Source organism: Dermochelys coriacea, chromosome 5 (assembly GCF_009764565.3).
Source record: "Dermochelys coriacea isolate rDerCor1 chromosome 5, rDerCor1.pri.v4, whole genome shotgun sequence".
In the NCBI taxonomy this organism is placed as follows: Eukaryota; Metazoa; Chordata; order Testudines; family Dermochelyidae; genus Dermochelys; species Dermochelys coriacea.
This window is the reverse complement of record NC_050072.1, coordinates 64925260-64997348: the sequence shown is the minus strand read 5'-3', so window position 1 is coordinate 64997348 and position 72089 is coordinate 64925260. Positions and strand designations below refer to the sequence as shown.

General features: G+C 42.2%; 1 long non-coding RNA gene across 1 annotated transcript; it reads right to left on the bottom strand.

The window, feature by feature from the left end:
- Positions 1-62323: 62323 nt before the first annotated feature.
- On the bottom strand, positions 62324-68806 carry LOC122460361. Its single transcript, XR_006281622.1, has 3 exons — positions 68648-68806; positions 67885-67985; positions 62324-62427 (listed from the first exon to the last, which is right to left on the bottom strand). It is a non-coding gene; the product is annotated as an uncharacterized LOC122460361 (long non-coding RNA).
- Positions 68807-72089: the final 3283 nt, after the last annotated feature.

Below are 72089 nucleotides of genomic sequence, written 5' to 3'. Positions count from 1 at the left end.
GAGTACTCCAGAGTTGTTGGAATTTCTGGGTCTGTGGGAAAAGGAGGCTGTGCAGTCACAGCTCTGCTGCAGCTGCAGGAACTTTGATACCTTCAGGCAAATTACTCATGGCATGGAGGAGAAGGGGCAAGATAGGGACATGCAACAATGCTGTGCAATGATCAAGGAGCTGAGGCAGGTGTACCAGAAGGCAAGGGAGGCTAATCATCGGTCTGGTGCATTGCCAAAGACATACAACTTCTACAAAGAGCTGCATGCCATCCTTGGCAGTGACCCCACCTCCACTGCCAAGAGCCCTTTGGGGTGCTAGAGGCAGTGGAGTGAACCCCAAGGACATTGGAGTTGGAGGAGGATGGCAGACAGGTGACAGGGATGTCTGTTGGCGTGGCAACCCAGGACCTCTTTTTAATTCCAAAGGGGTCTAGCCAGTCCCAGCCCTCCGGCTTGGGCATGCCTGATGCAGGAGAGGGGAGCTCCGGTAAATATTCATTTAGTTTTGATACTTCAGGAAGACATGAGGTAATGATCTGCCTTAAAAAAAACCAGAGGGTAGAAGAGGGATTGAAATAACCAAACCCAGGCATAGTTTGAATCTGCTTCTCATTTCCCTGTCCAGCTAGGCAGAGGGGCCCTGTGGAAAAGTTTGTTGATGCACACCAGGATGTCCCGGGAATCCTCCATAGAGATCTCTAGGAAACTTTCCTGGAGGCACTCAGCAGTCATCTGCTACAAGCTTCTTGGGAGGTCTGCCTTGTTTCTTCCCCCACAGTAGGAAACTTTTCCATGTTAATCAGCAATTACTTCTGCAGGCACCAAAGGAGCACATGGGTGATCTGCATATGGACCTGGTCTGCAGATACACACACACACAGGAACTACACCCTTGCATCCTTGGTTACCCTAAGGAGTGAGATATCAGCTACTATCACCCCTGCCTATGGAAAATGGTGCCAATATTCAGAATAGTGGCCCTCAGAGCTTGTAGTGATACCCCTCTGAAACCCCTCCTCCTTTGCCCCATCTTGCCCCTTCTCTCCCAGGCCGAACTCACCATGATGGCTCCCTGTGCAGCGTGCTTGCCAAGGGGAAGTGAGAAAGTGGTGTTAACTTGTTTGCCTCAAAACTGTGAGTGTACTCACAATAGTGTCTATATCTATTGTTTCTTTAGTTTCTGCAGATATGCCCTTGAGTGTCCCCTCCTGCACATCAGCTGAGCTGCTCTGTCTGATAGAGACAAAACAAGAGGGGTAAGGAAGAAGTTCTGGGAGATGCTGCAATCCTTGGATTGTGAGCAGAGAGAAATGGAGAAGCTATCAATGAGAAACTGTATATGGGTAGCCAGGAGAGGAAACAGGGGCAGGAGTGGATGATACAGCTGCTCCAGAACCAAATGGACATGCTGAGATCCCTGGCTGAACTGCAGATGGAACACACCTGTGCTTGCCTCCCCCTGCAGCCCATACGCAACAGCCTTCCATGCCCTTCCTACACACATCCCTCACGTGTTTCCAGGCTGTCGCAGTACCCCACATTCTTCACCCTGAGGGTGATGTTTCACAATGACAGCTGGACATACACCCAGCTGAGAGACCCTCATTTGAAAATGTGCTGTTCACTTTCATGTACCTGACATAAAATGGAAATGGTTGTAGTGCTGTTGAAGAAAAACGTATTATAGAAAGAAAAGCAATCTTTATTGGTTTCCTACAAGTGGAGGTGGCTGCTGAAATTCATACACAGTAGGAATCCGTGCATTTGCATTTGCATTGTAAAATTAACACACAGAGCAATCATTATAAGATTTATAATACAGTGCAAGAAAACAATGCCTGGCTGAATGCATTACAGAAAGACACATTACTGGAGATCATTGTCAAAATGCTCCTTCAAAGCCTCCCTGATTCAAATAGCTCCCTGTTGAGACCTCTAACAGCCTGGGTATCTGGCTGCTCTAAATCAGCCGCCAGGTGATCCACCTCCATGCTCCACTACCGCAGAAACCTCTTCCCCCTTAGCTTCACAAATATTATGCAGAGCACAGCAGGCTGCTAGGACCAGGGAAATAATTTTCCTCATCGAGGTGTAACCTGCCAAAAAGGCAGTTCCACTGCCTCTTTAATCTGCCAAAGGCACATCCAACAATCATTCTGCACCTGCCTAGCCAGTTGTTGAAGCACTCCTTGCTGCTATCAAGGTTTCCAGTGTACGGATTCATGAGCCATGAGAGCAATGGTCAGGCTAGGTCTCCAAGGATCATTATTGGCATTTCCACACTCCCATTTGGAATCTTCTGGTTTGGAAATAAAGTCCCTGCTTGGAGCTTTCTGTACAGGCCAGTGTTCCTGAAGATCCATTTGTCATGCACCTTCCTGGACCACCTCATGTTGATGTTGAGGAAATGATCCTGGTGATCCACCAGAGCTTGCAGTACCATAGAAAAGTAGCCCTTTCTGTTGATGTATTCTGTCACAAGGTAGTCTGGGGCCAAAATGGGGAAGTGTGTCTCATCTATTGCCCTGCCGCACTTAGGGAATCCCATTACCACAAAATCATCCAGTGTTTCCTGCACATTTCCCAATGCCACAGTCCTTTTTAACAGGAGGTGATTAATAGCCCTGCACACTTGTATCACTACAACCTCCATGGTGGACTTCCCTGCTCCAAACTGATTTGTAACTAACCAGTAGTAGTCTGGAGTTGCCAGCTTCCACACAGCAATTGCCTCTTGCTTCTCTATCATTAGGGCTGCTCTCATTTTGGTGTCCTTGCACCACATGGCAGGGGCAAGCTCCGTACACAGTTCCGGAAAGATGGCTTTGTGCATCTGAAAGTTCTGTAGCCACTGCTTGTCATCCCATATTTGCATAATGTTGCGATCCCACTCAGTGTTTGTTTCCCATGCCCAGAACCGATGTTCCATCTTGTGTAGCTGCTCCATGAATGCCAAAAGCCATCTTCAGTTGTTTCTTTCCATAGCATACAGCAGGGCAAGGCCATGGTGTCATTATCAGATTCGCAGCTCATGAAATACTGCAGGATCAGCCATGTTGTGTTCATAATGTCCATCACAATACCGAAGAGCAGTGCAGGATCCCTGCTTTCAGACAGAGATGGCAGGAGAGAAGTTTACAGGGGCTGTTGAAAAGTGTGCAAAACATAATCAGAAGCCTGTGGAATGATGGAACAGAGAAAACTACACCGTGGGATGATGGCCCTGCCCCCACAAGGCACTGCAATGCCTTCACCATCTACCCCGGAGTATTCTAGGGAGAGTTCCACAACAGGATAGCTACCCACAGTGCACTGCTTTCTTTGTCAATGCAAGAACACCAATTGTTGACACACTCTGCCATCACAAGGGGCATTATGTGGACATGCAAAAATGATTTAATTGTAGTGGTGGATGATCATTAATGTAACTTCAGTTGACTTTGTAGCATAGTCATAGCCTAACTTCAGTCAGTCTTTTACGGTTTAGGGGCTTTGGGGGAGGGAAGTTAATATGTAAGGGGTGCCTACATGTAGTGGAGATGGCACAAAAGCAGCACAGAACTCGGGTGTAAAGATACACATTCACCCCTGCACTAAATAGCAACTTCTCCCAGAGTCAGAAATAAATCCAAGGAATCCAGATTTCCTATCAGCCTTCTTCCACTCCTAGAGTTTGGAATACAATTAACGTGGCTAGACACTGCTTCCCACATCCAGACTAAGGAACAAACACACATTTAAAGTAGAAGTCAGTACTCCTGCAATCTAATTCCCCATCTCTGACCATTCTAGTAGGGACAAAAAATGGAACCAACTGAGAAATACTGTCTGCCTGTTCCTGCCAACCCACTTCTATTTACAGGCCTCCACCTCTCAATTGTTTGTCCTTTCTGCATGTGCACTCCCCCACCCCGCTTCCTATCATCTGTTTATTTTTTTTATTTTGCTACTGAGGGGGGTGGGGGGGGAAGGATTTGCCCAAAGATTAAAGCACCTCCTGTTCAACAGCCTTGGAACTTTTAAAGATTTGTTTTAGCTCTCCTAATGTGCACCTTGGCAATAAATCTCTTGTTTTGTTTCCTTTTAGTCTACTTTTTATAATACTGGATTTCTCAAGCAAAAGGAATACTAAGAATTTCCTTTTTGCACATATAGTAAAAAATTAAACCAGAACAACCTTTTTGTCTACTCAATCCACAACGGCACAAAAAAAAAAAAAAAAAAAAAAAAAAAAGATTGTATTTATATCGCATCTTATAGATGCATTAGCTCATATATTAGCAGAGTCAAATTAAGGTTTATGGGCACACTAAATAAAGTTCAGCATCATAAAGAAAATCATCATAATATTTATTTTTCAGTTAGACATTTTACTAATGTTATATCATAAAAAATGGTGATTAAATCTAGAGCAACAGTTCCTAAATTGTGGGTCAGGACCCCAAAGTGGGTTGCAACTGTAGCGAGTTGAAAACTCACCAGTGTGGCATCTACTGCTGGTTGTCTTGGGAATTAACTCTTTCAGCCTTTGGAGAGCCCTCTGCCAGCAGGTATCTCGCCTGCCTTGAGCGCCAGGAGGGACACAGGGCCTTTTTTCCTCAGGGTTCTGTCCTAGCAGTACCCCAACACTCTGGGTCTCTCCTCCCAGGGGAGTCCCAACCCTCTAAACACACCTTGCCTCAGTAGCAACAGGAAGGCCAGTCATCATCTAGCCCACACTCACAGGGGAAGACTGGAGTCTATAATAGCCACTTATCACTGGCAAGGGAGTAGGACCTGCTGCCTTTGTCTATCCCGAGGCTGCCCCTCTGCAGCCCGAGTACCTTGTAGACCTTCAACAAGGCCTGCAGCCTGGGGATTTACAAAGCTGAAACTCTTTAGTTCCCTTGCCCTATTCCCCTGCACTGCTCCACTTCAGGTACCTTGCTCCCAGGCAGCTAACCCTTCCTGCTAGAGTAAGACTCTATCTCCTGGCCCCACAGCCCTTTTATCAGGGCCAACTGGGCCCTAATTGAACTGGCCACAGCTGTGGCTGCTTCCACAATCAGCTTAGCTTGGCTGTTTTTAACCCCTGTTCTCCAGGAGTGGGATAGCTGCCCCACTACAGTGACCCCATTTTAATGGAATCTCCAGGGCCAACATTAGACTTCCTGGGACCCAGGGCTGATGACTGAGCTCCACCCCCACATGGAGCAGTGGGGCTCAGGCTGTGGCTCCCTCTCTTCCCATTCAAGGCGACGGGGCCCCATCTCTGCTCCCATCTGGGGTCATGTAATAACTTCGTTGTTAGAAGGGGGTTGTGATGCGATGAAGTTTGAGAACCCCTAATCTAAAGGAAATAAAATCACTATGACATGGGCAAAAGTCCACTTGTTTTTTCTGCCCATTTCCTTCACTATGATCTCCCATGTTTGTTTAAAGACAAGATATTTCATCATGCTGAAAGTAATCATGTAAACCCCATTGCTGCTTGTGTTTAAATAATAAAGTCCCGTTCAGAAACAATGCTATTATCCTCACTTATCTTTTTTCCCACCTTTTAGTTTGCTTAGTCTACTAAAGCACTGGGCTCATTCCAAGTAGCAAAGAAATAAGGGCAAAAGTAATCTGGGTGGTTTATAGATAGATTTAGATCAAAAGGCTTAAAGCTACAGGATCAGACTCACCCTTAGCTGTCACATTTGTATGTGTAAATATTGTGAAGGTTTGATAAATGTCTCATATCCACGTATGATGAACAGAAGTTAACTCATGTTCTCATCTTCATGTTTCTCATATGACAGATTATCATTCTACTCACCATATATGTCTGTCATTAAAGGCATTGTTATGAATTTCAATACACTGAACTATGTGAGCCATTGTAGGCAACATGGTATCAATTTGATTGTGAAAACAGTCAGAGCCTGATTGCTTCCCAACTTTTGGGTTGCATATTTACTTTGTCAGGTCCCCTGGGTTGAGTGCCCTCACCTGGGCCTAGGGTTATCTGATTTAACCTGCAGGCAGGTTAATGAGTCCAGCTAGGCTGCGGCAGAATTGCCCGATCAGCTGATGCAGACCTGATGGCTCTATTTAAGTTTAGCAGGTCTCCAGGTAATCACTGCTTGTGCCTGCAGCTGCAATATCTCCTATACCCAGCTGCGTTCCCATTGCCAATTCTCCACTGTTCTGGTCCTGCTCTAGTCCATCCCAGCCTTGCTTCCTTGTCCAGCTTTTGACTCAGGCTCTGACCCCTGATTCCAGCATTGACTCCAGTTCTGACCATTGACTTGATTGGTGATTCTTGACTCCAGCTTTGGTCTGTAGCTCTAACCAGTAGATAAGACCACCAGTGTCCCATATGTATTGCCCCATAGGCAGACCCAACATATAGATGTGATCATTCACTTTTTTGGGTTTTTTATTGTTTAACATTTTTCAACTGCTATTGAGAAAGTGGTTCCAGAGAGGACGAAAAGGCAATGTGAAGGTTTTAGGAAATTGTTTTTGTAGAAAAATCTATAACACAACAAGTCTCTTCCCCATTCCCTGTGTATTCTGTCAATCTGGACCCAGTTCTGCAGCAAAGTATGTGGTTTGTGTGGGGATTATGGTGGAAATTCTGCATCAGCTTCACTTAAAACAAACTGAGGGTTTTATTTATTTAAATATGAAAATGAAGACTGAAATTAGAAATTGTAACCCTATATTGCTTATTTTGATATCTTATTCCCCACAATTTAGTTTCAGCATGCTGTGGATTTTTGTCTTAATGTTACAGAACTCTACTGCAAGAATTAGGATTAGTGCATCAGAAGGATATATTTTTCAATGTTTATCAGCAGTGATATAGTTAATCTTCCAGTTAAAATTGTCATTTGGGTGTAGAACTCACTCACTGTATTGAATGGGACAGATTACACCTCTTAGAGTAATTGGTTTTAGTCTATCTTCCTAGTCAGAAGGCAATGCTGCATTGGTTTGCACTTAATTCACATTTTCAGCACAATTTTGTGCCTAAGTAACATCTATGGCTGTGAACTGGAGAATTCTTGGGACTTCTCTCTTACTTATATAAGGATTATTATAAAGGCCATAGCCGCACACTATACTTTCGACACATCTTCCTGCCATTGAGGAAATAAATCCAGAGGTAATGAGATGGAGCTATGAAAAAGGGTATGACCAACTGGGGGGAAAGGAACAGTGGAGAACTAAATAAAAGTCAGCTGATGAATTAGGGAGTATTTATTTAAAGACAGTTAAGTCTGTTTCAGCATGTCAAATAGATTAAGAAAAAGCTTTTGTGACACCTCACTCAATAATAGACAGGAAATACAGATCCCTAAAGAGCACTTCAGGAGTTTGATTTGAGCATTAGAAAGAGAGAGACTCTTTTGACTTTTAATAAAACCTTACTAATTTCACAAAGGGCTTGGGGTATTTTAGAAGCAAGATTTTCCCCAGGCTCTCATGGCTCTTTTGCTTACTAATTTGTCTCCTTTGGGGATCACAATATATATTATGCTGCTCAGGATTAAAGGCTACAAGACAAATAGAGTTAGAGATCATTTGTTCTCTAACTCTATGTGACACTTATGTCACTGAAGTCAGAAATTAAGCTCACATGATTAATAGAGGAACTAGTAAATATCAAAGTTAGAGGCCCCAAGCAAATCTAGAGGTCAATGATTTTATTGTTATTGGTTTCTTCCAAAGTCATGATCTTTATTGTCACTCCAGTTCACTTAAATATTAGTGTACTCTTTGCTTCATTGGGAGCAAGGGCAGACATGGTGTTTGTGAAGCCATACAGTTAAAGTTATAAGAGCAATTTCACTAGGAACTGCTATTTTATTATAAAAATCCAATACAATATAATTTATAGCTGAAATGTTGTAATTTGATTCCAAGAATAGAATAAAAGTAAGAACACCCAAAAACAAAACAACAAACTTGTCTTTTTCTGCTGTTTGAATACAGTTTGTAGTCTAGGCTAAAAGCCTTTTGCAAAGTTTCTCTTGCATTTCTATGAACCATTGAGTCAACCTTTCTGTGGTTTCAGTATTTCACCTAGCAAGCCAACAGTTGTAGGCCAGGCTGCCAATTTTATTCAAAGAGTAGAAAAATAAATTGTACCTGATGAAGTTTCATTGACATGGAACAAACAAAACAAAAATGCCACTTGTTGGTCCTGTTTCCCACTAAAACTTCCACCCATCAAGCTGAATTAAAGGTAGCACCAGTGGGAATCTTTTTGTCAAATTCCTTAGTGCAGACCTAGCTTATGCATGTGATAAACTGAATGCCCCAGATGTATGTGTGGGTTGCAGAGAGGAAGGACCGTGAAAACTATTCATTTTCTCATGTAAATAAAAAACCCCTCTCATAAGTAAGAAAGAAGGCAACATCATTGGGCAAACAAGCAAGGATCAGTCAGCAAGGCTAGTTGGAGCATATCAAGTTAATTGTGTCCATATGTTTGCAGGATAAGGGCCAGGATTATTTAATTATGCAGAGTGAATTTTGTTGAAATCCAACACCTTATCTTGCTGTATTCTGCAAATCAGTTCCTTTCAGTGTTTAATTAGAGTACACCTTCACTGGCCAAATACTGCCAAAAAAGAACTGTATGCATTCATGCATTTCAGTGGTATTAATGACCTTTGCATCTAGTCTCTGGTGCCAGGCTTCCCATGTTCTCAAGCAGTTCCTCACTCACAATAGGCCATCTCATGCCTTGCATTTTTAAGCACTGGAATCAATTGGGAGTTCATCTTAAAATTAGAAAGCCATAAATCTTAGAAACCAAAGGGATCATCACGCTCCCCTACCGCAACCTCCTGCATAGCACACGTCAAAGACTCTCACCCATAAACTTCTGTAGCAAGCAGATAGCTTCTGTTTAAGCTATAGCCATATCTTTTAGAAAGACATCCCATCTAGATAGTATATGCATGGGGAATTCTAACAGTGCTGTCTTCTATTGGGTTACACCTAAAGCCAAACATCCTCCATCATGGAGGTTTCTAAATTTATATAGAAAAGAAGTTTATACTCCAGAACCCAGTCTGGATCTCCTTCACAATGGTCCATATAAGCCTGAAGTCATGACTGTTAAAATAATTAACCATTAGAACAATTTACTTGAAGTCTTTAAATCTAGATGGGATGTCTTTCTAAAAGATATGGCTATAGCTCAAACAGAAGCTATGTGCTTGCTACAGAAGTTTATGGGTGAGATTCTTTGACCTGTGCTATGCAGGAGGTTGCGGTAGGGGAGCGTGATGGTCCCTTTGGTTTCTAAGATTTATGGCTTTCTAATTTTAAGATGAACTCCCAATTGATTCCAGTGCTTAAAAATGCAAGGCATGAGATGGCCTATTGTGAGTGAGGAACTGCTTGAGAACATGGGAAGCTTGAGTTACTCCAGAAATTAATTGTTCTCATTCTCCTCCACAGCTCTGCTTTGCCACTGTTTCCTCCTTTGGTTTTCATTCTTTCTAACCTTATGTAGAAATTTTCAAAGCTAACCACATTTTTGTTGCCAAGTTACATTGCCAACTCTCAACCTCTTCTTCCCCTTCCATCTCTCCTTTGTAGATTTCTGTACTGACATTCTAGATGTAAGAATCATCCCAGATTTAAACTATGTCCATAATGTCATCATCTTTATCAATTAGTACCACTTCTAGTTCTTTCTTACTTCTCATACTCCTTGCATTTGTGTAAAGACACTTCAGAAAATGAAAAATTAGGAGTTCTAATTTTTAAAAAATGCTTCATATCTTTCTTACTTTGTATGATGGAAATACTCCAAGGTCCCCCCCCACACACATAATATTATGCTGGAAGTGGGACAGCCCCCACCAATCGTGTTTTTGGGCTACAAGCTGTCACAAACCTCATTGAAACTGATGGGTGGGGAAGCAACCTTTCATTAAGGCTAAATGAGGCAACATTTAAATGAACTTTTATTTGATAATAGCTGAAACAAACAAAGTCACCTCCCAAAAGTTAGACTCAATATAAATGCAAGGGCTGGGGATTGATTTGCTGCAGCTGTGTTTGTGGGCCAGAAAAATCCAGAAAGGAAGCAGAAAACCAGGAGACAACAAGATAATCATATGTAGTATAACCCTAAGAGTATGTCAAGATAGAGACCTTCTTTGGGCAGAGTACTGGCTGGAAAGGCAGGCTTTGAATTATGAGCAAAGATACTACCTCCTGTTTGATTTCTTCTCTGAACAAGTCCAAATATTGGCAAACTGCTCAGGTCAAAAGGGGGTAACAATTATTTAAGCAAACTGGCAAGTATTAAAGAGCAGAGTGTGCTAATGATCTGACATCAATGAAGTGTTCCCTGATTATACCAGTGATTTAGCCTGTAAATTTTGGTTATAAGAGTGAAATCCTGGCCTTATTGAACTTAGTGGCAAAACTCTCATTGACTTCAATGGGCCCAGAATTTCACACAAGTTTAGTAGTTTTATATTCTTAGGCCCTAGTATATTCTGCAGTATGCTTGAAACACAAAGTTACCACATTATTTGGCACAATTCAGTGTCTGTTTAAAATGTCAAGATTCCCGAAAGGTTTAGGAATCTATACATAGCAAAAGATCAATAGGAAAATACAGATTTGTGCAAGAAATGGTGTTTTCTATTTAACTGTTGTTCCATTTAACACAGTTTTGCTTATCTTTAAGAATACTTTACTTTGTTGGATTGCTAACCCTATTCATAAAGCACAAGGTGAATTAAAAAGTTGAATCAAGTATGAGGCAGTAAACAAACAAAACGGACATTCAAAAATTAAAATCTTCAGGAAAGAGATTGAAAGAAGAATTGAAGAGCAAATGCAGGCACTGTTAGGCAAGCATGTACTCTACCTGTTACTAAAGGGATCATATCACTGACAGTATCCATTTAATATTACAACCAGAAGTTATTCAATCATCAATATGTCACTTTTGTGAGGGAGGAAATATGAGCTAACCTCAAAACAAGACATGGGACATAAGATTAAGAGTGGAGAGAAAAAGATAGTAAGACAAAAATACTTACAGATGAAAATAATGTATACATCTGAAGTCTCTTCAGTGTACTCATCTCTTTCTGAACCAATGTAAAATAGAGACAGATCTTGCAGAAAGTCCAGAAAGTCTGTCCAATGGAAAGAGATTAAATAAATTAACAGGTAAACTACATTCTGCTAGAACAGTCAAAACATAGGTGGAAATCCATACCATTTAGGATTAACTTCTTCATAGAGAGATGCTCTGAACTTGCGAGGAGAGACATCAACAGTATTTATAGGTCTAAATTTCAGAATGCTAATAGGAATCTCAGTAAGGCCAAATTTATTGTGCAGCAAAATTTGATTAATGACAAATTAGTCTTTTTAAGGCCAGCTGACAAAGGGGTTTGCCAGTTATCTTGGATTACAATGATCATAGAAAGGAATGATTAAATGGACTTCAAGATGAATTATGTTTCAATATGCATTTCCATAATGTAAAAAAAAAAAAAAAAAAAAGACAATGCCTTTAGTTAATTTTTAACAGGTAGCTAGACTAAAATATCATACCCCCACACCCCCACCAACCCCTCGGACATTTCAAAGAGTGCAATAGATCAATGTTAAGCATATCCTCCTGGGAAACATTTTAGTCTCAGGTTTCAGAGTAGAAGCCATGTTAGCCTGTATTCGCAAAAGAAAAGGAGTACTTGTGGCACCTTAGAGACTAACAAATTTATTTGAGCATAAGCTTTCGTGAGCTACAGCTCACATCATCGGATGCATTCTGATGAAGTGAGCTGTAGATCACGAAAGCTTATGCTCAAATAAATTTGTTAGTCTCTAAGGTGCCACAAGTACGCCTTTTATTTTAGTCCCAGAAACTGCACTCCTTTTACAAGTCCTCAAATTTGTTTTTAAGTTTTATTCTGCCTTCCTACAGTGTACTGTGTTCACAGCTAGACTCTGCACAATGCATTCCAGGGCTCCTCTTGGACATCCCAGAGTGAGAAGGATCTGAAGACCAACCCTGTCCCATAAGAAACAGATTTAACAGAAAGAAAAGGAGTACTTGTGGCACCTTAGAGACTAACAAATTTATTTGAGAATAAGCTTTCATGAGCTACAGCTCACTTCATCAGATGCATTCGGTGGAAAATACAGTGGGGAGATTTATATACACACACAGAGAACATGAAACAATGGGTTTTATCATACACACTGTAAGAAGAGTGATCACTTAAGATGAGCCATCACCAGCGGGGGGGGGGGAGGAGGAAAACCTTTCATGGTGACAAGCAAGGTGGGCCATTTACAGCAGTTTACAAGAACATCTGAGGAACAGTGGGGGTGGGGTGGAGGGGAGAAAGAACATGGGGAAATAGTTTTACTTTGCTTAATGACTCATCCACTCCCAGTCTCTATTCAAGCCTAAGTTAATTGTATCCAATTTGAAAATTAATTCCAATTCAGCAGTCTCTCGCTGGAGTCTGTTTTTGAAGTTTTTTTATTGAAGGATAGCCACTCTCAGGTCTGTAATCGAGTGACCGGAGAGATTAAAGTGTTCTCCGACTGGTTTATGGCCCCGCAGTATGCCAACATTTTCATGGCTGACTTAGAACAACGCTTCCTCAGCTCTCGTCCCCAATGCCCCTACTGTACTTGTGCTACATTGATGACATCTTCATCATCTGGACCCATGGAAAAGAAGCCCTTGAGGAATTCTATCAGGATTTCAACAATTTCCATCCCGCCATCAACCTCAGCCTGGACCAGTCCACACAAGAGATCCACTTCCTGGAAACTACGATGCTAATAAGCGATGGTCACATAAACACCACCCTATATCGGAAACCTACTGACCACTATTCCTATCTACATGCCTCTAGCTTTCATCCAGATCACACCACATGATCCATTGTCTACAGCCAAGCTCTACGATATAACCGCATTTGCTCCAACCCCTCAGACAGAGACAAACACCTACAAGATCTCTATCATGCATTCTTACAACTACAATACCCACCTGCTGAAGTGAAGAAACAGATTGACAGAGCCAGAAGAGTACCCAGAAGTCACCTACTACAGGACAGGCCCAACAAAGAAAATAACAGAACGCCACTAGTCATCACCTTCAGCCCCCAACTAAAACCTCTCCAATGCATCATCAAGGCTCTACAACCTATCCTGAAGGACGACCCATCACTCTCACAGATCTTGGGAGACAGGCCAGTCCTTGCTTACAGACAGCCCCCCAACCTGAAGCAAATACTCACCAGCAACCACACACCACACAGCAGAATCACTAACCCAGGAACCTATCCTTGCAACAAAGCCCGTTGCCAACTCTGTCCACATATTTATTCAGGGGACACCATCATAGGGTCTAATCACATTATCTACACTATCAGAGGCTCATTGACATGCACATCTACCAATGTGATATATGCCATCATGTGCCAGCAATGCCCTTCTGCCATGTACATTGGTCAAACTGAACAATCTCTACGTAAAAGAATAAATGGACACAAATCAGACGTCAAGAATTATAACATTCAAAAACCAGTCGGAGAACACTTCAATCTCTTTGGTCACTCGATTACAGACTTAAAAGTTGCAATTCTTCAACAAAAAAACTTCAAAAACAGACTCCAACGAGAGACTGCTGAATTGGAATTAATTTGCAAACTGGATACAATTAACTTAGGCTTGAATAAAGCCTGGGAGTGGATGGGTCATTACACAAAGTAAAACTATTTCCCATGTTTATTCCCCCCTCTCCCCTCACTGTTCCTCAGACATTCTTGTCAACTGCTGGAAATGGCCCACCTTGATTATCACTACTAAATGTTCCCCCTCCAGCTCTCCTGATGATAATAGCTCACCTTACCTGATCACTCTTGTTACAGGTTTCAGAGTAGCAGCTGTGTTAGTCTGTATTCGCAAAAAGAAAAAGAGTACTTGTGGCACCTTAGAGACTAACAAATTTATTTGAGCATAAGCTTTCACTTCATGCATCTGGTGAAGTGAGCTGTAGCTCACGAAAGCTTATCCTCAAATAAATTTGTTAGTCTCTAAGGTGCCACAAGTACTCCTTTTCTTTTTCCATAATAGTGAGCTCTTAGAACAAGTACCAAAGTCTGACTTCTTTTCCTTTACTTTACCTTTGCTAGAGATAGGCCTAAATTACAAAGCACTTGGTCTTGATCCAATCCCTCCTAAATTTTGTGGAAGACTTCAAACAGAGTCCTGAGCTGTCAGACAAAAATGAGGCCCTTTGCTTTAAAGACTACAGGCAACATTTTCAAAAGTGCCTAAGTCACTCTTAGGAGCTTCATTGAAATGTCTCAGGGCTTGTCTGCATGGTGGTGTAGTGTGCACTACAGAGGAGTGATTTCTAAAATACACTAATATGTTGCACATTAATTGGTCTGTATAGATCATACTAATGTGCACTAAAAGTTTCCAAGTGTGCTTTAATGTGGTGCTGTTTGCTTTTAGTGATCACCAGCAGGGGCTACATGGACCAATTAAGCAGACCCTGCTTGAGCACACCAAAATCTCTGATGTGCTTTAATATAGTGCTGTTTGAAACAGCAATTTTCTCTCCATCCAATCTGTCCCCAGAATAAAAATCAGGAAAGTCACCGGGAAAGGTGGCATTGACAACTGTAACAATCATTTATGTGTTTTACTATTCAGTTGTAATGCTCGGACACACAGAATCTCCAACTCCATGACCAACTTTCATTAAATTTCATCTACTACCATCATCAGATTTCAGAGTAGCAGCCGTGTTAGTCTGTATTCGCAAAAAGAAAAGGAGTACTTGTGGCAGGTGCCACAAGTACTCCTTTTCTTTCATCATCAGATTCTAATTCTAATAGAGTTGGATTGCTTGCTTCCTTGATCTGTGTCTGGCAAACACACAGAACAGACAGCCCCGCTTCCCCCCCCCCCCCCCGCGCTTGAAAGCATCTTGTCCCCTTATTGGTCCTTTTAGTCAGGTGCCAGCCAGGTTACCTGAGCTTCTTAAGTCTTTACAGGTAAAAGGATTTTGTTCCTCTGGCCAGGAGGGATTTTACCGTACTGTATACAGGAATGTTGTTACCCTTCCCTTTATATTTATGACAACACCCCATAACACTACCTTTGTAGTTAGAAAGCTTTTCCTAATATTTAACCTAAATCTTCCTTTCTGCAACTTTAGTCACTTGCTTCTTGTCCTACCTTCACTGGACATGGAGAAAAATTGATCACCATCCTCTTTATAACAGCCTGTAACTTATTTAAAGACTGTTTCAGGTCCCACCTCAGTATTCTTTTCTCAAGACTAAATATGCCCAGTTTTTTAACCTTTTCTCTTAGGTCAGGTTTTCTAAACTTTTAGCTTTTTTGATGCTCTTCTCTGGACTTTCTACAATTTCCCCCCCATCTTTCTTACAGAGTGGCACCCAGAACTGGATACAGTACTCCATCTGAGGCCTCTCTAGTGCCAAGTAGAGTGGGACAGTTATCTCCAAGGGGTACTATGCAACTTCTGTTAATACACCACAGAATATTAGTCTTCTTCACAACTGCATTACATTGTTGACTCATATTCAGTTTGTGATCCATTATAACCCCCATATCCTTTCAACTACTGCCTACCCAGTTACTCCCCCCTTTTATAGTTGTATATTTGATTTTTCCTTTCTAAGTGTAGTACTTTGCCCTTGTCTTTACTGACTTTCATCTTCTTGATTTAGACCAAATTATCTAATTTTTCAAGGTTGTTTTAAATTCTAATTCTGTCATCCAAAGTATTTGCAACACCCCCAGTTTGATGTAATGCACAAAATTTATATGCATACTGTCCACTCCATTATCTAAGTATAATGAAAATATTGACCAGTACTGGACCCATGGCAGACCCCTATGAAAACCCACTAGATACTCCCTCCTAGGTTGGAGCCAGTACCCCTGTCAAAGGAGAAAATTAGGTTGGTTTGGCATGAGTTGTTCTTGACAAATACATCCTGGCTGTTCCTTATAACCCTATAATCCTCTAGGTGCTTATAAATTGCTTGTTTAATAATTTGTTTCAGTCGCTTTCCAAATATTGAAATTAGAGTGGCTAGTCTAGAATTCCCCAGATCCTCTTTGTTCCCTTTTTTGAAGACGCTATTGAAGACATTTCTCTGGGCATCCGAGACCTCACCAGTCCTCCATTAATTGAAAGATAATTGTTAACAATTCCAAGATGCTTCAACTAGTCCTCATGGAAAAAGTTGGGTACTTCTAGTAAAGTCAGGGTTTGATGGATATGTAACTGTTTCTGTGTGTTTGAATTGAGTTTCTTATTTTACAATTACTGAAAGAGACTTTTGGCCATTGTCAAGGTTCCTTCCCCACTCTGAACTCTAGGGTACAGATGTGGGGACCTGCATGAAAGATCCCCTCAGCTTATTCTTACCAGCTTAGGTTAAAAACTTCCCCAAGGTACAAACTTTGCCTTGGTCTTGACCCGTATGCTGCCACCATCAAGCGTCTTGCACAAAGACCAGGGAAAGAGCCCACTTGGAGACATCTTCCCCCAAAAATATCCCCCCCAAACCCTACACCCCCTTTCCTTAAGAAGGTTTGATAAGAATCTTCACCAATTGTACAGGTGAACACAGACCCAAACCCTTGGATCTTAAGAACAATGAAAAAGCAATCAGGTTCTTAAAAGAAGAATTTTAAATTGAAGAAAAGGTAAAAGAATCACCTCTGTAAAATCAGGATGGTAAATACCTTACAGGGTAATCAGATTCAAAACATAGAGAATCCCTCTAGGCAAAACCTTAAGTTACAAAAAGACACAAAAACAGGAATATACATTCCATCCAACACAGCTTATTTTACCAGCCATTAAACAAAAGGAAATCTAATGCATTTCTAGCTAGATTACTTACTAACTTTACAGGAGTTGTAAGGCTGCATTCCTAATCTGTTCCTGGCAAAAGCATCACACAGACAGAAAACCCTTGTTCCCCCCGCCTCCACATTTGAAAGTATCTTGTCTCCTCATGGTCATTTTGGTCAGGGTGTCAGCAAGGTTATCTTAGCTTCTTAACCCTTTACAGGTGAATGGGTTTGCCTCTGTTCAGGAGGGATTTTATAGCACTGTATACAGAAAGGTGGTACCTCTCCCTTTATATTTAATGACAGCCATATTTAAGAAAAAATATGCTTGCCTCATGTTACTATTTCTCGTGAACACAAACCAAATGTGAAATCTGCAGTGAAGAGAAATCTCAAGGGGCCAAATTTTCAACAGGAAAGACATCAGGATAATTTACAGAGAAGTGTGCATGAAGACGACATAATCACTTACACTATCACAACTGTATTTTTGTGCATGGATATCAGTCCTCCATTGCTGAAAACATGTCCAAAATATTCATGTACTAAAATCGAAAAAACTGCTTCATAGGATACACAAAAGTTCGAATAAAAACATCTACTTGTTTGCTAACCAAAAGTCAATAAAGGTCCATTAAGTTTTTTGTTTGTTTTTTGGGGTTTTTTTTATGTTCAAGGTGAACATTTTGCATATCTCTATGCCATTTAATGGATGCCTCCCTAGTCACACTGTAGTTATCCAAATCTTTATGAAATCACCTACAGTAATCATTAAAGAAGCATAGCTAGCAATTCAAAGTTGTCGCCATACCAACTGATTCATTTCACCCGGCCTACAGTATACCTATGCACTCCCACTGTAGGTCTGCTTATACACAGTATGAACCCTTATGCCACAGATGCAGCTATATGAAAATATCAAGAAGTATGTTAATACATGGCCATTTAATGAAGTCAACTCAATCCTATTCTGAGGATATTAGAGTTTTGCACAGATGTACATGACACAAGCTTGCCTAGTGGTAACATAATAGTCTCATTTTTGTTGGAAATGTGAAACTGAGCTTTTTTTTCCCATATGCTGTATAAAGTGCTACCAATAATAGATGTTGATGGGGAAATAGCTGATGGCTTTTTTCCAGTTTTCATTCTGGCTAATATTGTTTAATATATTTTCATGTCTGCTTGCAAAGTGTTTTCTGTCTGTACACTAAGTTTCATTGAAGCCTTGTTTATAACAGCATTACAGTATGAAAATACTTCAGGACTGGTGGGAGTCTGAGAGCTGGCAGTGGAACAGACCACAAAAGAACAGCCATGTTTAAAAGCAAACTAAACAGTATAAAGAACCCATAAATATAAATTTTCAAGTGTATTTAAAACAACAGAAAAACATTGCGTTTCACCCAGAAGACATCGGTGTACCATGGACATTTGTACCTGCTTCACTTACAAGTAGCAAAATGGCTGCAAGGAAAGTAATTTTCATACTTGATGAATACTACACAGCCCTCCATCCATTTGCAGTTTCCAATTATATCAGAAAGAGCGCTCAGGGCAGAATATGCCCTTTAATGCATTTTAAAAACTGCCAATATCATGAGGTTGCCTGGTGTGCAAAGTTATTAGCCCATGCCAGAGCCCCTATCCTTCTTTCATATTTTACAGTAGGATCAAACAGATTTACCAAAATAGTTGGATTATTATAAAGACAGTGAACCATTGCAAGAGAAAATGGATGAGACTAAAAACTGAAATAAATCTTCATTTGGTGGGAGTTCATTCAATTAGGAGAGTCTGGAACAATATTTACAAAGTGAATGTGGAAAGTGATGCATAAGAAATAATTTTTACTTGCCTGACATTTTTAATTCTGCTCAGAGTGAAGATAAGATTTTTTACATTCTCTGGACAGTCTTAGAATCATAGAATCATAGAATATCAGGGTTGGAAGGGACCCCAGAAGGTCATCTAGTCCAACCCCCTGCTCAAGCAGGACCAAGTCCCAGTTAAATCATCCCAGCCAGGGCTTTGTCAAGCCTGACCTTAAAAACCTCTAAGGAAGGAGATTCTACCACCTCCCTAGGTAACGCATTCCAGTGTTTCACCACCCTCTTAGTGAAAAAGTTTTTCCCAATATCCAATCTAAACCTCCCCCATTGCAACTTGAGACCATTACTCCTCGTTCTGTCATCTGCTACCATTGAGAACAGTCTAGAGCCATCCTCTTTGAAACCCCCTTTCAGGTAGTTGAAAGCAGCTATCAAATCCCCCCTCATTCTTCTCTTCTGCAGACTAAACAATCCCAGCTCCCTCAGCCTCTCCTCATAAGTCATGTGCTCTAGACCCCTAATCATTTTCGTTGCCCTTCGTTGTACTCTTTCCAATTTATCCACATCCTTCCTGTAGTGTGGGGCCCAAAACTGGACACAGTACTCCAGATGAGGCCTCACCAGTGTCGAATAGAGGGGAACGATCACGTCCCTCGATCTGCTCGCTATGCCCCTACTTATACATCCCAAAATGCCATTGGCCTTCTTGGCAACAAGGGCACACTGCTGACTCATATCCAGCTTCTCGTCCACTGTCACCCCTAGGTCCTTTTCCGCAGAACTGCTGCCGAGCCATTCGGTCCCTAGTCTGTAGCGGTGCATTGGATTCTTCCATCCTAAGTGCAGGACCCTGCACTTATCCTTATTGAACCTCATTAGATTTCTTTTGGCCCAATCCTCCAATTTGTCTAGGTCCTTCTGTATCCTATCCCTCCCCTCCAGCGTATCTACCACTCCTCCCAGTTTAGTATCATCCGCAAATTTGCTGAGAGTGCAATCCACACCATCTTCCAGATCATTTATGAAGATATTGAACAAACGGGCCCCAGGACCGACCCCTGGGGCACTCCACTTGACACCGGCTGCCAACTAGACATGGAGCCATTGATCACTACCCGTTGAGCCCGACAATCTAGCCAGCTTTCTACCCACCTTATAGTGCATTCATCCAGCCCATACTTCCTTAACTTGCTGACAAGAATGCAGTGGGAGACCGTGTCAAAAGCTTTGCTAAAGTCAAGAAACAATACATCCACTGCTTTCCCTTCATCCACAGAACCAGTAATCTCATCATAAAAGGCGATTAGATTAGTCAGGCATGACCTTCCCTTGGTGAATCCATGCTGACTGTTCCTGATCACTTTCCTCTCCTCTAAGTGCTTCAGGATTGATTCTTTGAGGACCTGCTCCATGATTTTTCCAGGGACTGAGGTGAGGCTGACCGGCCTGTAGTTCCCAGGATCCTCCTTCTTCCCTTTTTTAAAGATGGGCACTACATTAGCCTTTTTCCAGTCATCCGGGACTTCCCCCGTTCGCCACGAGTTTTCAAAGATAATGGCCAAGGGCTCTGCAATCACAGCCGCCAATTCCTTCAGCACTCTCGGATGCAATTCGTCCGGCCCCATGGACTTGTGCACGTCCAGCTTTTCTAAATAGTCCCTAACCACCTCTATCTCTACAGAGGGCTGGCCATCTCTTCCCCATTTTGTGTTGCCCAGCACAGCAGTCTGGGAGCTGACCTTGTTAGTGAAAACAGAGGCAAAAAAAGCATTGAGAACATTAGCTTTTTCCACATCCTCTGTCACTAGCTTGCCTCCCTCATTCAGTAAGGGGCCCACACTTTCCTTGGCTTTCTTCTTGTTGCCAACATACCTGAAGAAACCCTTCTTGTTACTCTTGACATCTCTTGCTAGCTGCAGCTCCAGGTGCGATTTGGCCCTCCTGATATCTTTCCTACATGCCCGAGCAATATTTTTATACTCTTCCCTGGTCATATGTCCAACCTTCCACTTCTTGTAAGCTTCTTTTTATGTTTAAGATCCGCTAGGATTTCACCATTAAGCCAAGCTGGTCGCCTGCCATATTTACTATTCTTTCGACTCATCGGGATGGTTTGTCCCTGTAACCTCAACAGGGATTCCTTGAAATACAGCCAGCTCTCCTGGACTCCCTTCCCTTTCATGTTAGTCCCCCAGGGGATCCTGGCCATCTGTTCCCTGAGGGAGTCAAAGTCTGCTTTCCTGAAGTCCAGGGTCCGTATCCTGCTGCTTACCTTTCTTCCCTGCGTCAGGATCCTGAACTCAACCAACTCATGGTCACTGCCTCCCAGATTCCCATCCACTTTTGCTTCCCCCACTAATTCTACCCGGTTTGTGAGCAGCAGGTCAAGAAAAGCGCTCCCCCTAGTTGGCTCCCCTAGCACTTGCACCAGGAAATTGTCCCCTACGCTTTCCAAAAACTTCCTGGATTGTCTATGCACCGCTGTATTGCTCTCCCAGCAGATATCAGGAAAATTAAAGTCACCCATGAGAATCAGGGCATGCGATCTAGTAGCTTCCGTGAGTTGCCGGAAGAAAGCCTCATCCACCTCATCCCCCTGGTCCGGTGGTCTATAGCAGACTCCCACCATGACATCACTCTTGTTGCACACACTTCTAAACTTAATCCAGAGACACTCAGGTTTTTCCACAGTTTCATACCGGAGCTCTGAGCAGTCATACTGCTCCCTTACATACAATGCTACTCCCCCACCTTTTCTGCCCTGCCTGTCCTTCCTGAACAGTTTATAACCATCCATGACTGTACTCCAGTCATGTGAGTTATCCCACCAAGTCTCTGTTATTCCAATCACGTCATAATTCCTTGACATCACCAGGACCTCCAGTTCTCCCTGCTTGTTTCCAAGGCTTTGTGCATTTGTATATAAGCACTTGAGATAACCTGTTGATCGCCCCTCATTCCCAGTATGAGGCAGGAGCCCTCCCCTCTCAGACATTCCTGCCTGTGCTTCCTCCCGGTATCCCGCTTTCCCACTTACCTCAGGGCTTTGGTCTCCTTCCCCCGGTGAACCTAGTTTAAAGCCCTCCTCACTAGGTTAGCCAGCCTGCTGGCAAAGATGTTCTTCCCTCTCTTCGTAAGATGGAGCCCGTCTCTGCCCAGCACTCCTCCTTCATGGAACACCATCCCATGGTCAAAGAATCCAAAGCCTTCTCTCCGACACCACCTGCGTAGCCATTCGTTGACCTCCACGATTCGACGGTCCCTACCCAGGCCTTTTCCTTCCACGGGGAGGATGGACGAGAACACCACTTGCGCCTCCAACTCCTTTATCCTTCTTCCCAGAGCCACGTAGTCCGCAGTGATCCGCTCAAGGTCATTCTTGGCAGTGTCATTGGTGCCCACGTGGAGAAGCAGGAAGGGGTAGCGATCCGAGGGCTTGATGAGTCTCGGCAGTCTCTCCGTCACATCACGAATCTTAGCCCCTGGCAAGCAGCAGACTTCTCGGTTTTCCCGGTCAGGGCGGCAGATAGATGACTCAGTCCCCCGGAGGAGAGAGTCCCCGACCACCACCACCCGCCTTCTCTCTTGGGAGTGGTGGTCGTGGAACCCCCAACCTCAGGACATCGCATCTCATGCCTCCCAACCAGCGGGGTCTCCTTCTGCTTTCTCCCCCCAGACATATCATCTGGTCCACTCTCCGCATTGGTACCTGTGGAGAGAACATGAAAGCGGTTAGTTACCTGTGTCTGTGTTACTGGAACCCGGACATTCCGCTTACCTCTTCTGGAGGTCACATGTTGCCAAGCTTCTTCACTGGCCTCTTGGCTCCTCTGTGCAACCTGCTCTATATCTTTAGAGCTTTGTGCCCCTAGAAGGCTATCCTGAGTTTGGTCCAGAAAATCCTCAGTCTCTCGTATACAACGCAGGGTCGTTACCTGTTGCTCCAGACCTTCAATCTTCTCTTCCAATATGGAGACCAGCTTGCACTTTGTACAGACAAAGTCGCTTCTGTCCTGTGGAAGAAAGACAAACATGGCACATCCAGTGCAGGTCACAACAGCTGAACCCCCCCCTTCCATATCACCTACCTACTATGAGCTTCCTCAGAGACGTTGGCAAGATGTAAGCCTCAATGGGCTCACTCCAGGCGAACTCCCAGGCAAACTCCTGCTGTGAGCTGCTCTGCTGTCCCCGCTGGTTCGATGCCGCTCAGCTGGTTCGCGAGGCTCTGGCTATTTTTAAACAGCCAGGCTTCCCTGACGCAAACACACAGACACCCTAATGCCCGCCCCCTGCAGGCTAGCAGCCAATCAGACACTCACTCAGGCTCTCTCCCTGCCCTCCCAGCAAACACACGCTCGGATACTTCCTCAGCAAGCAAACACACACACTCGGATACTTACCAGTCCCAGGCAAACTCCTGCTGTGAGCTGCTCTGTTGTCCCCGCTGCTCCGCTGGTTCGCTGCCGCTCAGCTGGTTCGCGAGGCTCTTGATTTCATATAAGCTCTCTCTACCAGTAATATGATTCTAGACGGATTGAAAATGGGTGCCAGGATCAGACTCCATCCTGCTATTAGCTTTCAAAAACAATTATTACAGAAATAGTTGAGACTCATTTCAAGAGTAATCTAGAAACTTCAGTTTGTTGAAAACTGCAGAGAAAGGCAGCAAATTTGTTAAAGTGAAGATGTCTGAAATGTCAGAAAGCTACTTTCCTAACATCAGGACACTGTGACTTTAATGATCTCATTAAACTAAACAGGGAAGCAATACCTTCCCTCTGATGTGACTACAGTCTCTGTAATGTTGTTGTTTTTTTTATGCTTGGTTTTCTTTGTGAACTACCTCCAAAGCATTTTTGTTTTCTCTCACTACTATATTGTAACTGACAAAATATTATAAAGGAGGATTCAGGAAATTATGTGGATATTAAGGCTGTCTGAAAAATGGAACTGAATTTCATGAATATCTTCTAAACATTTTCTTTCCATTCATCAATATTTTTGGAGCAACGCTAGCTGACAGGATTTGAGCTTTATTTGTATTTTGTATATTGTGTTCTCAGAGTTGGCAGACTGTCTTTGTCAATTATTAGCCATCTATAAAACTATGTAGGACTTAATCCCTGCAGTCTTTGAACACTGAAACTCCCAATGAAATTGCTTTGCTTTCCCAATCTCCTGTTGACTTCTGTTTTATTTTCCAGTGGGCATTCTTCTTGAATAGAACTCCAGAACATATGGATAGATATGTATCAAGCACATGACAGAGGGCTAATGCTCACTGGTGATGATCCAGGTCATACCCTGTCATGATGAAAATTAGTGTACCATATACACAAAGCAATTTAGCTAATGCTGGTATGAACAATGATGATCATGTTGTACCCAGTCTTTGAACTGCACATTTTGTGCTTATAAGAATTTGACTTTAAAAATCAACAATTTCAATATTTGTGAGATAATATCTTGTAATGGACCATTGTAGCAATGCTTGTTACAGGATATGAGAGAGTCAAGGTAGGTGAGGTAATAACTTTTATTGGACAACCACTCCAAACAAACTTTCAAAATTGCGAACCCCAAATTTTCAAAAATTAACAGATTGGCTGAAAGTTGGTGGTGCCATCATATTGCCAATATACTGTCCAAAAATCATTTGATTAAAAAATCATTAGTTATAAGTCATATTGGACATAAAATGCAGCACACACAAAAGTATCAGCCTGACTAGTTAGTTAGGATAATAAATAACTTAAGGTCTTTAATGATAGTATACTAATGATACTCTGAGTGTACCTTTTGATGTTTGTTTTCTCTACCCAATATTAGACGTTACCAGCCTCCACTGAAAGATACAGGGAGCTCCTCCCATCTGCCAAAGTGAGTTATTATAAACGAGGTTACTCTGTCATGAGGGTTTTTTTCCCCCACAAGAAATGAAGGATGATTTGCACATGCAAATATGTGAACAAAAACCATTTTTATGTACGTGTGCAGATACCAAATTTGAGCAAACAAATGGAGAGTTTCAACATCATAGTACAGCTGTAAATACCTATATGTTTTCTGCATGCCAAGTCAGAATTCACACTTTGAAAATTGGTATTGTAGGTTGGGCATGGTGTGTGGTGAAAATATTTGCAAGTTGTATTTGTTAAAAGGTAGGATAGTTTCAACTCAAAATACAAACCACTTTATCTTGGAAGGAAATCAGGAGCCCAGTTTCAATGGCTTCACACAAAGAACATATTGATTTATCACCACTTTATCATTACATTTAATGAGATTTGGCTTGATATCTTGTAATAACTTCATTTTCCTCAAAGAAAAAAAAATGAAGCTACCTTGAGCTTTTTCAGTAAATCTCATAAAAGCTTAGTAACTTGGCATTTATTGCATGTGCCTGCCATTGATATAGCAGTTCTACCCCCAAAATATTTCTTTTCTCCACATAACTGTCTTTTGTCCATTTTAAAATAATTTATACTAGTGGCTCCTTTTATTACCCTTGGTAGTTTGTTGCATACATTATAGTATCCCAGTAGTAACACTATATTCAAGGCTGTGTCAGGATTTTTATTGTAAAACCCTATTTTCAATCTTAGGAGAAGATGCTTTGGGGAGGACACAATGATAGTAACAGTTTTTCAGGTAACAAGTGATCTATTCTTTTAAAATCGGTAGGACTTTTAATGGCACAAATCTTTTATTTTGAGCATGATTTTGCTACCCTTACTCATGTAGAGTAGTAGCTTTTCATCTTCTGTAAGACCACTTATTTCAGGGGGACTTCTTGCAAATGAAGATAATACTCCACAGAATCGTGACTTTTATGCTTGACAAGTAGGGAAAAAAAAAACAAGCAAACTTCCTGATTATGGAAATTCATGTGGATAGTTACACCTCATAAGATACATGTAGTGATGATTGATATTCAAATAAATTAAAGCTATACTTATACAATAACCTTATTTATAAACTAAGTGATTTGGCTCTAGCACACAACTGAAGGACTAATTTATCACAGGATAGAGGTGGACCAGGGTGAAAGTAACTTAAGGGACTTACCTGTATGCAGGGCTGGGGTCCTGAGCGGGAGGGGGCTTGGGCAAAAGGGGCAGGGCCTTTAAATCCCCAGGCCCTTTAAATCACCACCACTACTCCGGGGCTCCAGCTGCGATTTAAAAAGCCTGGGGTGCTGATTGCAGTAGTGCCGTCTGGGAGCCCGGCCCTCTAAATCATCACCAGAGCCCCGTAGTAGCAGTAGCTGTAGCGGTGGCTGGGATCCCCAGGGGCTCCGGCAGCAATTTAAAGGGCCAGGAGCTCCAGCTGCTGCCAGGAACTCAGGGCCCTTTTAAACTGCTGGCCTAGCTGACACCTGCCGGTGAAGTTGGCTGTGTACTGGCTTTTACCAGTATGCCATACTAGACCATACCGGCTTACTTTCACCTCTGAGGTGGGCAGAAAAAGACATGGGTAATTCAATGGGTCTCTAAATTCAAACCAAGGCCCACTGCCCATGGAAATTTGACCAAATTTGTTAGTTGATCAAATTAGAAAAAACTCTCATTGTTTGGGGGAAACAAAACAAAAAAACAACAACCCCAAGCAGCTAATCCTAAAAGCTCCTGCGTGTAGTACTATTAGAATCAATGAGACCAAGCACTATGTTCAGATAGAAGGATTAGCAAGGCAGAGCTAAGAACTGCTTCTGGTTGAATATTGTAAATATTTGCTTGCAAGTTATTTTAGGTAAAGATGTCAACAGTTACAATTAAGATTAGTTAATATTGTACAACTAATCAGGGACCATTTCATAAGCATTTTCATTAACAGTAGGAAATTGTTTTAGTGAATCAGGACATAAATGCCATTCAACTGAGATGAGTATGATGGAATTGGAGATAGATTTCTTTATTGTTGAATCAATACTTACAGTTGACGTGCTATCAATGAAAGAGACAGAGTGTAATAACTCTTTTTTCCTTATATATTCCTTGACATTTGGTTTGCTCAGTAGATGACCATAGCTAATCAGAGAGACAAGGTAGGTGAGGTAATATCTTTTATTGGACCAACTTCTGTTGGTAGAAGGAACAAGCTTTCAAAACTACACACAGTTCTTCTTTAGGTCTAGGGGAAGAAATGAGAATGTCTGAGCTAAACACAAGTTGTGACAGATTGTTAAGCATAAGGGTAACAAATCTGTCCCGACTTGGATTCAGCTCAGACACTCTGATTTCTTTCCCCAGACCTGAAGAACTCTGAAGTTTGAAAACTTGTACCTTCTACCAACAGAAGTTGGTCCAATGAAAATTACCACCATACTTACCTTCTCTCTCATATATCTTTGTTTAAAACGCTTGGTGGTGGCAGCATACGGTTCAAGGACAAGGCAAGTTTGTACCTTGGGGAAGTTTTCAACCTTTAAGCTGGTTAACCAGTTTAAGCTGGTAAAAATAATCTTAGGGGGTCTTTCATGCAGGTCCCCACATCTGTACCCTAGAGTTCAGAGTGGGGAAGGAAGCTTGACAACTTGCTTCTCTTTTCTTTGTGGATTATCCATTATCCATCATTTAACAACTTGCTTTGAGTTTATTATTCTATGGTCTGACTACTTGACAAAAGTGGTCAAAAATTTCAGAAACTAGAAATTGATAGAAAATACAAGGAAACATTCTGTGAATCGAACTCCATCCTTCTCTGCCCTGGGGTTTCCAATCTGTTGTAGCACTTCACTAGGAAGATCTTCTAAACATGAATAGAAAAGGAGTACTTGTGGCACCTTAGAGACTAACAAACTTATTAGAGCATAAGCTTTCGTGAGCTACAGCTCACTTCATCGGATGCATTTAGTGGAAAAAACAGAGGAGAGATTTATATACACACACCTCTTTGATTTTCTGTAATGTATGCTTCCAATTGGACTAGACCTGCCAAGAACTTTCTTTTTATTGGTATTGTAACCCATATGCTTCCAAATTCCAAACAAAATAATTTAAAAGATGAAAAATAAACTACTTCAAACATCAAAAAAGATTCAGAATCTCTCCTCTGTTTTTTCCACCAAATGCATCCGATGAAGTGAGCTGTAGCTCACGAAAGCTTATGCTCAAATAAATGTGTTAGTCTCTAAGGTGCCACAAGTACTCCTTTTCTTTTTGCGAATACAGACTAACACGGCTGCTACTCCTAAACATGAATGTAAATGAACTTTAAATGGACAGATCAAATCAGGTAAAAAAAAAAAAACAGGCCTTTTTTCCATGCTGGAACCAAACTCAAGTAGAAAGCCAGATAATGCTCAAAATTACACCAATGTGAATCCAGTTCATGGAGGTACTTTGAATTTACACTTCTGCAATAGAGCAGACACTAGCCCTGAATCTTTTTTGATGTTTGAAGTAGTTTATTTTTCATCTTTTAAATTATTTTGTTTGGAATTTGGAAGCATATGGGTTACAATACCAATAAAAAGAAAGTTCTTGGCAGGTCTAGTCCAATTGGAAGCATACATTACAGAAAATCAAAGACAAAAATATTTTTTGTGAGCTATGTAGTTCAGTTTTGGATAATTAAGAAGTTTAGAAAGTTTTGATAAGTATCTATGCCTAACCTGGACTTCAAGGGTGAAATCCTGACCCTATTCAAGACAAATCCATTGACTTGTGTGGGGCTAGGATTTTACCCCAAATATTTTGAGGTTTGCTCATCACTACTACAAACACTATAACATCAAATTCTCAGGAACTAAGCTCAGCATTATAGACATAATACTAGCTTTATTTTGTTTCATTTTGATGTGCTTTATCTTCCTACTTACTAACAAGAATAAATGATAATTTTATTATTAAGAGACTTAGCAACCCACTAAAAGAGAGAGCATTTGCCAGGCTTTTAATTAATTAAGTACTGTAATGATTCTGATTCCTTAATGTTTCTCAAAAAGAAAAGGAGTACCCATGGCACCTTAGAGACTAACAAATTTATTAGAGCATAAGCTTTCATGAGCTATGCTCTAATAATATAATAATATGAGCTTATGCTCTAATACATTTGTTAGTCTCTAAGGTGCCACGGGTACTCCTTTTCTTTTTGCAAATACAGACTAACACGGCTGCTACTCTGAAACCTGTCTTAATGTTTCTGTAAATGGAGATGTCATCAATGTTCCATGTCATTTGCATTGATTATTCCATTTGGATACAAAGCCTCAGCTTCTGGGAGATTTCTTCTGATTTGATTTATTACTGATTTTTTCTACCAGGTCACTGTCACAGAGCAATCTGGATAACTTTGTAAACTGGTGCAAGATAACAACATGTGTTTCAATATGGCCAGATGTAAGGTCACATAGCTAAAAACAAGAATGCAGGCCATACGTACAGGATGGGGAACTTTATCCTGGAAACAACAACTCTGAAAAAGAGACATGGGGGTTATAGTGGATAGTCAGTTGGACATGAGCTTCCAGCATTAACAAAAGGACTAATACGATCCTTGGATGTATAAATAGGGGAATATCAAGTAGGAGTAGGAAGGGAGGGTAACCTATATGGCAGTGGTGTGACTGCTACTGGAACACGGTGTCCAGTTCTGGTGTCCACTGTTCAAAAAGAATGTAGAAACATTGGAGATGGTTCATAGGAGAGCCATGAAAATTATTAAAAGGATTAGAAAACATGGCTTATAGTGAGGGACTGAAAAAGTTCAATATAGTTAGCTTATCAAAGAGAAGGTTAAGAGGTCACTTGATGAAATATATTAATACCTGTAATGAGAACAAAAATTTGATAAGGGGCTTTTCAATCTAGCAGATAAATATGTAACAAAATCCAATGACTTGAATTTGAGGCTAGAAAATTCAGACTAGAAATAAAAGAAGCAAGTTTTTAAACAGTGAGGGTGATTAACCATTGGAACAACTTACCAAGGAACATTGTAGAGCCTCCATCACTGGAAATTTTTATATAAAGATTGACCATATTTTCTTGGAAAAAATGCAATTTCAACCATTGTTTCCCTGGGTTTGAGGGTCTGCAGTGGGTCAACTGCTGAAAACCTTGGTGGTTGAAAAACCTTGAATCTAGACACCTCTAGTATTAAAAGTTTATTAAAAGTTTAAAAAGTAATAATCCAGTAGGTGTCATTATGACATACGAGTTTTATAAAAAAAGTTATAAAAATTAGCTAATAAAGTGTACTGTAAAGCAGTCCTCTAAAGCCATCTTAAGAGACGTTTTTCCTGACACCTTTTTCTCCCCGGTGGGTGAGCAACTGGCCACTGCGAATTTGCTGTTAATTACTCAATACCGTTCCAAATGTTAGGTAAATATCTGGGATGTTCTAAACCTATTGCTTATGTCTGTGTGTGCTTAAATCTAATAAACTGTAGTGTTAGACAAAAGCACACTTACTCGTATCTAATCCTTGATCAGACAAAATTGCTGTGTTCCTATTAATTTATTCCTGATACCACCTGGAGTAAAATAGTTAAGTTGTCCCTGCTGTGGGTTCTAAAAACCCCAGGTAGCACCATTGGACTCAAATCAGGAATTAATTCGGGGAAGTCCCCTGGCCTCTGTTAGGAAGTCAGGAAGTCAGACTAGATGATCATGGTTGACTGAATAGTTTATAGCCGCCAACAATTATAATTCCTCAATACTTAGTTTATATTCTCACACTCTGCCCTGTATTTTTCAGGTAATGTAACAATGCCTTTTTAAAAATACCCCATTTCCATAATGTTACCTTAAGACATTTGAATTCATCAGAAAGCTTTTCCCTTTCTTTATCAAAGCCCTTACATGCCCACAAAAGGTGATTCTTTCTTCCACCTTACACAGTCCATCTTTGTGTCTATTTATTTAAAAAATATATTTGTTTAAGCCACAATGACCATTTAGTACTTTAAACAAAAGCACTTCATTAGTCCTATCCAGGCCCTGAAGTATGTCATTTTCAACAACTCTAGGGAACAGTTTAAAAAGTCTGCTTCCTCTTTTTTCCTTAATCCAATTTTTTTTCCATTCCTTTTTTAAAATTTTTTATACTATATACTTTTGAATTCCTATTTATTTAAGGATATTCCATGTCAACCTTTCCATTTCTTAGAGTGTTTTTAGCCTCTTTGTCCACCATTTTGTTCCCTCTTATCCCATTACGTGTTAGGATGCAACCTAATATTACATATATCACCATCTGTACTAACCCTTTTTAGAAATATAATTTCATTAATTAAATCTCTTTACATATTGAGACACCCTTTTAATTGCCATGAGGCCTGAGACTGGGGTTGGGGAGAGAAAGGCTGCTGCTGGGTGTACATGCCAGTTCAATGCTAGCATTATTGTTACTAGTTCGGTTGTCACAACAGGTACATCAGCAGCTATTCTTTTAGATGTAGTGAATACCCATTTTGATATATAATACGTCATTCCTATGCTTCCAGTATTTTCTTTTTTGGACCCATCTATATATATTTGACAAAACTATTCCATTTTTCATCTATATACTGGTATACTTCATTTTTAAAACTTCACTTTGATTTTCATCATTACTCACTATTCGGAGAGTTTCTGCTAAAGCTTCTGCTTTCTCATTTTCAGAACTTCTAACCATGTTGTCAATCTCAACTGGACCTGGGACATAACTACTCTTAATCTGAATTCCAGTCACTCTTCTAATTTGCATGTATAGTTCTTGATGTCTTGGTATCTTTATTGATCCACCCACAGCATTTCTTCCAACTCTCTTTCTTTGATTTTTCTTTTATTCTTCTTTTATAATTGATGAGGTCTTCAATATTCATTAGCTTTTTCCTTTTTTTTAAGCTTTGTTCCTTTCTTTAACTGCCATTGTGAACTTTTCATTGCACCATAGCAGTGAGTTTTTAGTTTTGAGGTACTTCAATATCCCAAGTATGACTACAGTAAGTGCTTCTATTAATCCAGTGATTCCAAAACTGTAGGTCATGACCTGAGATGAGGTCCTACTTTCAGCAGATGGGGTCGCAGTAATTCCTAGTGAGCAGAGGATCCCATTTTGCTCTTCACAGCATGACCTAGCATGTACGTGTGCAAAGTCAAGATGCATGGAGGACGCCATTTGGCTTTACCAAATGGCATCCTCCACACAGTGTGACCTCACACGCAGCATAGGTAAAAGATCACTCTGTGCCAAGGACACCATTTTGTGGAGCACAATGTTGTCCTCCATGTGGCATGACCACACTCATATAGTGTGTGCAAGGTCATGTTATGCGGAAGATGCCATTTTTCTTTTCAAAATGGTGTCCTTGATGCTGTCAGGTTCCTGGCTTGAAATACTTCATTAAAATGGGGTCATGCCAGCAAAAAAATTGGGAATCCCTTTATTACATTATCATTGAAATTCTCTATGTCATCAGACAATGATTATTCACAAATCCAGTACATTTACTAAAAGCTCAAAGACTGCTTTCTTAAAATTCCAGGTGGGTAGTTTTTCATTACCTTCAACCTTACCTTGCCCTTGAAAAATAATACATCTAGGGAAATGATCACTCCTCATTCCTTCTTCCTTATATATTTCCCAGGTGCATTTACTTGCAATGTTTGCTGTTATAATTCCCAGATCTAAGCAGGAACAATTACCATCTGCTGCATTAAATCTAGTTGGGATGCCGTGGTTTAAAACCACTTGGTTGTTTTCATCAATGAATTTTTCTAAGCATGCACCATTTTTATCAATTGTTTCACTTCCCCACAATTTATTCTGAATATTTAGGTCACTGCATATAATATATGGTATTTAGCATTCTTTACTGCTTCCTGTAGCACTAAACTTTCTAATTTTCTGCAAGGGTTATAGAGATTAGAAACCCTTATATTTCTCTTCTGCATTTGGATCTCAACATCATTATATTCTCAGCTTACTTCTTTGTTCTCTACTGCTTTATCTTTCCCTTATGAAAGTACAAAGCCTTCTCCTCTTACTAGTTTTTAGCCTCACCTAACGGCAATATATCCTGAAATTTTAAAAGCAAGCTTTTCAACTAACCTGAACACATATGATATCTGGCTTAGTTTTCATTTCCAGGATATTTTCTTTTAGTTGTTGACCATGTACAATCAAACTTGTGTTCCCCATATTAGTCATATTTCACCACTAACTTCATTCAAAATTGCATGAATATGATCCATTCACAAATTGCTAACACAAATATTTTTCTGCTGCCTTTGCTATAATTTTAATTTTTTTCTGATTTTTCCCCAGTTTGTGGTGTTCAATTTATCACTTCTATCATAAATGCAATAAACTTTTTTTTCCACTACTAGCAGATCATCTCCTATGCCTTACGGTGACACGAAAGTTAAGATCAGCCTGGGTGCTTCAGCTCTCCATTTCTGTGATAAAATTCTAAAAAATTCATTCAGCTCAATGAAGTTGTGCCTGGCTATCCCAGGCCTGAATTTGTCTTAATTTTTTAGTAGTAGACCTGTGCCAGTGGAGCTTGGTCCTTCTAATAGTATTTCAGACTTATTTTACAGGCTTCAGAGGCATATTTATTCCAGAAGCTAAAGTCCTGAACTGAGGTTTTTAATTGAATTTTTATAAGACACTAATGGGGCTCCAGTGTGCTAAATATGTAGCTGATGAGCAGCAAAATAACTTAGTCTAACAGCAAAATTATGTGCACAGTAAATTAATTTTGATCGGCATTTTGTGTATTTTAAATAATGTGATATGTATGGTGGATAGCATGCTGTACCACATACCATCCACTGTCAGAGACAGGAAACTTAACTAGGTGGAAAGCTGAACTGGCACAGCACTTTCAATATTTCTATGTAGTTTCTCTACAAAATGAGAATTTCCATCTGTGACAACTTAATGAAAATTCACTATGGTGCCCAGAGGATGGAACTTAAGCATTTTCACTGGTAAACAGAGGTGAAAGTAAGCCAGTACTCCCCGGTACGGCGTACCAGCAGGAGCTGGTGCACCGTACCGGGGCAGCCCGGCTTCCCCAGGGGGCAATTTAAAGGGCCTGGGACTCCCAGCAGTGGCTGGGGTCTATTTAAAGGACCAGGGCAGTAGAAGCAGGGGAGCCCTGGGCCCTTTAAATAGCCTCCAGAGCCCTGGTGCTGCTGCTGCTGCTACCCCAGTGGGGGAGGAGAGGAGCAGGAGGAGAAGGGGGGGCACTTATCTTACAGGGTGGGCTGGGTCTGGCTCTGACCCCCTCAGCCCCGCCCCTTTCACCCTAGACCCTGCCCCTTCTGGGGCCAGAGCTGGCCTCAGCGTACCGGTAAATCGCTTGACTTACTTTCACCCCTGCTAGTAAATGATGTGTACTGGTAGAAATGGTGCTATTGCTTCATGAATTTAATTCACATGTACATAAGGAGTTTACAAACATCATAGTTTACATGTAAATACTTAAAAAAGCAACAAACAAATAGAAAAGGTCACAGCAGAAATTTAAAAATGGGCAAATCATTTTAGATATGATTAGGACCAATATATTTACAAAAAACTTAAATAAAAATTAACCTGATTTTTTTTTAATCCTATTTTATCACTTTCTGAGATTTGGTATCATTCACAAACATTTCCTAGGACTGTGACCATAATCTAATTATTTTTTAATTTTCATTATAGCAAACAATAGATTCAGTAGGATTTGATTTCTCTGAAAATCATCATCTACTATACAGATTATGCACAGAAACACTGCAGTTTTATTGCAAATACGAAAAGTGAAATCTAAACACAATTCAGCAATGGTGAATTAATTCTAAGCATATGGTTTATTTATTTATTTTCATTTGCCAGGGAGGATAAACTCATTTAGATAAACATCTCATTTACAAAAGTGTCCTGGATTAAAACAAAATGATATACTTCCTATGAAAATAATATATGCTCTCATTTGATACTTAGAACACAATCATTCAGAATGTTCTGACGGAAAGTACGATTATAGTCAGACTAGATAGTGTGGATACTACCTTTTCTAAGTTTATTAAAAATGCTTTGCTTGATCAATCATTTCAAGAAAAAATTATTCAGGCTGTGCAGTATCCTTAGTCAGGCAGAACTTACACTATTTTCTTTTATTTACAGAATGGCAAATTCAAAGGGCCAAATTCTGTTCAGATCCACGAGGACAATTTACATTGACATCAGTTGGAATTGTGCACAGGCAACTGATGTCAAAATTTTAATTTAGAATGAAAAAAAGCAAATATCTGTTGTGATGGGGTACCTACCCTGCACCAGGCTTGAATAGAGAGAACTTATCCCTGTGGCCAGCCACACCTGGAGGAGAGTCAAGGCTGATAAGCTTTTAATTGATAACGAAGCCCATCTGGGGAAGTAGAGAGTTTGGCTGTAGAGTGAAGGCCTATAGTCACTTTCTGAGCTTAGAGGGAGAAAAGGAGGAAACTAGGGGGAAAGTAGAAGCCCTGGGATCCTGGCCTGAGGGAAGTGCATACTCAGAGGAGGATGGAGAAGAAGCCTGATAGAGGTGAAGTAGGAAGCAACCCAGAGAAACAGCAGAAAGGTTTGGGACAATGCAGGCCTTGGCTGACGGTTGTATGGTCCCTGGGCTGGAACCCAGAGTAGGGGGTATGCCCAGATTCCCCTGTCAGCTACTGGGGAAGAGGCATAGTATGGGCAGTGGAATGGAAGACTGAATGGGACAAATTGTTCAGTTGACTTTGATACTCTGGAAGAGGAAAACTATAGTGGGGCCTTTCCAGAGGGCCAACCCATGAAGAGGGAGCACCCTGAGTGATGGAGAGTAATCTGACTCCATAGAGGGAAAGAGCATGGGGTGAGAAACTGAAGGAGGGGCATCAGACTGGTTCTGAGCAAGTCTGCAGATGGTCCGCAAAGAGGTGTCCTAGCTCTAAGTAGTGAGCCCCGTGACACTTGCCTGCATGCATGTATACTATACAGGGCTAGACCAGTTCCCTTTGAAACAGCCACTGGAAGCCTTTAGCAGCAAAACTCCTGTGGCTCTATTGAACAAAAGGGAAGGGCTGAACACAGAAGAGAAGAGATGTGCTGGGGGGAGTATCCTCCATTTTGTATACTATTCCAGCCAGTGGGCTGCAGTATGCTACAAAGAATGATTTCAGAGAGGCTCCATGCTCTCTGGAGTAGGATAGAGAATAGTCCCGCTAAAATTTTGCCCAGAACCTTGCCTTGCTCCATGTGAAAATACTCCAGCTACTACTAATACTGGTCATGGGAGGGATATTTGTTACATGTGTGCACAAGAAATGTCTTACCCACTGCATTAGTAATTTAAATATAGGGTCTACTGTCACACTAGACTCCACATATTCACTTCCTGGACTGTTTGGCCTTGCCTCTGTCCAACTTTCTGCACATTCTTTGTAACTCAATGGCCTTATAGTGAGGGTGTAGTCGTCCCTCCCCTTCTGGCTCAGAGGAAGGCTGCACTGCCTAAGTTGTCACGAGGATCGCAGCCTACTGTTGGGGGAATTAGAGTACGTTCAGGGGTTAATTAACAATGGTTAATTTAACAGGGTTACTTTCCAACGGTAAAGAGGCCATAGGTCCCTAGGCAGGGGAGCGCCAGCAAGCAGTCTACAGAGCTAACCCTTAGGCAGGGGCGTGCCAGCAAGGAGTCTATAGCGCTATCCCTTGTAAGTGCTGGCAAGGAAGTGCTGGCAAGCACAACGGGTCTATCTCCTTCCCTGGCTTGGCCTCTATTGGGATGGGGCTCCGCCTTTTGTACTTCCTGCCCCGCCTCTCAACTTCCAATGGGAGGCCAGGCCCATCTGGGCGGAGAGAGTGGTCCCTCCCCCTCTGGCTTGGAGGAAGGCCACACTGCATCACTGTACTCAACTCCACTCCCCCCCAGCCCCGCCCTGCTAAAGTCCAGCTCCCAGTCCTCAGGGCTGGCGTTCTTAGTTTCCCCCAGGTGGGACAGAGTCTGTGTTAGCGTTAACCTTACCAGCCCAGTGGTGGATAGTAAAGGCTTAAGTCTATAGGGTGAGATACCCACACATTAGCCTGGTGTTGGAATTCTTCATCGTGTTGAGCCATTTCAGGGGCATGTGGTCAGTTACCAGCAAAAAGGGGGCCCCAAGGAGGTAATATCTGAGAGCTTTGACTACCCATTTGACTGCGAGGGTCTCCTTTTCAATGACAGAGTAGTTCCTTTCTCTCGGGAATAGCTTCTGACTGAGATAGGTGATGGGGTGCTCCTCATCTCCTACCTCCAGGGAGAGGACCATCCCGAGTCCAACTCCTGAAGCATCGGTCTGGACAATGAACTCTAGGTCGAAGTTGGGGTTGAACAGTACTGGTTTGTGACAGACTCTCCTTGAGGGTCCAGAAGGCTTCTTTGCACTTGTCTGACCAGCGGACCCAGGGAGGGCTGTCTTTATTTAGTAGCTCCATTAAAGGGGATGGCAATGGAGGCAAAGTGAGGTACGAACCCGGCCAAGCCCAAGAATTAATGTACCTGCTTCTTCGTGGCTGGAGCCAGTTAGTCCTGAACTGCTTGGACTTTTCCGACGAGAACCTGTACTTGCCCTCTGCACAGGGTGTACCCCAAATAGGTGGCCTCTCGCCACCCAATCTGGCATTTCTTCAGATTTGCGGTAAGTCCTGCAGCACACAGGGCTCTGAGGACAGCCACCACTTGGTTTAAGTGATCTTCCCAGCAGCGGCCACATCATCATCATCCAAGTAGGCCATGGCATACGCTGTATGTGCAGTTGTAGAATGTGATCCATTAATAGCTGGAAAGTCACTGGTGCCCCGTGGAGGCCAAAAGGCATCTGTGTGAAGTGCTACAGTCTGGACAGGGTGGCAAAAGATCTCTTCTCCCTCGAGCTGGAGTCCAAAGGGATCTGCCAGTATCCCTTTGTGAGATCCAAGGTAGTAATGAACGGGCCTCTCCGAGATGGTCAAGGAGCTTGTTGGCACGGGACAGTGGGTAGGCATCAAACTTCAAAAATGGCATTCACCCTCCAGAAGTCGATGCAAAATCGGCAGATTGCATTGGGCTTTGGGACGATGACAATCGGGTTCCACCACTCACTTTGTGAACATTCTATGATGCCGAGCTCCAACATTGCATGGACCTCCTCCTGAACAATCTCCCACATTCTGAAGAGACAATCTTCCACATTTGGGGGTGAAGTCAGGTAGCCTCCCAGACCACCTCGCCAGGTTCAGCCAGGATGACACAGTGGATGAGGATGGTCTGGCCAGGTGTTGCGGTGAAGGTCTTAGGGAACATTCATAATAGGCAGCAGGCCTTCTCTTGCTTGGTGTAGAGAGTATCAGCCAACTGGGGCTCGCCACTGTCAGGAGTCTCTGGGGCCCGTGGACTCAGTGCCAGCTTGCGGAAGTATGTGGCAATCAGTAAGCCCTCACGCTCCCGCCAGAGTTTTAGAAGATTGACATGGTAAGTTTGTTTCTTCTTCTGGAGATCTAATTGTTTAATCTCACAAGTGACTTGGCCCATCTGACAAATGACCTCATAGGGGCTGTGCCAGTGAGCTAAAAGTTTTGATTCCTCGGAGGGAAGCAGGATGAGCATTCTGTCGCCGAGTGCAAAAAAAGTAGGCCAGAGAGCCCCAATTATATTCCCGTTTCTAGACTCCTTGGGCCACTTGCAAGTTCTCTTTTGCAAGTTCCCCCACTTGGGTCAGCCACCCCTGCAGCTGCAGGACACAGTGCAGGAACCCCTGCATTGTGGACAGGGCACGTTTCCAGGCCTCCCTCATGAGGTCCAACACCCCACAGGCTTATCAGCCATAAAGGAGCTCAAAGGAGGAGAATTTTGAGGACTGGGGGACTTCCCGGATGGCCAACAGCAAAGTGGGGAGCAGTTGGTCCCAATGGCAAAAGTTCCTCAGCAGAAAATTTTCAAAGCATTCCCTTCAGGGGGCTGTTAAACCGGTCCACCAGCCCATCAATCTCGGGGTGGTATACTGAGATCTGTAACTTCTTGATCCCTAAAAGGGTAAACACCTGTCTGAGGCAGCTTGGATGTGAAGTTGGTCCCTAGGTCCATGAGAACCTCCCGAGGAAGGCCCACTCGGGTGAAGACCTTCACAACCTCTGCAGCAATAGTGCAGGAGGTAATGTTTCTTAGGGGAATGGCCTCGGAAAAGTGGGTTGCATAGTCCCATCAGGACGAGTATGTACCGATAGCCAGCACTGCTCTTCAGCAAGGGACTGACTAAGTCCATCACAACATGTACAAAGGGTACCCTGATTATGGGTAAAAGAACCCAGGGGGCCTTCTGCACTCCTGCAGGTGCCATGAGTTAGCATTTGGGGAATAAAATGCAATAGTTCTTCACCTCACAGTGGATCCTGGGCCAAAAGAACTGGACTAGAACCCGAGCCAAGATCTTCTGTCCAAGATGGTCTGCCACAGGGATGTGATGAGCGAGCCTCAGGATGGCCCATCTGTGTCTCTGGGGAACCACGAGTTGCATCCAGACCTCCTGAGTCCAGGGATCTCAGTCGAGGTGGTACAGCCAGTCATGGGTCACCTCAAATGTGGGCCATTGGGTCACCCACTGGGGCTCAATCACATGGCCTGGGTTGATGGCAAACTGTTCGTAGGCATGGTGGAGGGTACAGTCTTCCCTCTGATCCTGACTAAAGTTGCAAAGCTTTGAGGAGTGGTTTCCTCATCCAGGTGGGTCAGGTCGCATGCAGGGGCTGGTGGGCCACTAGATTTGGACCCCCTTTTCTGGGTTGGCTCAGTCTTGGGTGGATCCCCCTCGAAGGCCTCCTGTGTAGGCATCATCTGAGGCGGGAGGGCCCGAAATGCCCCAACAAAATCCATCCAGTTGCAACCTAGGATGACTGGGTAGGCAAGTCTGGAGGCCAGTCCCACCATCATTATCCGGGTAACCCCGTTTACGGTAAGGTGAACCCAGGCCCTTGGGTAAAGATTTACCCCATGGATATATTGGATCTGTATCTAGCCAAGAGTGTGCTCGGGATCCGGGGTAAATTCCTGGTGGACAAGGGTTTGTCCACACCCAGAGTCAATAAAGCCAGTGATGGGGGTCCCCCCGATTTCCATGAAGGTTGTAAGTTTGGTGGCCGATGATTGACACGCCTGCGACGCACTGATGTAGACCCGACCAAATGTGCAGTCCATCTCAGTGCATTCCCGTTGCATGTGTCCAAACTTGCTGCAGGGGAAGCAGGGCCCTATTTCTGGGCATCCTGACCATGGAGAGGCTTCAGCTGGACCCTGGAGTGGACTTGGGATCAGCATCTGGGCCTGCTTATCTGGATGCCTTGGTGCTCCCCAGGGTGCAGGGTCGGTCATCGCCAGGTGTCGTGCACCCAGCCACCTTGCCTTCGGGGTTTGGGTGACCCACCGGCTCTGCCACCGAGGTGACCCACTCGAAGGTCACCAGATGGGCCTTGGAGTTGTCTTTGGGCCCCATCTTGGCCAGGCATACCAGCACGGCAGGGGCAGGTGGGTTGTTTGCTCCTCTGGGACAGGATCCATCAGGGCCAGCCCACAGGACCACAAGTTGCTAAAGACACTGCTGCTGTTGCCCGTGGTGCTGGGTTTCTAACTCCCAGAGTAGCTGCTGCTGTTGAGCACCAAGCTGCTGCACTATTGCTGCTGTTGCTGGCTCTCAGCCAGGAAATTTATGAGTTTGTCCATCTCATCCTCTCATCAGGGATGCTTTGCAGGGTGACTTGCTCTAACCCCTTATCACAGGGGTGGGATCGCTGCCCACGTTCTCCACCAAGTGTAGGGAGGGTGCAGTCGTCCTTCCTCCTCTGTCTCGGAGGGAGGCCCTACAACCTCAGTATGTCACTAGGATCACAACCTGTTTGGGGAGTTAAAGTAGGTGCAGCATCCCGTCTTTTGTAACTGCTTTAATTCCCAACAGTCAAAAGGCCCTATGCCCCTAGGTAGGATAGAGCTGGTAAAACAGTCTGTGTCACTAACCTTTAGGCAGGGAAGCGCTGGCAAGCACTGGCCACATGGCCTATAGCGGGGAGGCTGCCAACCCAAGGGTGGGTTGGCAGTGGTAGGGGAACGCAGGCCTGCCCAACTCCACTGCATTCCAGGCCAGGGCCCTAACAGTGGTGGGGTATCCCATCGCCATGTCAGCGGGGATCCTCCTGCAACATGTTGATGGGCTGTTAAGCCACAAACACTAACTAAACCTTTGGACTACTTCCTACCTGAGTTCCAGATCTGGCTCTATGGTCTCCGGTTCCTCAGGGTATTCGGCAGCCGATAGTCCCACCATCTTCAGCTCCTCCTTGGCCTCGGGACTCCCCAGGTCCAGGCTGCCGCCTAGCTCAGCAGCAGGGTCAGCAGGAAGCAGCAAGCAGGATGCACCAGTCTCCTTGCCTGGCTTGGCCTCTCCTTCCCTGGCTTGGGATAGGGGCTCTGCCTTTTATACTTCCTGCCCCGCCTCTCAACTTCTGGTGGGAGGGCTGGGCTCAGCCAGACTCTGCTCAGCTGGGCAAGAGAGCTTTTCCTCCCCCTCTGGCTCGGAGGGAGGCCACACCACCTCATTACAGGCCTCATTTTGAAGGAATAATTTGTGTCTACTGTTGTCACTGCCACTCATTCTTTACGAGACCTCTGATATTGATGTGGCTCATCAGCAAAGAGAAAAAATAAACCCAGCACAAACAACAACAAAAAAACAACAGTGGAGCAAATTCCACCCTCAGAATGAAGTCTCCCAGTGACTCAATGGAATTACACCAGTGTAAATCCAGAATAACTGAGGACAGAAAAGATTTTTAAAAATCTACTTAAAGTTTATTTTAATAGTATTGAATTCTAAATAAAAACATATTTAAAGGCCCACTTTTTCATGGTGGATGGAGATATTCCTTGACAAGGTGCTTTTCTTCCACACATTCATTTACAATATATTATAAATATTTGATAGCTATATTTTCTATTATATAGGCATAGCATTTCTTGACATTTTCAATAGCTGAAGGTTACAATGCTTGGAAGCAACCTGATCCCTGGCAGTATACATAGTAGAATCTGTTTTGTATGCAACTCAAGGTCCGGATTTTGCTAGATGCCATTATCTACATTCTATACTGAAAATATGTTCTGAGTGGCTTCTATATCAAACAATTGCTAGAAGTCAGAAAGCTAAGCTGTCATAAAACACTTGTCACACAGCTGGATCCATGCACCCCTCCTCCGCTATACCCTAAATCTTACTTCAAAATACCAGGGAATTCCAACACAAAGGATTAGATGAGACATTGTGGGGAAGAGAAAAATTGATAGGGTCACATGTTGAGACATTTGAAAATCTCACTCCAAAAGAGCTCCGCTTTCAATTAGGCACCTAAATGAAGTAGCCAGATTTTCAAAAGTGCACAGCAGCACCCAGCAACTTCCATTGCTTCCAATGGCAGTGGCAGGGTGCTGGCTACTTTTGGAAATCAGACCATTTATTTAGGCAACTAATTACAAGTTTTTGAAATCTGGTCAATTTTGGAAAAATTAACAAGAATACAAAGGATCAGGAGGAACATTATAAAAGAGAAGCTTTAGAAGTAATTAATATAGGAGACCTTAGAAAAAATACTGAAGTAGAATTATAATTCAACATTCAAATTAAAAGAAAACAAAGGCACTTCACAACAGTGTACTTCAGTAGATTCTCTCTAAACTCTAGAGGGTGTGGTTGATGAGACTTCTACTGGGCTGATGAGACTTCTACTGGGTATAACAGAAATAAAAAAATTGATTGGTTTGAAAGAATTCCTAAGGGCAGGGAGACTAACTAGTTAGAAACACTAACCCAGGAACCAATCCCTGTAGCAAACCTCATTGCCTATTCTGTCCCTATATCTACTCTAGTGACACTATCAGAGGACCCAATCACATCAGCCACACCATCGGAGGCTCATTCACTTGCCCGCCTACTAATGTTATGCCATCATGTGCCAGCCATGCCCCTCTGCCATGTACATTGGCCAAACCGGACAGTCCCTATGTAAAAGAATAAAAGGACACAAATTGGACATCAGGAATGGTAACACACAAAAGCCAGTGGGAGAACACTTCAATCTTCCTGGACATTCTATAGCAGATTTGAAAGTAGCTATACTTGAACAAAAAAAACTTCAGAAACAGACTTCAGAGAGAAATAGCACAACTAAAATTCATTTGCAAATTTAACATCATTAATTTGGGCTTGAATAGGGACTGGCTCATTACAGAAGAAGCTTTGCCTCTTCTGGAATTGACACCTCCTCATCTATTGTTGGGAGTGGACTACATCCACCCTGATCGAATTGGCCCTGTCAACACTGGTTCTGCACTTGTGAGATAACTCTCTTCAGGTATCAGTATATTTATGTTTGCATCTGTAACTTTCACTCCATGCATCTGAAGAAGTGAGGTTTTTACCCACGAAAGCTTATGCTCAAATAAATCTGTTAGTCTTTAAGGTGCCACTGGACTCCTTGTTGTTTTTGTGGTATAATCTGATGCACTTAGATATCTCCAATTCTCTTTTCTGTATCTTAGGGTTTTTTTCCATAGTTGTCATCATGATAACATCCAAGCATTGTGTGAATAACTACCTTTGGGGACACTTGCATTTATCAGTGTAAATGGAATGATTTATAACATAATTTGTATGGTTTGCACCTTTTTGATTCCAAATATATATATAGAAAGGTTACTATCACACTTCAGGGTAACTGCACCGCTATTCTCCCCTCATAGTCCACCAAGGGCACCCACTCTAGGCTTTTCACTCAACATCCATTACCTCTCTTGGTCAGAGACTTGTATGTGTCTCCCTTCTGACAGAAGTGTTAAGGCTACACAGCTCCCTGATTTACACTGTGATATCCCCAGCAAGCCAGACTGCCTAAAAGTCCAGTGTCTATGCTTGGTTCTCTCTCCAAGGGCTACAAACAGGGTAATTGCTCACAGTTACAAGTGAGTTACAGGCCACACAGCCCTTTCTAAGCAAGCATATTTACTCATAAAGGTGAAAGCATTAGAGAAAACATAAAACTAATGAGTTCCTATACACATGCTAAAAGCTTTATCAGGGATCACCTGTCAGTCTTTTGGGGCCTCCTTAGGCCAAGCCCTTCCAACCCATCTGCAAAGATTGGTGTGTTCCCTTGGACACATAGTTCTGTCTGTTTCCTGAATCAGAAAAAAAGCCCGTGTGTCAATTTAAACTCAGACTATTTATCCAAAAATGCTTTTTCGTCTGTTGGTCTCTAGAGAATCAAGTTTGAACTAGTATGTGTGAGCTTCCCCAGGAGGTGGTACTTGGAGGAGTTGCCTTAATCATCCACTGCTTTTAGTTCCTGGAAGAGCTTTGTTAGCCCTCTTTCATGCAGTAGGACACAAGCATACATAAACCGGTCATTTGAAACAATGGATCCAAAGATACTGCAGGAGGTTGTATTGTCTGTCACATCTCTTCCCCAAGAGGTTGCATGTTCCTAGCCCCCAGTAATATAATTGACTTAATACAAATGGTATTTCCAGGCTGTTGAAGGACATTGTCATATCTATCACAGTTACTAGGGACTATTCAATGAGTGATCCAAAAGTATAGTCATCTTAAGATCAGTTTTTACAAACAGCAGACAATGAGGGACTAGAGCTAGAAGAATAACTGATTTTTTTGGTATGATGGCAGCTAAAAAAAAAAAAATGAAAAAAAATGTTTTCAGTTGAACTGAATCTGAATTGAAAAAAAAAATGGGCAGAAAAATTGTCTCCTTGGTCTTTTCCAGAGCAGGGATTTGGACCTGGGTCTCCCACGTCCCAGATGAGTACCCTAAACAAGGTTGGGGGGGACCCACAATGGTAGCTCTACCACCACCATCTATTCCTCTTCTTCCTCTTGCCATTTTGTGAATGACCAAAACTACTTTTGACAACTCTCAGATCATTTTGGATCAACTAAAAATTGCATTTTTCAATGAATAAACTATTTGTCCGAAAAAAGAAGTCATTGAGCTCTACCTGGGATAACTATCATATATAAACTTATCAAATGTTGATAAACTAAAGCTGGAGGGAAGTTATGATAAGAAATAGCTAAACATCATGAAACATTAGGTTATGAAGTATTTTAGAAAACAGGAAAGGAACTAGGAAGCAGGACAAATATGTAAATCAGAAGAAGTAACTGGTATAATCTGATGCCTTGCATGGTGTCAAGTATCAGGGGGTAGCCGTGTTAGTCTGTATCCACAAAAACAACAAGGAGTCCGGTGGCACCTTAAAGACTAAGATTTATTTAAGCATAAGCTTTCATGGGTAAAAACCTCACTTTTTCAGATGCATGGAGCGAAAGTTAGAGATGCAGAAATAAATAAATATACTGACACATGAAGAGAAGGGAGTTACCTCACAAGTGCTGAACCAGTGTTGACAGGGCCAATTTGATCAGGGTGGATGTAGTGCATTCCCAACAATAGATGAGGAGGTGTCAATTCCAGGAGAGGCAAAGCTTCTTCTGTAATAAGCCAGCCACTCCCAGTCCCTATTCAAGCCCAAATTAATGATGTTAAATTTGCAAATGAATTTTAGTTTAGTGCTGTTTCTCTTTGAAGTCTGTTTCTGAAGGTTTTTTTTATTCAAGTATAGCTACTTTCAAATCTGCTATAGAATGTCCAGGAAGATTGAAGTGTTCTCCCACTGGCTTTTGTGTGTTACCATTTCTGGTGTCCAATTTGTGTCCTTTTATTCTTTTACATAGGGACTGTCCGGTTTGGCCAATGTACATGGCAGAGGGGCATGGCTGGCACATGATGGCATATACAACATTAGTAGGCATGCAGGTGAATGAGCCTCTGATGGTGTGATTCATGTGGTTGCGTCCTTTGATGGTGTCACTAGAGTAGATATGGGGACAAAGTAGGCAATGAGGTTTGCTACAGGGATGGTTTGGTTCCTGGGTTAGTGTTTCTGTGGTGTGGTGTTTATTTGCTGATGAGTATTTGCTTCAGGTTTGGGGGCTGTCTGTAAGTGAGGACTGGCCTGTCTCCCAGGGTCTGTGAGAGTGAGGGATCGTTTTCCAGGATAGGTTGTAGATCATTGATAATGTGCTGGAGAGGTTTTAGCTGGGGGCTGTATGTGATGGCCAGTGCTTTTCTGTTATTTTCCTTGTGGGGCCCGTCCTGTAGTAGGCGATTTCTGGGCACCCATCTCGCTCTGTCAATCGGTTTCCTCACCTCCCCAGGTGGGTATTGTAGTTCCAAGAATGCTTGATAAAGATCTTGTCGGTGTTTGTCTCTGTCTGAGGGATTGGAGCAAATTCGGTTGCATCTTAGGGCTTGGCTGTAGACAATGGATCGTATGATGTATCCTGGATGGAAGCTGGAGGCATGTAGACAAGTATAGTGGTCAGTATAGCGGTATAGGGTGGTGTTTATGTGACCATCACTTATTAGCACCGTAGTGTCCAGGAAGTGGATCTTTTGTGTGGACTGGTCCAGGCTGAGGTTGGTGGTGAGGTGGAAACTGTTGAAATCCTGGTGGAATTCTTCAAGGGCCTCCTTCCTGTGGGTCCATATGATGAAGATGTCATCAATCTAGCGCAAGCAGAGGGGGGCTCTAGGGGACGAGAGCTGAGGAAGCGTTGCTCTAAGTCAGCCATAAAGATGTTGGCACACTGTGGGCCATGCGGGTACCCATAGTAGTACCACTGACTTGAAGGTATAAGTTGTCCCCAAATCTGAAATGGTTGTGGGTGAGGACAAAGTCACAAAGCTCAGCCACCAGGTGTGCAGTGGCCTTATCAGGGATACTGTTCTTGACAGCTTGTAGTCCATCCTCATGTGGAATATTGGTATAAAGAACTTCTGCATGCATGCTGGCCAGGATGGTGTTTTCAGGAAGATCACCAATGCATTGTAGTTTCCTCAGAAAGTCAGTGGTGTCTCGAAGATAGCTAGGAGTGCTGGTAGCGTAGGGTCTGAGGAGAGAGTGCAAATAGCCAGATACTCCTGCTGTAAGAGTGCTGATGCCTGAAATGATGGGGCATCCAGGGTTTCCAGGTTTATGGATCTTCGGTAGCAGATAGAATACTCCTGGTCAGGGCTCTGGGGGTGTGTAGATTTGTTCCCATGCTGTAGCAGGGATTTTCTTGAGCAGATGGTGTAGTTTTTTTTGGTACTCCTCAGTGGGGTCAGAGGATAGTGGCCTATAGAATGTGGTGTTGGAGAGTAGCCTGGCAGCCTCCTGTTCATAATCCGACCTGTTCATTAGAGCAACGCTTCCTCAGCTCATCCCCTAGTGCCCCTCCTCTATTTGTGCTACATTGATGACACCTTCATCATATGGACACATGGGAAGGAGGCTCTTGAAGAATTCCACCTGGATTTCAACAATTTCCACTGCACCATCAACCTCAGTCCATACAAGAGATCCACTTCCTGGACACTACAATGCAAATAAGTGATGGTCCAATCATATCTCCAACGGCAGTGTAGGCACGCCATATATTTATTTCACTTTTTTTCATTGCTTGGGCCTGATCTCGCAACCATTACTCATCTAAGAAATCCCACTGATATGAATGGGGCTAGAGGCATGAGTAAGGTCTACTTGTACGATGAAAAGTTACAAGACCCGGTTGGCTATTTTAGAAGTAATTGAAATGATCACGTGATTTAACTGCAGTGGTGTTGCACAGTATAAACTTTTATCACATAATTTCCCGCTTCTTTCTGTTGTGTTCCATTTTCCATAAAACTTTTATCTGTGTGAATTTTCTCAGTAGAGCTAACCCTTTTTTTCATTGACATTCACTTTATCTCAATGGGTTTCTCAGAAGGCTTGGTTGAACCCTTCTTTCACTTAGCTCTGATTTCCCCTATTAGGCTACATTTTTTGCAGTAATTATTGATGTAGTAGCTTGAGTTGCTGAGATTTTCCTTGTTTAATGTTAGCTGTACCTCCCCTTGCTTTCTGTCATGTTTTGATCATTCCTGTTTTCATAATTGACCTCTGTTTGTGACATGAACTTATTCATTGGATGTGCTACCTCTGAAGTCACTGGGCCCCTCATGCTGATTACATTAATTCCTTGAGGCAATGAATCTCTGTTAGCAATGTTTTTTTTTTTTTTCTGATTACTACTTTGCAATGTAAGAAAGTACTGCTTGGCAGTGTCTGTGACCTCTTTTCTGAGAGCATAGCTATTCTGAGGCAGGCTGGACTAAATATGGAGGTCAATGGAATACAGGTGTGAGAGAGAATACCAGGCATTTCTGTCCCAGCTTATCACCAGCAAAATCTGGTGTGAAAGCTCAGTTGTTACAAGGAGCTGCTACCTGATGTACAATAGTAGAGAGAGAACTACAATATAAAATTACTGAGATATGTATGAATACCAGCAAATTTTAGTAAATCAGTTAATAAATATATTTCTTTTGAAATAAGTGAGCCCTAAATACCTTTGATATTCCACAAGATGCGTATTTCTTCACAATCAAATATTGAGGGAAACCTACAAAAAAGCAATTAATTCAATTAACTAATGTCATCCATACACTTTTAGGGTACATTCATTGCAGAATTGCATTTGTTTTCATTGTTCCCATTAAGATTAGATTTTTTTTTAATTCCTAATCACAGATCTTAAATCCAGAAGAGACTTTTATGATCATCTATTCTGACTTCCTCCATATCACAGGCCAAAAAAACCTCACCTAGCAAGTTCTGAACAAGCCCATGACTTCTGTTGGAATTATAACACATTTTAGAAATATAGACATATCAGCAACCTATACTGGTTAATTGCATGCTTCAATTGTCATGTTTCAGCATATTCCCAAATGCATTTCCTTTATTATTTCAGGTTGTGCTGAAGTTGATGTGTTTATTTCACATCTCATCTGTCTTGCAAGGCACTTCATCAGTGATCTGTGAAAGCGATTGGGCCTGTTAGCTTACCATCCAGATCCTGCAAAATATACAGTGGCTGAGCTCCGGCAAAGCTTTCTTCTGATCAATTTTTGTCAAATCAATCAAGATTTGGGCTATGTATAATGTCTGTCTTCTTCTATTACAGACCAAAGAGTGGCTATCCTTCAACAAAAAAGCTTCAAAAACAGACTCCAACGAGAGACTGCTGAATTGGAATTAATTTGCAAACTGGATACAATTAATTTAAATTGAATAGAGACTGGGAATGGATGAGTCATTACACAAAGTAAAACTATTTCCCCATGGTATTTCTCCCCCCCACCCCACCCCCCACTGTTCCTCTGATATTCTTGTTAACTGCTGGAATTAGCCTACCTTGCTTGTCACCATGAAAGGTTTTCCTCCTTTCCCCCCCTGCTGCTGGTGATGGCTTATCTTAAGTGATCACTCTCCTTACAGTGTGTATGATAAACCCATTGTTTCATGTTCTCTGTGTGTGTGTGTGTGTGTGTGTGTATATATATAAATCTCCCCTCTGTTTTTTCCACCAAATGCATCCGATGAACTGAGCTGTAGCTCACGAAAGCTTATGCTCTAATAAATTTGTTAGTCTCTAAGGTGCCACAAGTACTCCTTTTCTTTTTGTCTTTTTCAGGCTCTGTTTCGTGGGACAGCAGAACTTAGGGGCACTCAACAAGGAGACTGTACCACCCATGCACCTTGTAACTGAGCGCTGTAGGACTCTTTTTTCAGCCCAATTCAATGGAGGAGTGAAAGAGGGTGCTGGGGGATATATCATTACAGTATATCGAGTCTCTATACTTCTCACTGCCAAGTGAGGGTACAGTGGACACAAGAGGTACTGCTGCCCTGGGGTGCAAGCAGCCATTGAGCAGTTTCCATGCTTAACTGTGGCTGGCAGGGTAGGAGACTATCCCTGTGCCATGTCTGGCCACTTGGGCTTGACCAGGAGGCAGGATTTCCCCCTCTGAGATAGCATTTTACAATATTTAACTCAAAAATTTGTTGGAACTAAAGTGAATGTCAACTTCATAGAGAGTAGTGTTTTGGTTTTTTGTTTCAGATATATTGTTCTGTCACTGAAAATGCTAATCACATAGTATGATATTTACATATAGTTTGACATTTTAGGTAAACAGCAGTAGAGTTTAAGGGTACTTAATGTGGCACAAACCACCTAGCACTATGCAGGGCATTCCACTGAAAATCTAAAGCATCATCTTCACAGGATGATTTAGTTGGTGTTGGTCCTGCTTTGAGCAGGGGGTTGGATTAGATGACCTCCTGAGGTCTCTTCCAACCCTAATCTTCTATGATTCTATTATTCTAGGAGTAGATAATATTCACAGAGGAAAAATTCTAAGGATGAGGGACAAACCTGCTGTAGGAGGGATGTCAATTAATGTCACTTGGTGGAACCACCAGGAGGAGGCATCCAGACCGAACAGATGTCATCCTTCATATGTAACCCCTAAAATAGCACTTCACAAAATTGGTACTTTATAAGATGGTAGTAAATCATTTACTTCCTTTGCTTTCCTGAGGCTTCTACAGCATACAGCTGTAGAGTGGTCTGTCTGGGAATACCAGAGGTGCAAAAGGTGGAAAAGACACACACACACACACACACACGCACACACACACACCCCTCCTGTACTGCAAAAGAAAAGGAGTACTTGTGGCACCTTAGAGACTAACAAATTTATTTGAGCATAAGCTTTCGTGACCTACAGCTCACTTTATATCCGATGAAGTGAGCTGTAGCTCACGAAAACTTATGCTCAAATAAATTTGTTAGTCTCTAAGGTGCCACAGGTACTCTTTTTCTTTTTACATTTTCAAAGAGTTCAACAGGAATTTCAACATTACTCCCATTTACTTTTATGGGACCTAGACAGCCATGCATTGCTTGTAAACTTACCAACTAGTCCTTAATGGTAACATTTTCCTAAGTGACTTAGGAACCTAAATCTCATTTCCAAAAGTTACTTAGAGACAGAATTCAATAGATTCTGCTTATTAACAACCCCTCGATTGCCAACAAAAAGTTGAAATTATCCAGCAGTTGCCAGTAAGCGGAACACAGGTTTGTACGGCTGGAGTCAGGAGAGGAAGTGCTGGGACATGCCTTCCCTGGTTGCAGCCCTGAAAACCTGCCTGTAGGGAGGGCAGCAGCTGGGGAAGACAGACATGAAGTGAAGACCCATGAAGCTCCCCGGTACCCCTCCCTGTGGGCTGGGAGAGGAGGCTGTCAGCAGGGCAGCAGTAGGAAGAGAATCCAGGCAGCTCTGTGGTTTCCCAGAGCTCCTGTTCCTTGTGGAAAGCTCCAGCATCCAGGCTGCAGCCCTGCTTCCTGCTACTGCTCTGTCCACAGCCTTCCCTCATCACTTGCAGTTCTGGGACTCTGGAAAGGATTCCTCCATTGGGTGGTGATGCAGGTGGCCCTGCCTCCCACCTCCTGTGGGACCCGTGGGTGCAGGCAGGTTTGCAGGGCTGCAGCCACTAAAGGCACCTCCCAAGTGCTTCCCTCCCTGGCACCAGCTCCACAAAACTCGTCTGCAATCCTGTGCCTTTCTTCCAAAAAAAGTTCTCAATATCTGTTTATTATTGATATTAAAGTCAATGGCACAGGATTGGTTCCCACAAAACTGTTGCTATTAACTGGCAACTGTTTATAGTAGAATCCATTCTATTTAGATATTGCTCCATTAAGCACTGCAAGACCCAAGTGACTTAAATGGCTAAGTTCCATTTTCAAAATGACCGAGATACTTAGGAATCTAAGTGCCTCAGTCACTTTTGTAAGTGGATCTTAAGTGCTTTTGAAAAATTGCCCAAAGTATCTTAGCCCCAGCTACTTCACATTCTTTGCTATATCATTTAATGCACTGCTCACAGCTCTGTGCAATATCTAGCCACACAAACAAAGTCAAAACTTTACAATTATTGTATCGCTAGATTCAACTGCAATATAGTTTTTTATTCTGACAACTGTTAGTTTGAGTTCCCACTAACACAGAGATAAAACAGAATACTGTATATTTTCATTCAGTACATTTTGAAAAGAAGCCATATTTAGAAGATAAGGTAGTCTCTTATTGGCACTCTATAGGTGTTTATGTGCTAGTGAAAAATTAGCAAACTTTTTAAACAAAATATAGAGAGTGTGTTCCAATTATACAATTTCTCAATTAGACAGAGTTTAGACAAGGATAGGTGGCTTATCCTTTATAAAGAGAGTAATGAGAAGTGGAGTATGCAGGGTTAATTACTACAAAGTACTGCAGAATAATGAAATGCTACCATAATGGCTCTTTTCTGCATCATGGTAGAGTGAGAGAGATAAGGATGCTAGAAGTGACACATCCCATCACAGTTGTTTCTCCTGTTTTGGCACTAACTATACTGTGTCTTTACAAACAAATTAAATTAGACACAATGAATATTCACAACCAAAAGCAATCCAAATTTAGTTCTCTTTACTCACTTTATTTGCCTAATCATGTTGTGATAGGCATGTGTAGGACCCATGTGTGGATCTTGAAAGGCGTGTTGTGTGGGTGTTGATCATATCAGTAGAGATATGTCTTCAGGTTTTGCATCTTTTGACCTGGCAGAGTCTGTTGCCACTTTGAGTTGGTAGTCTTGATCTGTGGGGAGCATGCTTCTGACAATGAGATTTGTGTGGATGGGGGGTTGTTTAAGGCCAGAAGATGGGTTTCTAGAAAGATTTCTTTCAGGATTTGGGTCCCATCACGTATGGATTGTAATTGTTTGATGACACCCTATATGGGTTCTAGTGTGGGGTGGTAGGTGACAATTATGGGTCTGCGGTAGGAGCTGGTTTTATTTTTGTATTGAAGCAGATTCTTTCAGGGTTACATGGGTTGCTTGTTCCATGATACAATCTACTTCTCTGGTGGAGTGCACTTGTTTGAAGGCAGTTTTGAGTGTGTTAAGGTGTATATCCCAGACATTCTCCTCAGAGTATATTCTGTGGTATCTGAGTGCCTGGCTGTAGATAACAGATTTCTCTTCACGGGTCACCTTGAAGATGAGTTTCTGAACAACTACACCACAAAACCAGTGATATACTTGATCTACATCAATGATATTTTCATCATCGGGGATGATGAAGATCAGAGATCCCCATCACAGCTCCCACCACCACCACCACCTGTTCATCAAACTCCCTCTGGAACACTCCCACATCAGCATCAGCTTCCTGGAGACCACAATCAGCTTCAACAATAGAACCTTACAGACAACTATATTATACAAGAAACCCATGGATCACCACACCTACCTTCATAGATCCAATAACCACCCCAAATGCATCAAGAAATTTAACTACATCCAAGCACTCAGATACTACAGAATATGCTCTAAGAAGAAAGTCCAGGATATAACACTTAAAACTGCCTTCAAACAAGGACACTCCACCAGAAAAGTAGATCACATCATGGACCAAGCACCCCAATTGCTCTGAGAGAATCGAATTCAATACAAAAATAAAACCCTATCCAATTGCATATCCCTAGTTGTCACCTACCACCCCACACTGAAACCCATATGGGATGTCATCAAACAACTACAACCCATACTTTATGTGGCCCACACATCCTGAAAGAAATCTTTCCTGAATCCCCAGTTCAAGCCTTCAGACAAACCCCAACCTTTTCAAGCTCATCATCAGAAGCAAGCTCCCCACAGACCAACTCAAAGCGGCAACAGACCCTGCCAGAACAACAGATGCAAAACATACAGACTTCTCTCCACTGCGATGATCAACACCCCACCCCACCCCCGACACACGTTTTAAGAGCCATACATGGGTCCTACTCATACCTATCATAAATATAGTGAACAGGATGAGGTACACCAAATGCCCCAATAACAAACCAGACAATTGCTACGCTCTCTAATGAACTCACACAGGAAAATGATAAAAGATAAAAACTGCTTCATCACTGTTATTGAACACTTTGTGAAAAGTGATCACTCTATATCTGACCTATCAGTCCATATCCTCACAGGAAACCTGCACAACACTTTCAAAAGACAAGCTTTGGAGCTTAAATTCATAACTTTACTAGACACAAAATCATGGACTGAATAGTGATGCTGGATTTATGGCTTATTACAACACTCTATAACCCATTAACAACCCTGTCCTGCTGCTTCCCCCCTCCTCTTTTCCTCCCTATGCATGGAAGGGTGTTAAAGGGTCACTTCACCTTAAATGGTCCCTTGAAATGTGTGGTAGCTACTTATGCTAAACATCTGCTCCACTATGTATTTAGCTGTGACACTGATTAAGTTTCCCAGACCTGAAGAAGAGCTCTGTGTCGCTTAAGACCTTGTCTGTCTCACCAACAGATGTTGGTCCAATAAAATATATTAACTCACCCACCTTGTCTGTCTCATATTATGTTTAATAACCAGTTTATGCTTAATTGCTTCACTCTGAATAGATTCAATGGCAGTGTGGACTCAAACAGTTCAACTGGTCCATACTGCTACTGTCTACTGGCTAGGCCTCTGGTACAATTTGCTGGAAATCATTGCTTTGCACTGAAATGGTTTAAAACATGGGGTATGACAAACTGAGTCAGTATAGCTATGTTAACACTTAACACAACCAGTTAATTTACAAGTGGCTTCATTTTTTCCCTGTGGACAGTGTCAGTGTTCACAACATTCACCTATTTCTCAATGGGAATCAAAGCATCTTATACACAATCTGGAGAATCAGACCTGCTATAGATCACCCTTCCTGGAATGCTATGAGGGTCAATCTCAAGATATCAACCTTAATTCATTGGAAAAGTGAGTTCCAAGCTCATGTGTATCACACGGTACTGGATGGCAGAAATATACTGATACTTAGATTTGGATATCCTACTGTTTGCGTAATATACTACTCTAAATGTTTGAATATCACCCACCTCTAATATTAGCTACACCATATATCAACCAGCAGGAATCGCCTAACCACCTCCCTCCTTATCTTATGATATTTATCTTATGATATTGCACCATCTTTACTTCTTTGGAATGACTGGCCTTCAAAACAAGAGCTGGTATATTCTTTGCCCTATCATTTGCTATACTTTTTCCTTCAGAGAATACAGCAAGCTAAGCCCCACTATCTTCTTCCTTAAAATGTCTAGTACCTTAAGAGTAGCAGGTTATCTGCTTGCTCCCAATTCAACAGCAGTGGATAAAGCAAAACCTCTTTCTCTTGACAAAGCTCACTAAATCATATCGCAGACTGGAACCAGAAATGCCTAACACTGTCTTGTATAATAAGTAGAGAATCTAGGCCAAGCTAAATGTATTTATTTGGTTTTACTTAGAAACTGATCCCAATGGATGCAAAATATCATTGAGAGAAACAAAGTCACATTTCTGACTAGCGTAACTGAAGTTTTAGAAACAGATTTTCAAAAGACTCAGAAGGCTAAATCCTGGTCTAGTGAGGTCAATTTAGCTATGTCAATCAGAGATTTAGTTAAGCCAACCCAGTATAGACACAACTAGGTTGATAAGAATTCTTCCATCAACCTAGCTACTCTCAGGGATTGGATTTAAAAAAACAAACCCCTTCTGTTACTGTAGAAAGTGTCTATGCTACAGTGCCGTAGCTGCAGAACTGTAACTGTAGTGCTCGTAGTGTAGATCTAGCCTAAGGTTACATTCAAAACTGTACATTGAATTGTGCAACATGTGCGATTAAGGAGGCTATTTACAATCTAGTATTTGCACATACAAACAACCAATTATGCTGTAGCTAATTGCACATACACTTTTGCCTGCAGCTGAAGTTTTTTGTTTTAATGAAAACTGATCCTCAATCTATTATACTAGTGGGAAGCAAAGTTCATTTTAAAAGAAACATTTATGTTTAAAAATGTATATCAGTGATTAGTCTTCAAATAGGCAGAAAATATTCTGCCTCAAACTGGGATTTTTATTTGTGTGATGTTTTGATCCAATTGAACATGTTTTTTTTCTCATCCCTAATCAGACAAACTACTAATTAGTGAAGAGTGTGCACAGGGGAGATAACCCAAGATAAGTGCCATATAATTACATTAAATATTCTCTGTATGAAGCAGTAAAACAATGTATAAGTCAACATAATTCATGTTAGTCAGAATCTTCAAAACGACTGGGTCAAATTTAGCTGTGGGATAGCTCCACTGAAGTCAGTGAAGTTATACCAGGGACAGATGTAGCGTACTGTGTGTTAGTATAAATAATGTTAGTTCACTCCAAGTCAATTCATAGTTTGTGATTATTCACTGAGATTGAACTAATTAAGGTTGACAAAAAGCCATGTTTGTGTGATGGAGTGGATCAGCCTAATCAATTAATTTGTTGTTATGGATTGCCTGATTACATGGCTTTTCCTAGTCATTTTACACTGTTGCCTGGATTTGCTACAATAAATGGTACATAAATCCTAAAAAGATATACAAGTAGCATGGTCTAGTGGACTCAGTATAGAAGGGGGTGCCAAAGTTTCCTGATCTAAAATTCCAGTTGTGTTCTTAGGCAAACCTCTAAGTACTAGGCTGTGCCATTTAAACAACACTAGGCACAGATCCTAGTAAGACATGGTGCAGAGCTCCACTGCCCAAGAGAGCTGAGAAGCCTTCTGCAGAATATCTTTTGGTGCTCCCAGACACAGTTTCTCTGGGCCTGCTACTACACCCCTTTGAGGGGTGCAGCTGATTATTCCAGTGTGGGATGGAGCTATGGTCCCAGATCCCCCCATTTGGGCTGCCAGTGCCCCTAGAGCAGGAAGAGGGGAGCAGCCCTTATACCCCCAGTGGAGGGAATTAGGTCTGCATTGTCTTTATATGGGCAATGGAAAGGAGGAAGAGGAGGGAGCCAATTATGTCTCCCCACCCAGTCACAAACTGTGCACCTATATAAGGGCCAGGCAGAATCTGACCCTTAATATCTCAGTTTTCCCATGTACTAAAAAAGGCAATGATATCGGACTACCTGACAAAGGTGTTAGGAAAATCTCTGTTAATGTTTGGAGGATGTAAAGTGATAAATATTAATATTTTAAGCTGTTCTGACTCAGCCTCTAATAGCAACCTGAACCAAATCCCTCAAGCTATTAAGTTCCTCTGTATTAGAGCTGATGGAAGCAGAGCTAGAAGGCCTAGGAAAGACAGGGTCCCCACTACATTTTTCATAAACATTTATATAGCATGGCTTTGCAGGACACTTTGCAGAATTTAAAAAGATGTCCCTGGCTCTGAACAGTTTGCAGCCTCAGTTAGACACTTATAGATCATCAATATGAACATAGGAAGAGGGTTATAATAGATACAAATGAGTCACATTGTATAGTGGGAGAATCAAAAATTCTGATAATTTTAAGTAGATACTGGTATAGACCAGAGGGGGGAGCAGATAACACAGGAGTGGCAATCCTAATTCTGTGGTTCATCATGAAGATCTTCAGTACAAAAATTTGACATATACCTCCCTAAAGTTTTGCAGTAAGAATCATCATCATCAACCATCTCTCTCGAAATTCCACACTGCACCCCAGAAACCTTTCTGGATGAAAGCTGTCAAAACTTGTATGTTCCTACAAAAAGTTTTCATTTCGATGAACCAGCATTTTCAAACAAGAAAGCTTTTTGTCAAAAATTCTCAACAAGCTCTAGTCGCAAGTTAAGGTGATGTAAACAATCATACCAATCTCAACCACCAGCTCCTACACTCTGACTTCATATATTCCTAAGGATCAGCATCTAAGCAGCATCCAGGCAAGCTGTGGAAACCAAATCAAGTGTTTATCAATCCTGTACTAAGTAATTTCCTGGGTGACTGCTAGATTATATCAAAAATAGTTAGATGTCATGGTGTTTTTGTAGGGCTGCCTGAAGTGGCGAGTCTAGCTTGCATGAAAACAAAAATCACAGTCTTGTGTGTGAGAGAGAAAAAAACCCAAAGTCACAATTCAAGTTTCCAGCACTCAGATTCAGCAGCCTGAAGCTTCCAGTTTTTTTAAAACCGCCCCCACTCAACCTCAGGAGCAGTTTTTCTCTGGGCATGAGCTATTCTGATTGGTCAGATTCAGGTTCCTCAATGAGCCTCACCTGGCCTACTAGTATTAAATTAGTGCTATTAAGCCCTCTCTCTTCTGCTTATTTTGGCATTAAGAGAACTTCACATAGAACCGTACTATGCTTTCACAGTTATCCTAGCTTTTGGCAATAGAAAAAGGTTAGTTAAAGTCTCATCAGTAACTAAAGGAAAAACTCTCCTGAAGTACCATGTGAAGTACTAGAGATGGGACTCAGCCATAAAATTGAGGAAAAGGCGTGAAACAGATTTTACTGAACATTGAAGGATATTCAGATCTTTGGGCTTGGTTTGAGTCCATCACGGTTATCAAATTATTCTTATTCTCTATCAGTTTCCCAAAACATAAAATCCTTTTGGTGTGAACTTTCCTTTTTAAAACAAGTATTACAATTTACAGTTATTTTCTGGAAAGAAATAACATACCCAAATGTGTGCAAGCATGACTATGCCTTTGAATGAAGTATTATTTTACTTTATCTAAACAGAATCATCTTACCTTTTTTTTCAATCAACCTACAACTTTGTTCCAGATTAGTAAGTGTAAAATCAGCAAGTCAATCACATTTTACCCTTGATAACAAGGTTTTATCTAATGTTTGCCTTGTAGATGTGATTTGAAATAGAGAATTGTATTAACATTTAGACTCACTGAACTCAAAAAAATGCAATGAGCTTTGATAAATATTCATTTTTTCCCTAAATGACTTATATTGCTTCCTTTGTAGATTTCTATCTACCCAATTATCAAAATTAAGAAATTAGAAAGTGAAATAAATACAATTATGATTTTTACAAAGTATATTCCAATATTCATGTGTAAGAAATATCTGCAAACCACAGTATCTTAACTACATAAATCTTTGGAAATGTAATATTCTCTGTAAAACACCACACACAAAAAGTAGGTTAAAAGAACATTAAGCCTGCAAAATCAAGCACTCAGTAGTTAGAAAATGCTAGAATTAAGGTTGCCTGTGCAACCTTACCTGAGCCTTTTATGCATATGCATTATGATATAGTCTTTAAATACATGAACACATTTTTTCCAGTGGATTTCTGTCTCATTAATCTCACCTTTCTCTTAGTTGTTTTTAATTCCTAAATGACCTTCATGTAGCCTTTATAACTTTTTCTGTAACACCTTAGAAATTGCATCCGATGAAGTGAGCTGTAGCTCACGAAAGCTTATACTCAAATAAATGTTAGTCTCTAAGGTGCCACAAGTACTCCTTTTCTTTTTTGCGAATACAGACTAACACGGCTGCTACTCTGAAACCTTAGAAATTGCCATCCTGGTACCTTTTAACAAAATCCCATTTACTACTGAGAGCTCTGTTTTAAATTGATAATAGGACCTGGGAATATGCTATCCCAGCCACTCTGTACTAATAGCCTTAATCACTTTTTGCAGAGTATCATCCTCAGCAGTAGCTCTGGCAATCACAGTCCAGGTTTTGTCTGAGACTGGGCAGGCTTTAATCAGCTTGAAATGTACAAAATCTAGCACTGCACTTTTGTCAAATGCTGTAGCGTGCGTTTGCAACCACCAAATCTCACCCAGATTTGTGTTCCAGTTGCAAGTCATATAGTTGTAGCTGAAAAAACCATTACCATATTCTTGAGGAGGCTGCCAGGGCCCTTTTGGCAATGGCTATAACTGGTTTATGGTTCATTGCAGTTAACACAGGCCTCCCATAAATAAACATGGTAGTTTTTACACTCATGGATTAAGCCAAAGTCTCCTTTGCTATTTGAGCATACCAACTCTGAATTTTTGTTAGCACCTGTGATACATAAATCACTGGTCTCAGTTTTGACCACACTGTTATAAGAGGACTGTGTCAATCTGTCCTTGGAGGTGTCGGTGAGCAGTTTTGTTTTGTGCTGCTGTTACATTACTCCAGGACTGGGGCCTCTTTAATTAACTCCTTCAATTTCTCAAACTCTTCATTGAGATTTGCATCCCATTTCCACTGGACATCTTTGCACAGTAGCATTGATTCAGGCAGCTAGATTAAACACAAATTTCCCTACACACTTCACCATTCCAAGGAATCTTTGTATCCCTTCCTTGTCTGTTGAGGCAGACATGTTTCTGCTGGTCTCAACTGTACTGTGTTAACTTCTCTCCCAGGTATGTAATTTCCAATGCACAGAATTTACTTTTTTGTTGTTGTTTAGCTTTGGCCAAGCAGCTCTGGATCTTTCCATAGCTGGTTAGAGCCTCTGGTTATGCTCTTCTGCTCTTTTTCCCCCACAATCATCATTTAGATCAGAGGCACCCCCAGAAATTTTTCACATGGTACACACCAAATCTCCTCAGACCCATCTCCCAGTGATGTTGGAACATTAATAGTGAGGGTACTGAAAGCCAGCCCCTCACACCTGTCTGCATCCCCCCAGAGCTGGGGCTGGAAGAAGGGCCGTGACTCTGGGAGGGGGCCAAGGCTGGGGCCACAGCTGGGAGCATGGGGTTAGGAGTGGAGTCCCAGGCTGGGAGTCTGCATGTGGAGCTGGGAGCTGAGTCCCACCTAAAACCTGGGGGTGCTGCAGCACCACCCTGCACCCTGAGTTCCTACATCTATGCTACCTCCCCTCTCCCAGCCAGTTCCCCAGTGAGCTCTCTGTATTTGAGCACTTCTCTATCCCCTGAAAGACATCCTCAAACTCTTCTTCTGTTTTGGTCATCTGCTTTTCTAAAGTCTCTAGAGGACACAAAAGGCTTGAAATATATGTTTAACCCAATAATGGGTGCTCTTTTCCCTGGCACTATTAACAATTAAATCTTTTTCAGTTTGTTATTTACTCATCAATTTAGTTCACATAAGGCTTTAAATGGGGATAAGGTCACCACTCAAAGCCTTGCATTTTCCCTGTTTACCTACTATCTATGGTTTTTCTTTTTGACTTACTAGGTTCTGGCAACATATTGACTTGCGACCAGCGTCCAAATAAAAAGTATTAGATTTCCAAGTTGTTTTAAGATTGATAGTTCAATCACCTTCTGCTGCAACATTGTACATTGCTCCTATGAAGAAGTTATCTGAGCTAATAGTGCTGTTGCCGTCCTCTTCATCCATACTGTGGGCACACTGCTGGCGCTTACCAACTTTTACCAAGGGACAGAATCCATTGCATTCCTTGCATCTTTTTCCTGTGCCAGACATTGTCCTGATTTATGTTGGTTGCCACAGCATACACTTTTGTGTATTATTTTTGCTTGACTCGGAGTTTGCCTTTTTGCCTCAGCTGTCTTTTCTTGTAATATTTTTTATTCTTTATCATCTTTAACGTGACAGCTCTCTTTACCCTCCACAAGCATCATTCTGGACTGGGTGACTGCCTCTACTTGGCAAATTCTAATTGCTTTGTCAAGGGTTAATACTGGTGTCAACTATAGGACTAACCTGCTTGCTTGTATATAGATCTATATATTTTCTTATAGTTTAAGTATTTGGTTTATTGTAATAGATTTATATTAAAGTAAGTTTGGCTGTAATGCAAGAGACCTACAGGCCAAAACCCTGTATGTTAAGGTAAGGCAAAGTTAGCACATCTATATTAAGACCTTTTACCCAGAAAGCAAAGTTGACCTATGTCATGTTACCTAAATAGATAAGTATCCACACATATGTCTAGGACCTTTTATCTAGACCAATAGACAATGGAAAAATGGCATGGGGGGGGTTCAATTTGTACCCACAGACTTAACAGGTACACCACAAGGAAACTTATGTGCGTATATACATGTCATCAATACGCACAAACATACTAGCCTCTGGAGAAAGCATACCCTAACATTTTGTGGGTGAGGAATGAAATTTGGGCATAGGAGGAAGGATTTCTGGCACTTGTCTCCTATAAAAGAGGTGACCCACCTCGCTAGAGTACTCCACTCTATCTTACTTACTTTCACTCACTCTTTCTATTTTATTCTATCTACTAGGACTACTATTATTAGTAGGCTATACTTGTTCTTCTTAAACTTTAAGTTTCAAGGGAACTAGGCTAAGCTTGGTTTCCCTAAGTTTTATTCTTCATTTGTTTATTAGGTTTTGATTTTAAGTTTAGGTTAGTCAAGTAAATCCTAAGTTAGCTTTGATAGCTCTTAGTATTAGTTTCTTCTAAGCACTGCATCCCTCATTCAAGAATTGAGGAATCTGAACCACAAGCTGATCCTGTGTCTCTTACCACCAGGTTATCAAGGAAGGGTGTGAATATATTAACCAAAGCTTTGTAGCATATAATACTATATTACCATATGTATCTTTTGAACAACAGTAAAGTAATTGTAACTTTGTAACTCTGAGTATTTTACCATTTACTTACTATTATTGATTTTAATAAAAAGTCTTTAAGGCTATATCTGTCTCGATGTGAGCTTACGGTCCTACCCCCAAGAGTCCTTTGTAAATTCTGTGGAGCCTGATTCGGGACAAGAACTTTTATCTTCTGATCAAACCGATTGGTGAGCCTAAAACACATACTATTAATATATATTAATTAATTAAATTAATTAAATCATCATCAGTGCATCCTAAATCAGGCTGCGCTGGGTCTTTCAGTAGTCCCTTTCTGAGTTTTCTGTTCCAGTTCCAAATCAGAATGTGGTTGCAATGCTGAGTGCCACAGCCTCAAATGTTTAGGTGCCTAGAAAAATCAAAGGAACAATCTTGTGATCCACAAAGCCTGAGTTAGGTTCCTAGATTTCCTATAAAAATAGGAGAGATCGGCACTTTAGAATGCAATCCACAAAAACCAGCATGATAGGTGGCTCCCCACACAAGCCAGTGAGTGGAAGATGCCAACAACAGGGCTGTATACTACATCCCTCCTTCAGAGATAGGCATTTAAATCCAGGCTGTAGAGAGGCACATCTCTCTGATTAGCAATCCATGAACAGGAACGCGCTGCCTGGAGTCAGGCAGTTTAGGTGCCTAAGGTATTTCTTGCAGCACTGTGTTAGATGCCTGCCTCACTCCACACAAAGCCACTAGATTCATAGATACTAAGGTCAGAAGGGACCATTCTGATCATCTAGTCCGACCTCCTGCACAGCGCAGGCCACAGAATCTCACCCACCCACTCCTATGAAAAACCTCACCCATGTCTGAGCTATTGAAGTCCTTAAATCATGGTTCAAAGACTTCAAGGAGCAGAGAAGCCTCCCTCAAGTCAACCATGCCCCATGCTACAGAGGAAGGCGAAAAACCTCCAGGGCCTCTCCAATCTGCCCTGGAGGAAAATTCCTTCCCGACCCCAAATATGGCAATCAGCTAAACCCTGAGCATATGGGCAAGATTCACCAGCCAGATACCCAGGAAAGAGTTTTCTATAGTAACTCAGATCTCATCCATCTAATATCCCATCTCAGGGGATTTGGCCTATTTACCCTGAATATTTAAAGATCAATTATTTACCAAAATCCCATTATCCCATCATTCCATCTCCTCCATAAACTTATCGAGTAGAATCTTAAAACCAGATAGATCTTTTGCCCCCACTGCTTCCCTTGGAAGGCTATTCCAAAACTTCACTCCTCTGATGGTTAAAAACCTTCGTCTGATTTCAAGTGTAAACTTCCTGGTGGCCAGTTTATACCCATTTGTTCTTGTGTCCACATTGGTGCTGAGCTGAAATAATTCCTCTCCCTCTCCTGTATTTATCCCTCTGATATATTTATAGAGAGCAATCATATCTCCCCTCAATCTTCTTTTAGTTAGGCTAAACAAGCCAAGCTCCTTAAGTCTCCTTTCATAAGACAAGTTTTCCATTCCTCGGATCATCCTAGTAGCCCTTCTCTATACCTGCTCCAGTTTGAATTCATCCTTTTTAAACATGGGAGACCAGAACTGCACACAGTATTCTAGGTGAGGTCTCACCAGTGCCTTGTATAACGGTACTAAAACCTCCTTATCCCTACAGGAAATGCCTCTCCTGATGCATCCCAAAACCGCATTAGCTTTTTTCACAGCCATATCACATTGGCAGCTCATAGTCATCCTATGATCAACCAATACTCCAAGGTCTTTCTCCTCTTCCATTACTTCTAATTGATGCATCCCCAACTTATAGCTAAAATTCTTGTTATTAATCCCTAAATGCATAACCTTACACATCTCACTATTAAATTTCATCCTATTACTATTACTCCAGTTTACAAGGTCATCCAGATCCTCCTGTATAATATCCCGATCCTTCTCCGAATTGGCAATACCTCCCAGCTTTGTATCATCTGCAAACTTTATTAGCACACTCCCACTTTTTGTGCCGAAGTCAGTAATAAAAAGATTAAATAAGATTGGTCCCAAAACCGATCCCTGAGGAACTCCACTGGTAACCTCCCTCCAACCTGACAGTTCGCCTTTCAGTAGGACCCGTTGCAGTCTCCCCTTTAACCAATTCCTTATCCACCTTTTGATGTTCATATTGATCCCCATCTTCTCCAATTTAACTAATAATTCTCCATGTGGCACAGTATCAAATGCCTTACTGAAATCTAGGTAAATTAGATCCACTGCATTTCCTTTATCTAAAATATCTGTTACTTTTTCAAAAAAGGAGATTAGGTTGGTTTGGCACGATCTACCTTTTGTAAAACCATGTTGTATTTTGTCCCATTTACCATTGACTTCAATGTCCTTAACTAATTTCTCCTTCAAAATTTTTTCCAGGACCTTGCATACTACAGATGTCAAACTAACTGGCCTGTAGTTACCCGGATCACTTTTTTTTCTCCTTTCTTAAAAATAGGAACTATATTAGCAATTCTCTAATCATTCGGTACTATTCCTGAGTTTACAGATACATTAAAAATTCTTGCTAATGGGCTTGCAATTTCAGGTGCCAATTCCTTTAATATTCTTGGATGAAGATTATCTGGGCCCCCTGATTTAGTCCCATTAAGCTGTTTCAGTTTCGCTTCTACCTCTGATATGGTAATATCTACCTCTATATCCTCCTTCCCATTTGTCATGCTACCATTATCCCCAAGATCCTCTTTAGCCTTATTAAAGACTGAGGCAAAGTATTTGTTTAAATATTGGGCCATGCCTAGATTATCTTTAACCTCCACTCCATCCTCAGTGTTAAGCGGCCCCACTTCTTCTTTCTTAGTTTTCTTCTTATTTATATGGCTATAGAACCTTTTACTATTGGTTTTAATTCCCTTTGCAAGGTCCAACTCTACTCGACTTTTAGCCCGTCTCACTTGATCCCTACATGTTCTGACCTCAATTAGGTAGCTTTCCTTGCTGATCCCTCCCATCTTCCACTCCCTGTATGCTTTCTGCTTCTTCTTAATCACCTCTCTACGATGCTTGCTCATCCAGCTTGGTCTACAACTCCTTCCTATGAATTTTTTCCCCTTTCTTGGGATACAGGCTTCCGATAGCTTCTGCAGTTTTGATTTAAAGTAATCCCAGGCCTCCTCTACCTTTAGATCCATAAATTCTTCAGTCCAATCCACTTCCCTAACTAATTTCCTTAATTTTTGAAAGTCAGCCCTTTTGAAATCAAAAACCCTAGTTGCAGATTTATTTTAGTTAATCCTTCCATTTAGTTTGAACTGAATTAGCTCATGATCACTTGAGCCAAGATTGTCCCCTACAACCATTTCTTCTATGGAGGTCCTCGCTACTCACCAAAATTAAATCTAAAATGGCATCCCCTCTAGTCGGTTCAGCAACTACTTGATGAAGGAATCCATCAGCTATCGCATCTAGGAAAATCTGAGCCCTATTATTATTACTAGCACTGGTCCTCCAGTCTATATCTGGGAAGTTAAAGTCTCCCATGATCACGCAGTTTCCATTAGTATTTACTTTATTAAAGACATTAAAAAGGGCTCTATCCATATCCAAATTAGATCCCGGAGGTCTATAGCACACCCCAAGCACTATCGTAGGAGAGGCTTTACTAGTTTTCTTCCCCAATGTAATTTTTGCCCAGACAGACTCTGTCTTATCCATTGCATCGCTTCTTATTTCTTTACATTCTACCTCATCATTGATATACAATGCTACTCCACCCCCTTTACCTTTGTTTCTGTCTTTCCTAAACAGCACATACCCTTCAATACCTGTAGTCCAGTCATGACTACTATTCCACCATGTTTCTGTTATCCCTATAATATCTGGTTTCACTTCCTGCACCAGTAGCTCTAGTTCCTCCATTTTGTTACCTAGACTCCTCGCATTGGTGTACAAACATCTTAATTTTTGCTGTTTGGCCTCGCTCACATTTTGTACCCTATTAGGCACAGTCATTCTACATCCAGTATAACCTATTAGACTAGTATCCACACCGCCCTCACTCCTTATATACATTCTCCTACCCACGGCTGTATCCATTCTTACTTCATCTTCTTCCCTCTCAATGCTAAAATCTGGCGTGGAGATTTTCTGGACATCTCCCATCCATCTCCCCCCAATTCCTAGTTTAAAGCTCTCTTTATCAGTTCTGCCAGCCTCGATCCTAGAAGTCTATTTCCTTCCCTACTGAGATTAAGTCCATCCCAAGAGAACTGACCTCTGTCCATGAATGCCTCCCAGTGGTCATACATCCCAAAGCCCTCCTTATAGCACCAGTGCCTAAGCCATCTGTTGACAGTCATAATCTTGTCAGACCTTTGTTGCCCTTCTCTAGGAACAGGAAGGATCCCGCTTAAGATCACCTGAGCCTCCATTTCCTTAAGCGTCTTCCCCAGCCTAGCATAGTCTCCCTTAATACTTTCCAGCGAGAATCTAGACGTATCATTTGTTCCCACATGAAGGATAATTAGGGGATTCTTTCCCGCTCCCTTTAGGATCCTTTTCAACCTCAGGTCTACATCCCGTATCTTAGCACCCGGAAGACAGCACACCCTTCTGTTCTCAGGATCAGCTCTAGTTACAGGCCTGTCTTCTCAATAAAGAGTCCCCGATCACATAGACCTGCCTTTTCCTGGTGACAGTGCTATTCTCCAGTGTCTCCCCTGTTCTCTCTAGCTACAAGTTCTTTCCATTCCTATTTTCCCTTACAATCTTCTTCAACCCATCCGGTATCCTCCTGGGGCTCATATTTGGTGTAGTCTCCCATGACTCTTCCCCTTTTTCTATAGGGCTAGCGTCTCTTCTCTTCTTCCTTACCCTTCCACCTTCAGCGACTACCTGCTGAGCCCCTTCTTCATTTTCCAACTCTGCAATCCTGTTCCTAAGCTCTATTTCTCCTTCACTAGCCCGTCTTTTTCTCTGCCTGGTTCTTTGAGTCACATGTTTCCACTGACCACTTTCCTCATCCAGTCTCCCCTCAAAATTCCCCAGCCCTGCTTCCATCCGTGAGTGAGCTTTTCCCTTCAGATACCTCATATCTTTGCTCCATCATCTGCTCAAACCCCCTCCTAAACTCAACCAGAATTTCCACCTGCATCTCCAAACCTCGGATCTTTTCCTCCATCAGCTCTATCAGACGGCATTTCATGCAGACAAAACTCTTACCGGTTCCCCCCTCCAGGATCATGTACATACCACAGCTTCCACATCCAGTCATCCTCAATGTGTCTTTCACTGCAGGAGTCACTCCCACAGCTGCCTCTGTATCTGTCATCTCCTTCCCACCTAAATCCTGTTAATCTGGAAAACACAAGCCACACCAAAAAGACCACAACCCCCCAGCAAAAGCAAACCCCAAACAAGCACCACAATCCAAACTCCCCTTGCAAACTCCCACTCAAACTCCCCTGTTTAGAGCTCTCTTTGCTAGCTCCAGTGCCGCTGGCAGACTGGCTGGCTACCTTTATAGGGCCCCTAGTCAGAAGCCCCACCCCCTAGGCAGGGCTCAGCTGCTCTCCCAGCACAAAGCCCCACCCCCTAATCAGGCTCAGCTGCTCTCCCAGCACAAAACCCCACCCCCTAATCAGGCTCAGCTGCTCTCCCAGCACAAAACCCCTACACACACACACACACACAAATACAAATACTAAAAATACAAAACCAAGTACAACTACCTTCTCCTCCAACAGAACTCCCACTCAAACTCCCCTATTTAGAGCTCTGTTTGCTAGCTCCTGTGCCGCTGCAGCTGTCTGAGGATGTTGTGGTGGAGAAAGATCTGAACAGGGGCTCTTACTTCTCAGGAGAGTGCACTGAGCTATCCAATATTCTGATGTAGGGCTTCCTCAAGCTCTCCTATTTAAGCCATTCCACAATGGACAAATACTTAAATAATCCCTGCGCCAGAGAGAGAGAGAAAGAGAGAGCGAGACAGTGAGTGTCTATCCCAGGGGCTAGGACTCCCACCTCGGAGGTGGGAGCCCCCACATCCAGTCCTCCTGCTCCAATCACTCTTATTTATCCACATGGAATAGCTTCAACAGAAGAGATTCTGGGAACCTGTGGCAGGCCTGGTACCACACCGCCCCTTTGTGGCAGGGGTGAGATGGGGTGTCAGAACCTCATCACTCACAAGTTCACGTGTTTGCCTCTCTGTGGACGAATGGTTGTGGCCTAATGGCCTCCCTCCACACAATCACCCCTAGCGGCCAGGTAATTTACCCCCACGTGTCAGGGCAGTGTGGCCCAATGGCCAGGGTCCATATAACTCATTCCCCACATGGGAGCAATGCGGCCTAATGGCCAGAGTCCATACAATCCTCCTCTCAAGTGGGGTGGTGTTGCCTAGCAGCCAGAGTCCATAGAATTCCCGCAGTGCGGTGGGGGGGGGGTTGTAGGGGGACCCGGACCCGCTCTCTCCACCGGGTCCTGACCCAAGGCCCTGGTAGTGGCAATTTCCCCTTGCCACCAGCTTGGCGGGGATCCACTCATAACACGCCGAGCATCTCTGTGGCTCTAATGCAGTTTGCCTCTAAAAATTCCCCTGGGTCACTTCCTACCATAAACGCTGGGTTCCCCACTTCAGGCAGTTCTACGGGCTGTTCCCCTCCTGTAATGTACTATGTCTGGGTATCAGGGTCTGTCCTGGCTTGGCTAGCCTTCATATCCTGGTGCACTGGCTGTCCCCTTCTCAGGAGTTGGTGGCATGCCACCTTCCCCTCTGGCAGTCAGCCCAGACTGAGCAGCTCTGCAGACTTTTATACCTGTTCTCCAGTTGGAGCATGCCCAGCAGAGCTTCTGGGGTGTAGCTTTCTCTGCTAGGAAGGAAGAGTTAACCCCTGCAGTACCAGAGCAGGACCGCTCTGCCCCGTCACAGAGCCCCACATCAGAATGTCCCACAACTTGGTAGTTTGTGAACTCTCCTGAGAGATTGGAGAATCCTCTTTCCCTGTGGAAGAGGGGGGAATTGAACCTGGTTTTCCCACATCCCAGGCAAGCATTCTAATAACTGGAATGAAAGTCACAAGTAGGCTAGAAAGGACTGGATTTTTATTGGCAAATGTCAATAAACATCAATTTCTTAATGTACTCACAAACCAACCAAAATTTTTTCCCATAAATAATAATTGTAATTGACACATAGGCAAATAACCTGCTGCTTGAAAACTTTGATTTGATTGGTATATTTTGACATATGATGTTGACAATTTGAATTTTTATGTTTAACACACTTTAAAATTTTGAGTCTCAAAATCTATTGTCATTAAATAATTGTCTGAGCCCTCTATTTCTTATCTCCCCCAACTAATTTCCTGCAACTGTAAAAATTTAAATGGATAAACATAGAAAAAGAATTGCTTAAAAATAAAGATATCCACTGAAATTATTAAAAATAAAAATTGAATTGTGCCAAGCCTGGTTATAAAGTGGTGTCACCACCATTCCCACCTCCTCCTCAGTTTTGAATGGGCCGCAATCTGATAGCAGCCTTTGAGCACATCTACTAGATCAGGCCCTTTACATGACCTAGACATTCATCCACCTTCCTTTTTGGTTTGTGAATCACTCTGGGCTTAGGCGGGAGATAGGGGTCCATGCATAGAGTGAGGCAGCTAGATGTATGCTCAGAGGCAGAAGGAATATTGGCACCTAGGGAACTTTTACCCTTCAAAATCTAGTGCCTGAAATCACTTGGCTCCTACAGGATTGGGCAGGACTTTTGTGGATCACAGTCGAGACAAAACTGGGACGTAAATGCCTAAATCTGTAGATCCCACCCTTAGCGCTTAAGGTACTGGCAAAAACTCTGCCTTTATTCCATGTCCAGTTCCAACTGGTTATGCAAAACAACAAGAGTTTCAAAGAAACCTGCCCAGACTCTGCCTGGGAAACTCAGCCCTTAAAGGCCCAGTCCCCAATACCCCATAGTCTTTGCCAATATATAGCTGACCCCTATTAAGCAAGACAGACTGCTGAAAATACATCACACTGGTACTCTACCCCCTGCATTGTCTCAATATTTGTTTCCAGATCAGAGTCTTAGGGTCCTATTCTCCCTCCTGCCTCTGTATACTGCTCTGGTAACATGTAGGCTTGTAAAAATACCATAAAAAGCTTGGGCTGGGGTTGAATTCAGCATTTGTAATACATGAAGTCCTAGAAATACAGAAGATGGACAAGTCTCACTACAAGTGTGTATTATTAACTCCCTCTGTGACGGAGTTAATGCCACGGTCAGGATGTTAATGCTGCTCCAGGGAGAATTATCCACTCCATCATCCTTACTGAACACTTTAGCTCTCTTTTGTCAGGTTACATGCTGATTTGAATGGGGATGTGACAGTAGGATAAACCTGTATCAGATTAGGAACTCCATTTTGTACTAGGTGTTGAACACAAGCCTGGACATGACCAAAGACAACTTATTGTACTCCATTTTAGACAGTTTCCCCATTCAGGAAAAGTGCTTGACTTCTCTTTGAAGGACTACTACAGAGCAGCCATCAAGATTGTAATCTGGCGCCATCAAAGGAAACAATAGTTTTTCTAAATAAGGGCCCACAGGTAGGCCAGGCACAACAAAGGCAGTGGGTGGAGGGGAGAAGGCCTGGAGCTTCTCAGTACAAGTCCACCCTACAAACTGTGGTGCTTCTGGTGAAGATGCTCTAATATGATGGGAGAGAGCTCTCCCATCGTCTTAATAACTCCACCTCCATGAGAGGCAGGAGAAGCTCTTCTGCCAACATAGCACTGTCTATACCAGCACGTAGGTCAGTATAACTACATCATTCAGGGGTGTGGATTATTTACACCTGAGTGACATAGTTATACTGAAGTAATTCTGTAGTGTAGACCAGGGCTGAGTTAAGCACTTGGCACAGAAGAGAGACCCTACTTAAGAGCAGGGTTCTGACCACTGCTACACATAAGAAGGACCTGCAGTAGAGAAAGGCCAGGAGGGACTCTCCCCAGCCTGAAATACTGAGAAACCTTGGACTCACAAAAGGGGTGATATCAGATTAGGGGAGAGTGAAGCTCAGAACTTTTGTTGTTTTCAAAGATCTGTAACCCATGAATGCTTTTAAGAGTACAGTTTATGTGGTTAAGAAATGTGTTGGCTAAACCTATGTTCCTGGCTTTCCTAGCACATCAAAAAAAGGGATTAAACTAAAAGTCCAGCATGCCCACAGCCTAGGTGAGGGATCAGGTGTAAGTAATTTGGAGACTCAAAATCTCAAACACTGATTTGGGGGTTTAGGGCAGTGGAGCAGTAATGTCCCCATCCCACCCACACAAAAGTGTCAGATAAGAGGTCTGCGTTCATGAATGTGCCTTAGGGCCCCAGATCTGGAAATGGTGATAAGAATCAGTTGTCTTGGAAGCACAGGAGATCAACTGATTGGTAGTAAGACAAATCAGTGACCGTACAAACTGTTCCAAGTTGTAACACTTGCTCCCCAGTTCACCATTTCAGCTGACCAGGCTTTCCATCACCCAGTTTCTAGTAGGAGTTATTTTCACAGAGGGGCTGTCATTGGCTCAGTAGAAGGAAAGAACATACAGCATGCCACCATTTCCTTCTCTGCAGCCACACAACTGTGCTCTGAAGACGAGAGGAGCATCTGGCCCTTAAACAACAAAATGCAGCTTCTGTATTTGTTTTGAGTCTAGCTGTCTCTCTTTAAATTCATTGTGATCGGTGAGGTGTTGGAAACATTTCCAACATAATAGAAGTCTGACTTTAACTGTTAGAGCTTTGGCTTATAGCCCTGGCTAATTTTCTAGGTTGGACATGTGCCTTGTTGTGTTTTGCCAAGTGTAGAAGAGATCTCAGCTTGTGTTTCTCTCTGAGATTTTTAAACTTCTGCTAATTGGTGTGACATTTAAATAAATTCTATTTAGAGTGTGCTTGACTGTATTTAATCCTTCTGACATCACCTCCATAAGAATCCTGCATCTGTACTTTGTCATATTTTTAGTCTGTAAAAATCTATTCTGCTC